This window comes from Amblyomma mixtum, chromosome 5 (genome assembly GCF_055824585.1).
Source record: "Amblyomma mixtum isolate Tamu chromosome 5, ASM5582458v1, whole genome shotgun sequence".
NCBI lineage: Eukaryota > Metazoa > Arthropoda > Arachnida > Ixodida > Ixodidae > Amblyomma > Amblyomma mixtum.
Genome location: NC_143016.1, coordinates 115301648 through 115373736, shown reverse-complemented (window position 1 = coordinate 115373736; position 72089 = coordinate 115301648).

Here is a 72089-nt window from a genome sequence, read left to right as displayed (position 1 = left end):
AGCGGTCCGCCAGGATCTACTTTGTGATGTGAATGACGACCCCAATTTGTTGCCCACAACAAAGCGGCAACGCTGCCTCAGCACCCCCTAAAGCCCTGACTTGGCCCCGCCAGACTTTTTTTATATTCCCGGGAATAAAATCGACGCTCAAGGGGAAACATCACGGATCGGTAGAGGCGGCTAAACAGGCCGTAACGAGGGAGCTGAACAGCATTCCGGTCCAGGCCTTCCTGGAGGCGTACGAAAACTGGAGAACTCATTGGCAGCAGCGTGTAGGAGCGGAAGGGTGCTTCTTTGAAAAATTCTAATCGATTCTACTATACTCATGAAAAAATTTTGTAAAAAAAAAAGAGTCCCACTACTTTCAGAACAGACCCTGTATATTTTGGGAGTGATGTGCACCACTATTGAACACGGGACCAGGTTTTTACATTTCCCAATCCTCATTGTGCTTTCAACTATCGAGCGTCAAAACTGCGTTTTTTTTAAGGCAGGTCAAGAATGCTTTCTCGCCTTGCACATTTATCCGAGACCTTCGCCGCGCGTCGTATTGTTGCCGTATTCATGTAAGCTGCTTCCAAATTTTAGCATACACAACATGCATCGGTGTTCTCTGCTTTTAAAGCGCCAGCGAGGTCTTTTATAATCGTGAGACGCGGAAATGCCAAATATACGAACTGTCGGAAGTGTATTTCTGGCGCTCGACATATAGCGCCTTAATAGTGATTCAGAAAATTAAAAACTGGCCTCCTATTCGAGAGGGAAAGCAATCAATTGCGCAATATGTACCCGCGTTGCAAAACTAAACAAACTAGGCAAATTTATTACTTTCTTTTATTGCTATAAATTTGACCTCGACACTTACATTTCTCCTTGCTGTACAATGCAACAGCACGGACCACACCAACATATCCCGCAGGCTTATGAAATAAAACTCTCTAATGAAAAAATGAGTTACCCGGAATATTGAAGCAAATGACTTTTGTTGGAACAATGCTTGGTGCAAGAACATGCATTCTGTACGGTGCCGCTGCCAAGGTGTCACAATTATCGCCCGTCAACCGGCTGCCTGGTGCGAGCCGCTGAGGAACAGGGGCCGCTTTACGCTTCCCTGTGGCCTAAACGCGAGCGTTGTACAACTTTTATTTGTTGAGGTCGGTCAGCCCGTGCGTGGTGCACGTGTGTCGGTGCGTCAGTCCTCCAAAGGAACTCAAGGGGTTGATGGGTTAAAATAAATATTTACTTACAGACAGGGAAACGCAAAAAAGGTAAAAACGAACAGCAGGAGTAGCAGAAAAAACTATACAAAACACGAAACGCGAGAAGTAGGAGACGGACAATACAAAAACAAACTCATACAACTATAAAGAACAACAATCAGGCATACACTGCATGGAAGGAAGTAATATACAAAAACTAAGAGCTAGAAAAAGAAGAAAGTCCGGCGGACAATTCACATACGGGGCCGAGGTGATGACCCCGGTTCGTGTGGCTGTCGATGCGGCGATGGCTCGAAGGCGGCGGGCCTTGCGCGATGGAACGCGCCTACCTCGGCGCAGTAAATCGGCCCTCCACGCCCGCAGACACACCCCCCAACCTCTTCAGCTGCCTATTTCGTCCCGACTGTCTTCCCTTCAACCCGGACGGGCCGCCAGAGAGCACACTTTTTCCTTTCCCCTCATCATCGGGGCGCTTTTTTTCAACGCGGTGACAACGGGGCAGAGGGGACGCATAAACCCGCGCAGCTCCCCCGGAGAGCCGCGCGGGAGTGCAGGAGGGACGCAAAAGATACCGTGACAGACGTCGCCCAGTCGGCCAGGCCTGCACTCTCCACCTTCAAAAAAACAGCGCACCGGTACCACCGCCCTTGGAACTTTCCACGCCTCCTGGAACATCATTGTCGGCTTAGTTCGCCGATGGCCGAGCCCCGAGAGATACCTTGACAGGCCCCCAGCAACAGCCGTGCTATGTGCCTGTTGCTGCGCTATCCGAACGCCGCCTCTGCTCTCTCCTGATGAGACACATTCCACTGGTGTGTGACACAGCCCCACTGAAGAATATTATACCATAATATTTTGCTAGGCACAGACCGGCCGCAAATCGCAATCAGCAACGATAACATGGAAAAAAGGCTTTAACAGTTTCGTGTCACACACACACACACACACACACACACGCACACGCACACGCACACGCACACGCACACGCACACACGCACACACGCACACACGCACACACGCGCACACGCGCACACGCACACACACACACACACACACACGCACACGCACACACGCACACACGCACACACGCACACGCACACACGCGCACACGCACACACGCACACACATACGCACGCACGCACGCACACAAAACAGCAATGAGCACTCAAAAGTGGCTTGCAAGTTACAACCTACAGCCATACAAGCGGCCATTCAATCACTTGACCTCCGGACAGTCACGCCAGTCACCTCACACAGGTACGAGTATCTGCACTCGATCTCGCGGACGCTTCTCAGTTCACACGCACCGCACTGCACTCACTGTCGACGTCCACATGAAGTCCAATTCGGGCATCACATGACACATGTCAGATCGTACCAGCGTACACCATACATTTATATTACGACACAACGGATCACAGTGGACACAGTCAAGGATATACAAACGATTTGGTTTGGTTTATGGGGTTTAACGTCCCAAAGCGACTAAGGCTATGAGAGACGCCGTAGTGGAGGGCATCGAAAATTTCGACCACCTGGGGTTCTTTAACGTGCACTGACATCGCACAGTACACGGGTCTCTAGAATTTCTCCTCCAAAGAAATTCCAGCCGCCGCGGCCGGGATCGAACCCGCGTCTTTCGGGTCAGCAGCCGAGCACCATAACCGCTGAGCCACCGCGGCGGGGATATACAAAAGATCACTGCATGTAATGAAGATAGCGGACGCACACACACAAACACAAAAAAGAAAAAATGGCGATTGAAAGGTGTGACAGCAATCTAAACAACCCGCCTGGGCCAATTAGTCTACCCGACTCATATAGTCTGCCCCGACGTTGTCACTCTCTGAAAGGGTGTCTCAGTGAATGGAACCTTCGCACGGAGTGCCTTTCGTGTGTGGCCTCTGGGAGTGGTCCGCTGGCAGGAGCCGCAGGACACGACAAAACGTTTCGCGTTGGCCTGCAGTCCCGGCCAGAAAAATTCACTTCAAACTTTGCGCATTGTTTTTCTGGGGCCCTGATGTCCTCCCATTACACCGCCGTGAGCGTATTCGAGCACTGCTGATCGAAATTTCTTGGGAACAACTACTTGAATGTAATCCCCTCCAAATCTAGACGTGAATTTACGTCGGAGAACTCCGCCTTGGAGGAAGAACTGGTGGCTATCTTCCTTTCTGCTGTGTGCCACCCGATCTACTCGGTCAAAGCATGCTCGCAGCGTGGGGTCACGTTTCTGCTCTTGGCATAGGACTTCGCTGCTTACGCTTTCAGAGTTGACCGACACTCTCAGTCCCCTTAGTTTTCCCTTCTCCCGGGCTTGCCCCCTCTTCACCACGGTGTTTGCCTGGTCTCCGGCATATCTGTCGGCGGAAGCTGCTCTCCCATTTTCCCCGGTGACGTCCGCCTCCGCAGCGCTACCACTCCCTGGTGGCTTTAACCCTTTTGAGGACGGCATCTTCGCAGCCATGGCTTCTATTTTCCAACTGGGTTCCGGGTCGGCGGCATGTCTGGCACCATCAACGTTGCCTAATGCGAGGTCGTAAAAGGGATCCTCCATGCACTTCGCCCGGAGCCTTCTCTTGAGGTAGGGGGTGTCAACGTCGACCCAAGCTTCCGGAAGCATGCGAACCGGCCGATCGAGGAGGTAAACGGGAGAACTGAATCCCGTGAGGTCGGCATCTTTGACCAGGCTCCTCCTCACTATAACCGTGCTGCACCCGGTGTCCCTAAGCACTCGAATCCTTTGGTTACCAACCAAACCGGTAACTACAGGAAGCTTCTCACTTATAGTTACAGCCTTATCAGTCAAACCGGCGCCAACAACGGGAACCTTTGTCCCATTTTTTAATTCAATGTATCCATCCTCGATACATAACGCTGCTGATTCTTCAGCGGCGTCTTTTGGCTTTGTCGAACCCTTCTGCCAACAGTTCCAGCTAGTATGGACTGTTCGCCCGCACTTGAAACATTTTGGAGGTTCTCTATTGCCCTGCATTCTGCCAACGCGGCAGTTTTCGGGTCGGTGGCCGAAGCGTGAGCAAATGAAACATTTCTGAATTTTCAGATCATTCGGCTTCGCAGCCGACTTGCTCTCGTCTTTCCTTTCACCTCTTTGTTCACAGCTGGATCTAACGGACGGCTCCCTCTTTGGCGCTTCCCGTTTTGAAAAAATCGCCCATGCGTGAGCGTCCACGTACTGCTCCGCTCTTTCCACCAGTTCCTCGAGGGTAATGTCCTTTTTCTCTTTAAGAAAGAGCTCCAGCGGTGCCGCACAGCTTGAAAGGAACTGGTCCTTCACCATCAGCTCAAACAAAGCATTATACTCCTTCTTGGTGTTGGAAAGCTCTACCCACCGCTCGAGGAAGTTCCTAAGCCGAGTCACAAACTGGGAGCACGTTTCTCCATTCATGGGCGATGCCCCCTTAAAGTTCTCTCGGAATCTTTCCTCCGTCAGCCGAAATCGCAGCATCAGAGCATGCTTCAGCTTATCGTAGCTCGTGCAATCAGGCGCGGACATTCGACTGAAAACGTTTAGAGCCTCGCCGCTCAAACACAGGCTCAAATAAGTGGCCCATTGGTCCCGTGGCCACCCTTGGCTCTGCCACGCGCTCAAAACGCCTCAAATATGCATCGAGGTTATCGCGCTGCTCATCAAAAACAGGCATAACTTTGTGCGGGTTCACTTTGTTCCCTTTAACCGCCCCTCTCTCTTCCGAGCCGGACCTGGAGTCCGTTTAGGAGACACTAGCGGGTTCCCGCCTCAACAACAACACCTCCTTTTCCTTTTCTAGCAACGCCATTCTTATTTTGGATTCTTCTCGTTGCCTCTCCAACTCCTCATCTCTCATACGTGCTTCGCGTTCGGTTTCCTCCTTGCGCCACGTGCGTTCTGCATTTATCTCCTCTCGGCGCCTAGCCCGCTCCTGTTCAATCCAAGAGAACAGTTCTTTACCTTCGAAGCCGAAGCTTCTTCCCTGCTCTACCAGTTTGTCAAACTCTCCCTCTGCCATTGTGCTCAGGAAAGAGTGGATATGTAACCACAAGCCCAACCCGCTCTTGAGTCCCTTCGGAGTCTCAGCCCCGACACGCGGCTGACCGGTCCTGTCGCGCGGACGCCAATTATTATCACAACTATCGCCCGTCAACAGGCTGCCTGCTACGAGCCGCTCAGGCACAGGGGCCTCTTTACGCTTCCCTGTGGCCTAAAAGCGAGCGTTGTACAACATTTATTTGTTGGGGTCGGTCAGCCCGTGCGTGGTGCACGTGTGTCGGTGCGTCAGTCCCCCAAAGGAACTCAAGGGGTTGATGGGTTAAACAAATATTTACTTACAGGCAGGGAAACGCAAAAAAGGTAAAAACGAACAGCAGGAGTAGCAGAAAAAATATACAAAACACGAAACGCGAGAAGTAGGAGACGGACGATACAAAAACAAACTCATACAACTATAAAGAACAACAATAAGGCGTACAGTGCATGAAAGGAAGTAATATACAAAAACTAAGAGCTAGAAAAAGAAGAAAGTCCGGCGGACAATTCACATACGGCGGTCGAGGTGATGATCCCGGTTCGGGTGGCTGTCGATGCGGCGATGGCTCGAAGGCGGCGGGCCTTGCGCGATGGAACGCGCGTACCTCGGCGCAGTAAATCAGCCCTCACGCCCGCAGACACACCACCCAACCTCTTCAGCTGCCTATTTCGTCCCGACTGTCTTCCCTACAACCCGGACGGACCGGTAGAGAGCACTTTTTCTCCTTTCCCCTGATCATCGGGGCGCTTTTTAGAGCACAGCTCTTTGGCGTCCGTTCCTGGGTTTCGCGTCGTCGTCGGCGTTGTCATCGGCCTCGTAACCAGCTCCGCCCCCCTTTCATCCCCCCAGCGCTAGCAGCGACCGACTGATACCGCTGGATGCCGCTGACGCCGCTAGAGAGTCGAGATAACGTGACTGCATAGAACACCGTCGCCGCCATGCAGAAAGAGGAGGAAAGCCCCCCCCCCCTTTTCTTGTGTGGCCGATAGGGTGCTCTTCAGTTGCCGACGCGCCGGTTATTTCACGTAGGCCCCGGCACGTCGACGAATACGTGACCACCTTCCCACGGCTAGACCTGGTTCTTAGCGCTGCGGAAGCGAGGGTATCATATTGTTTGTGTCGGCATCGGCGGCGTTGTCCCTGAAACCAACTCCGCAGCTTGGGTTGACTCACTATCGAAAAGGTGAAACAGCTTATTTGCTGCGCTCAAATTTCGCATTAGGAAGTAACGTAATCGTCGGTAATTTTTTTTCAACGCGGTGACGACGGGGCAGAGGGGACGCATTAACCCCCGCAGCTCCCTCGGAGAGCCGTGCGGGAGAGCAGGAGGGGACGCAAAAGATTCCGTGATAGACGTCGCCGAGTCGGCCAGTCCCACCTTCAAAAAAACAGCGTACCCGTACCACCGCCCTTGGAACTTTCCACGCCTCCTGGAACGCCATTGTCGGCTTCGTTCGCCGATGGCCGAGCCCCGAGAGATACCTTGACGGGCCCCCTGCAACAGCCGTGCTATGTGCCTGCTGCTGCGCTATCCAAACGCCGCCTCTGCTCTCTCCTGATGAGAGACATTCCACTGGTCTGTGACACAAGGACAAGCACAGCAGTACTCCTGCGTTGACTAATGCTCTGTGTTGTCATGAGAGTGAGAAAGCAAACCATTGTTATTGTTATTAAAACTATTTACTGCAATTTTTAGCGCACATTTCATGTAATGCCATGTGTGTACGGGATAGATGGTCCTCGGAATGGGCGCAGGCACTCCGCCGTCATTCTTTAATTCAAATTGGTGTGTTTTTCTTTGCGCCTGCATGTGTGTGATAACCAGGAAAATACGCCACTCGCAACGTAGCTGGTACAGGGCGGTGCTGAATTCTAAACAATGGCCGCTACATGTAAGCGGTTATTCTGGCTAGTTAGGAAGAGTGCAATGTTTGAAGCGAATGCCAGGAAGCAGTGAATTTGGAAAAGTAAAAAATGTCCCAAAGTGATTTCCTTCTTACGGGCTACTAGCTTCTCTTAATCTTTACGTATACGCATTCAGCGATCGCTGTCTCGAACTCGCATGTGCGTTTTAATGCAAGCGAAGCACAAAAGGCGCCCGTGTGCTGTCCGATGTCATCGAAATTTATGATCACCAGGTGGTTGAAATTATTCCGACGCCCTCCTACTACAGTTCACCTATCCTTCTTTCTTTCTTCCTTTCTTTCTTTCTTTCTTTCTTTCTTTCTTTCTTTCTTTCTTTCTTTCTTTCTTTCTTTCTTTCTTTCTTTCTTTCTTTCTTTCTTTCTTTCTTTCTTTCTTTCTTTCTTTCTTTCTTTCTTTCTTTCTTTCTTTCTTTCTTTCTTTCTTTCTTTCTTTCTTTCTTCCTTTCTTTCTTTCTTTCTTTCTTTCTTTCTTTCTTTCTTCCTTTCTTCCTTTCTTTCTTTCTTTCTTTCTTTCTTTCCTTCTTTCTTTCTTTCTTTCTTTGTTTCTTTCCTTCTTTCTTTCTTTCCTTCTTTCTTTCCTTATTTCTTTTCCTTCCTTCTTTCTTTCTTTCTTTCTTTCTTCCTTTCCTTCTTTCCGTCTTCCTTTCTTTCTTTCCTACTTTCTTTCTTTCTTTCTTTCCCGTTTTCTTTCTTTAATTCCTTCTGTCTTCCTTTCCTCCTCTTTTTCTTTTTTCTTCCTTTCTCTTTTTCTTTGTTCTTTTTCTTCTTTCTTTCAGTCCTTCTTTCTTTTCTTTTTTCTTTCTTTCCTTCGTTGCATCTTTCCTTCTTCCGCCCTTTCTTCCTTATGCTGCCACCTTCCTTCCTGCCCTCGCGGAGCGGTTGAGGTGTCAATATAGAAATGAGCCAGTTATCACGACTTGAAAATTGGTTTTTAGATTTTTTTTTTTGAGCGAAGGAAGTGGCGCAGTAAGTGCCTCATATATGGGCGAACACTCGAATCGTGCCATAAGAGAAGGGATTAACGAGAGACTGTATTAATAGAAGAAGAAAGAGGTGTGGTAGTGGAGGACTCCGGAATAATTTCGACGACCTACGGATCTGTAGCGTGAACTGGCATCGCACAGCTCCTGGGCCTTTTCTGCATTTCGCCACCATCGAAACGCGGCCGCCGCGGCAGCTAGTCATAGTCAATTTTAAATTTCTGGAGGCAAAACAAAATGCAGGAGAAAGGAATTAATGCAGTCATGGGGCTCCAACCTAGCCTGCTCAGGTCAGTAGTGCCGAAACACATCATTTCGCATACCGCTCTGGAGGCATGGGCCGCGTAGTTTCGCTGTACCAGCACATGGTCCAACGCTCACAAAACGTCTGATTGGGGCAGATGCCACGAATTAGAGTGGGGTGGGGCGGGTGGAGGTTGGTGTAAGCGGACCGGAATGCTCCTTCGCTTCAGGGAACGCATTCCCTACCGCATCCGGAACGTCTTGACAAAGCCTTGCCCTTCAGCGTCCATCCTGCGCGACTCGTATTCTTCAAAACCTATATTTTGCAAAATAACATCCACTTGAACCTCATTTAAAAGAAGTTAAATGATCCTGTGAATTGTTTCTTACAGCCGTTCCTTTCCTAAAGCGGTACCTTACTATACTTGCAACTGTCGCATGCCAGTGGGCTCACATGCACTTTGTATGATAAGGACAATAAAGCCGATGTTTAGTGTGCCGCCGAAGAGCGTTACCGGAGACATTAACAGGTCCACCAAGCGTCGGCCATGAGCCCGAAATGCTTAAAAATACCGCCCAAATCAGCGTTGCCAACGCATGCCAATATCTTCTGCAGCCCGGAAGGCTTCAGAGCCCATAAACTAAGTATCCCAGGAATAATGCCGTAGATAACTTGAGGAGACTCTTATCGAATATATAGTTTCGTTTTTAAGGTGCGTGAGGCGGCACGCATAGCTGGAAAAGAGGGCGCGCACCGGCGATATAATCGTGAGTACCCGTTTTGGTTGGCTCCGTACAGCGTAAAAGCACAGGGGCCACAGTTCCTCAAATGACATAGCTGACTACTGGTGAATTCGAGGGTGCCTAGTCCGCGGTGTACATATGCCTTCTGGTGGACGCAAGTTACTTGCGTTTACTTTCTCAGCCGCTTCGCCTTGTGAAACGAGTGGGACCCCGATATCGTCACTCATATTATACACACTGCAAAAGAGTTTTAAAAATCCGAGAATGTTGTAAAAACGGAAACTTCACTACAGGTCGAACCTGTTAAACCGAGCGCACTCGCAGTGGGTCCTGTGCAGCAAGAAGATTGGCAAGCAGGAAAACTTTAGTTTCCCGCATCGATACTCTACGGAACTTTTGGGTACGGTTACATATTGACATAATCAGAGCGAAATAACCAATGGTGTTCACTGGAGGTTCGGTATATCCAGCTGGTGTGAACTTTGCGTCCCAAAGACATATACATGGAATTCAAGGACTACAAGGGAGCTTTAGAGGGGGAGCTATTATTCTTTTGTGGCAAACATCATTTTGTTATCAGCAGTTCTTGAATAGAGACGTTCGACCGGTCACGTGTAGCGCTGTTCGACGGAAATTACGAATGACAGATTTTATACTCCACTCGGAAGGACAGCGTATTGCATACATTTTGAAACAAGTACTGTAAGACTGCCTCCAGATGGTCTGTGTGATCGCAACTTGCCTGGAATGTTGCATTCAGAAGATGCAACTTCATAATGGTGAAGCCAGAGCTAAAAATAAAATATATTAAGCATAAGCTCACTTCACATAATTCAATCGAACACATCTGCACATTCCACGCCTAGTTTTCGAGCGGTGCCACGGTGACAATATGATTGACAATAAAACCTCTTCACTGACCTCGACAGTGTTGTCGTCAATAAATTATTTTCCTTTCATCGTCATCAGCTGAAAATTACCATGAGCGTGGGTAATTTTTATATCTTGTCGAACAGCATCTGAGGCCGCCTCAGTAGGTACAGACTGAGACGTGACTGTGTCATGAGCTCGCCAACAAAAGCCGCACAAGATACAGCACAGCCCAGCAGGTACACTGCGATGTACAGGTGCAGTGGTTCTGTTTCTTTCCTGTCCAGGCTGCCTCTTGTTGTTGGCGGCCGTCTCCGGTGGGGTACAGCGAGTCCAGCTTCCATGACGGCCATGACGAGACGACGGTGGTGGTACCTGCAGGCGCATGTGTCCCTTCCTTAATGTTCGTAAAAAAATAACAACAGAACGCAACAATATCAATTACCCCGCGTAACAATCCTGTTTGAATGTACTGTAACTAATTGGCATCTGCAGACCGCGCCAAAGAGATGTGAAATTCTGAGAAATCGAACAACATTTCAGCAACTCTAGTTTTACCTGCTGACTGGAGACTATGGTGCTCCGATGATCGAGAGCCAAGAGAGCATGCGCAGATCAGCAAAAGAATGCTGCCAAGAACGCTAGACTGTACTCGAACAGAGGAGCTGCGAAAGCTGTTCTTTGGAGCCCAACAATAAAGAAGCCTGACCTCGCACCGTTTTCATCACTTGGCATAATTTCGTCACCTAGCATTACAACGCTAGCAGCTTGGTCCGCGTCGGTGCGGTGACCGCTCTCTGAGGATACCATGAGCATGCAACCGTTCTGCAATGCCTCCTTAATGCTTCTTATAGGGAACGATGTCGTGGCATCCGAGGCAGTTCCTGCGCTTGGTCCGCTGATAGCTCACGTGATGTGTGTTGATGCACTGGCTCAAGCACAATCGTGTTGCTTGTAATGTTGGACTAGCGTCTCCTGTAGTCTTTCCGCGTTTGTGTGAACACTCTCATTAGGCTGCCGGGCACTCGCTTCTCAGCTGCTTCAAGCCGCCGCGTGGGGGGCTAAGCAGCCGTACATCCTGGGTGCCTCAATCCAGCTTTCATGAATATATAGTAGAGTCACTAGATAAGTTACGGAAAATCCGGAGACTATAATATATCCAGGACGCTGTAGCGTGACCGAGAGAATTGCCAATACAAAGTTTGCACAGGGCAGATGGTCATATACGTATTTTTAAAGTGGTTTTTTTTTTTCAAGCATGCCTTTCGCTTTTTTAGAAATCTACTGCCCTGTTCTACTACCCAAGTTTGAAAAAAGAAAAAGTAGGTCGGGCTGTCCTACCTAAACTACTTCTCTGCGCATGTACTGGAAAGCTGTTAGTATGTCACTCGTCAACAAATAGAACTTGTTGGTGTGCCTAAGGTGTGCACTGCCACCGGGGTGGCTCAGTGGTTATGGTGCTCGGCTGCTTACCCAAAAGACGCGGGTTCGATACCGGCCGCGACGGTGGAATTTCTTTGGGGGAGAAATTTTAGAGGCCGGTGTACTGTGCGATGTCAGTGCGCGTTAAAGAACCCAAGGTGGTCGATATTTCCGGAGCCCTTCACTACGGCGTCTCTCATAGCCTGAGTGGCTTTGGGACGTTAAATCCCATAAACCAAACCTACGGTGTTCACTAAAGTGTGCCTTTGTTAGTACATAAAGGAAAATGCAATTGCTTTAATTTATGCAGTTTAACACCTGCTAACTGCTATCGACCAACCAGGCGCATTGAACCATTTCGCAGTAAAACAACTTTGGCAAAAGTCGGCAAATACTTTCATTTTATGCTTCTCTGATGCATGTATAAATTTATCTCTATGATAATTGCACATTTTTCGTCGTTATATTTACTCCAGTCAGTCAGCGCTGACCAACAGCACGCCGGGATCCAAAGCATATACCTCTTCATTGCAGGTTAAGTATGCCGGCTGCCACAATGGGTAGTCTACTCACTATCCGATACGCAAGTTTAGATGACCCCGCAAAAACGCCTGTCCGAGGTGATCCGCCTACCTCATACGTTGCTCTCTGGGGATTACCCGCCGGAGCCATCCCAGCGATTTTAAAGCGAAAAGCTCTAATCCTCCCATGCTGAGCCTGAAGACAATCTGGCTCTTAAATTTGACCACTAACGACAGGCACACCACATGTGCAAATTTGCGCATGGCAGGTGCCTCGATCTTCATCTTGGCTACAGGTGTGGCAGTCACGTCGGCCGCTGCGCTCGTTACTTACTCCTCGGCCGCGCTTGCTCCCCACTTGTGGCATGTGATGTGTCACGTGATTCGCTCTTCCGCTTGGCAGTCACGTGCGACGCTGCGCCGACCGCTGTTCAGGACGCTCGCTCTTTCACTTGTCGCACGTGATTCATCACGTGATTTGCTCTCGCTCAAAACGATTGGCTGTCGCTGAAGTCTTGTTACAATGAAGATGAACCAAAGCTAAACCAGGTCTAACAATGCTTAACAGAGCTTTCACTATGTATATCCTGGATCAGCTGAGTTGAGCCACAGCCACTTTTTTCATTCACAATGCCGGAACGCTATTTTTTGGTAAACGGGGCCTTTAACGCTGCCGCGGTAAAACTGATGCGCTGCTTGTTCTTCCGGACCTCAGGCGGCAAAAGCTGCTTTCAGTAGACGCTTAGCTCTAAGTTAGGCACGTACTCTTCCACGGCTAGCACGTCGTTTCAGTTCACGCTTAACGGAATATATTTGGAACTACTCTGTAATGAGTCATTTATGCCGTGTCTAAGTACGCTATGCAAAGGGACCGCTAGAGAGTAATAAATGCGCTTCAGATATTCGCGACAAAGCTACATGTTAAACTACGGATGTATTACAAGTAATGCCCAACTTCTTGTTTCGGTCACAGAATTTTTGCTTTATCGGTAGAATACGTCGTTATGGAGGGGCCATAGCTAATTAACATATACCGGGCGTCCCAGCTAAATGTAACCAACCTTTTAAAAAAGACGAAGTTTCCTAGTCCAGTGAAACCAACTAAAGGTTGTTCAGAGTCGCATGACCTAGTCTCGAGTATTTTTTTCATTCTTCAAAGTTAATTAAATAGTTAAGCTTAATTAGCTAACTTTTAATTATTGACTTCAGGAAAAAAGTGTCAATATCAATGTTTTAGCTCGCCTCGAAAAACTGCTAATAGTGCTGCTTCCATCACGGTACAATTTACGTAGCTTCATTTATCGGCCTTAAGAGAAAGTTATCACGTGACCAGCTGCTCGCTCGCACCTCTGCCCCAATGTGCACTCAAAGTCTCATCGAGGAGAGGACTACGGGAAAACAGGATTTTATTCTCTAAGGTGCATCTTGGGACGTTGAAGTGGGACGGTTGTCACGTGGAAGCTTTTTTTTATTGTCCAAGTTACGGTTAAAGGCCGGTAAAAAAACTACTTTACGTGAATAGTACATTGCTGCAAATGTTTCAGTCAGCTGTTTTTCAAAGCGATCTACAAATTTTGCACTGACACTTTGTTCATCAAGTCAATATTTAAAAAGTTGGCTAATTAAGCTTAACTAATTAGTCAACCTTGAAGAACGAAAAAAAATAGTGCAGACTAGGTCACGCGACTCTAAAGAACCCTCAGTTGGTTTCAGACGGCTAGGGCATCCCGTGTTTTTTAAAAGCTTGGTTACATTTAGCTGGGACACCTGGTATATGTACAGCCTTTGTCAAAAGTAACCAGGCTGCACGTTTTGCTTCTCAGTCGTATATTAAAGCTATTATGACAGCCCTCAAGCTCTAAATCTCTGTATGGTAAGAAGAACCCCTGTTCTGACCTTCAAAGAAGTTTTTGATCTTTAGGGAAGCCGTGATTACTCTACTATAGGAGTGAGAAGCAAACCATGCAGCCTGGTTTCTTTTGACAAAGACTGTACATGTCCAGGCGCCGCACAGCTGGACCGAAGTGGCTGTCAGCATCACGCTTCTCTTCTTGTATCTTGTAAAAGTGGTATCAATTCTAAATAGAGGGTGTTATTATGGACAATCAGCTTACCTGAGCGGGTTGAGAGCGTGCACTGCAGGCACTTGCATCATCGTCATGGAAACCTCACCCGGTACGAGGCCCCACTGCGAAGCGACGGCTACTTCGTCGTCAGGGCAGATTGAGAGGGTCACGTGCGTTCTATCCCTAGTTCGCTGGTAGCACTGGGAGATGTCGGTCTTGAGAAGGTATCTGTTGCCACATAGTTTCTTCCACCTCACAAACATAGCGAGATCTTCTAAATAAAGTGGGCTGTGCCAGTTCACACCGACCAGCTGCCAGTGCTTGCTGAGGCATGGACATACGCGACCACTGTTAATATTCAAGTTCAACTGCGGGAAAGAGTTGATACCTTTCACTGTTGTAGTGCTGCTGCGAATGGCGGTGATAGTGGACTGAACGTAATTTCCTAAGGCCATCATGCCAAGCATCCACGCAGCTATGGCCAAACCACGAAAACTTGGGGCATTTGCCAGTGACGAGGGTAGGCCTTTCGCAAGAAAAGTGGAGACGAAAAAAAGGAAAAGTTGTGAACAGTTTGGGCGCTGCACGTGTCTGAACGAAAAGCGCCAGCGGACGTACAAACATAGCGCAAGCATGAAACCCAAAGCAATTATGGCAACAGTGAACCAAATGAGCGAAGTACGCGAGCCGGCGAAGGTTAAATTTGCTGCACTTAGTAGAAAAGTGAAAAAGCAGAACGGTGCGGGAGAATACTGCGCATGTGGGAAAATGTCTGCCATCAACAGGGCATTGGTCCCAACTGGAACAATCATTAGGTCCACGCGCTTGCTGCCTATGTCGTGCCAGTCACCAACTTCAATCGCATCAATTGTGTTGTTCAGTGCCCTGTAAGAGTCTATCAAGGCCAGAGCTTCAGGCTTTGTCTTATCGACTCTATCTCCACTGGCTGTAGACACAATAGCAGTGTACTTTTGGCCTCTGGGGAATTTTCCTTCTGATTTCTTGCCAAGGAATAGTCATGAGGCTTGAACCCTTCGGCGAATCGCACATTGCCTGAAGCGGTCCTCAGGAGCATTGATGTCATCTCTTGTCACACTGATCACTTGGCAGAGGTGCTTTGGAAACTCAAGCAGGCCGACTTCGTGCGACTCCGCTGAAACGAACAAAAGGTTGCGCGTCTCTCTTGTCATTAAGTTTTGAAACTTAGATCTGGTGTCTTTCGCTACGTGATGCCAGGAGGAGTGTATATACACTGTTCTTGTCTTATGTCTAAATGTCATCTTATTTTCGAATGACACGCCGCATTGCATAGGTTTCCGCGGCAGAAAGCCGTTGAACTCACATTGCATTTGATCATGTGAGACGCTTACAAATTTGAACGCTATCGGGAGCTCTTTGACGCTTTTGTGCAGGAACCCCGCATGAACAGGACTGTACACGAACACTGGTCGATCAATGGATGCTTTAGAGGCCGACATAATGCGCAGCATGGGGCCCTGCGTATCAGCTGCAACTACTATAAGGAAGCAAGAAATAGCATACATTTCAGCCAATATAACAGACAACACGTGTTCATTTTTCGTATACATTCTCCACGCACCTTGTGATGAGCTTAAAACGAGCTTCAGACCTACTCGGCAAACACTTGCACACTGATCACAAGCTTGAGTTTAGACTTTTCGTGTGTTCAACATACCGTCGTTTCCCAATGGGGGCGTTGCATCCAAACGCTCTAGGTTTAATAGCAGATAGGGAACTCATTGCATTACATTTTACTTAGCTGCAACTTCCATAATGCCGTCTGAAGGCATTTCGTTCCAATGATATCTTTCAAGAAAGATTCTGAATGGTGCATCTGAGTTCTAAGCAGGTACTCTCCCATCCTCCTGTAGCGATAGAAACAACTTGATGGTGTAGTACCAAATGCTGCTTCTCCTCGGTAAATCCGGGTGCAATTGGTTTTTGCTCGTTCCTGTTTGCTTCATGAATAGTTTCTCGCTATTGAATCGTCGAGCACTGGCAGCCTCTTTATCGCTAATATGTGGCGTCGATACAGAATACAGGAAACTTCGGGCAGCATAAAAATGAATATCTGTTAATAAGCAATTTACCCCTTTTTAGTTGTACCGTCGCCTTTAATTACTTTTAAAACCTCACTCTTGCGGACCCGTGAGAAAGTTCCGATTTGATGAAAAATTTTTGCTGCCGTAATTTCGCTCCCCATGTCTTGCCTATCGTCTTGCGGAGCAGCCAACTAACGGGCGAGCGTTGAGGAGACTGACGAGAAAAAGGATCAGTGTAGAGCGAGTTGAAAAACAATACTTCACGCCAGACGCCTGTGTCGCAGTCATGCCCCGAGTAGAGCGGTCGAGGAGCGTCCGCTAACACCGACGGGTAACCAATCCTCTGATGATTTCGCTTCGGCGCGCTCGCAGTAGGAGGGCCTCAGCAAAAAGCTGAACATTGGTGTGGCAGCGCCATCTAGAGAGAATCGCGAAAGAGTGCAGCCTGCGCTGCGGGGCAATCTGGCATCTCTCCTTGCAGGCCCAGGAAAAATGATTAGCCGCAGGCTTTCTTGGACAGTACTAAAATTTTATCCCGAGTCACAGTACACACCAAAATTTTCCAATAAAGGGTTGTCTTTAAACGTTCAGGGAGTTGTGTGCGATTTGAGCAAGTGGATGTTCAGCAAGGCGGACATATATGTACCTGTCATCGATGAGTAACTCCAGGAATAATTAATTAAAATCGCCTAATAAAACTTTTTTATTTTTTATGTCACGGAACGAGGTTACGTTACGAAATTGAAGGCCATCAGCAAGGAAACTTAGCCCTGACTAAGTTTTCTCAATCGGCCAATTTAGCTCGATATATCCATCGTCAAAATACGCATTCGAGAGCTCGTTGGATTAGCTCTCTGGCATTGCCTATTCATAACATGGCGTCGCTCGTATTTCATGATCTAGAATAATTTACCTTGATTTTGGCGCAAACACCATGCGCAGTGAGACCACTTTATGAATATGGAATGCAGAAAATCCGATTGAACCAGCTTTGAAATGCGTATCTTTAAGGTTCGAAATTTACGCTACAGCGTTAAGGATACCGCGTTCAGCAGAGAACGCGTCGTAGTTGGTTTCTTCGTTTGAGTGTGCGGAAGAGTGAGAATGGTCGAGAGTGTCGCGGCGTAATAAGCGACGCTCTGGAACGAAAAGTGATTAAAGGCTAGAAAACTGATGAGCAGAAGGTCGCAACATGGCTCGAACATCATCGGACATGTAACTATAAAATAAAAAGGAATTGCGTAAAACGATAGCTGTGGTAGTTAGTCCGGAATCAAACCCTTCAACATCTGAGTTAAATTCCTATGACCACACCCCTATGCAACGCAGGAACGCTCGTACGGCTTGGTTAAAGCGCGGCTTCCTATGTAGGTGGAATGACCTCGCACGCACTATGTAAACAGTGTCCGTGTCTGACAGGGTACTTTTACGCTTTCGCCTCATACCCATAAAAGACAGCTCCTGTGTTCCCCAAATTTTTCTAACCGCTCAGAAGGTTACAAAATAAAAAGAACTGTAACCGCCTACAATGTGGACGGCCATCAGTTTAGCAATATAAGGTTAAGCCTTAATATATAATATAAAAAAGTTGATTAGTAATGCAGTTATATAATCACTGAACTCTCTCATGTGCATAATCTTCCCCTGATGATACAACCTCGTCGCACCCTCAGACCGCACATGCAGGGCTATTAGCCATACCTGTTAGAATGGAGTGATGGTTGGTGAAAACTACAAGCAACAGGCAACGCACCACATTTACTTCAGGTCGTGCTTCCTCCAGGAGTTCTATACTAGAGTTCGAAAACTGGCGCGAATTCCACGAGGCAAGCGTGATCTCCTGCAAAAGTATATCCCGAATTCAAGAGACACAGATTCGCCATCGTGCTTGGCAGTTCGCGCGACCTGGTCCTCGCGATGATTGCCTGCTGCGTCCTGGTAGCCATTAGTAGATAATATAGCGCCCTTCATTAATGGCAAAGAGATGCACCTTTAAGATTTTTACAACCAGTTGGTCATGGTTTCTACGTCGAAAAGCAGCTTGTAAGCCTTGAAGGGCTGTTTTGGAATCAGCAAAAATATACCAATGCTGGGGACTGTGCTGACTGATAGGCTCAACGGCGACATGGAGAGCGGTTGGTTCTGCTCCCGTCCAAGAGATGTGGTCAGATATATTAACCCTGATTGGTGCCCTCATTATTCTACCTGTATAATTTTCAAAGAGACGTAGAATGTGTTTTTCCAGCACGAGCAACCTGCCATAATTTCCTGTCGTGGTAGTGGCCCACACTAATATTGTATAAAGTAGGCATCAGTAAAATAACGTGTAATAAGAGTTTTTTTTTTTTAACCAGGGCGGGATAAGTGGAGCTATACGGCTCATACAGCTCACAGCGCGGAAGAGAACCGTCAGAAGGTGATTAATATGCGGGGTATAATGTAAGTTCTCACTAAACCAGACACCTAAAAATTGCTGTTCTGGTACCCGATCAATACGTTCCATTCAGAAATTAAGTGTAATGCTTTCTTTAGTAGCTTTGTGTACGGGGTTGCATAGTATAAACTTTCTTTTCCGCATATTCAGTTGCAGACTATTGTCCGGCCGTGAAGTAGACACCTGAGAGTGGTGATGATAAGGTGCTTTTTATGTCCTTTGTCGTCAGCAGTGAAAGTTATGTCAGGTGTATACTTAACCACTGTAATATCATTTATATATAAAAAAAGGGTAGGACCTAATATGGAACCTTAATATACACCTAGTTTTATCTCTAGGTTTTCAGAGCGCTTTCCGTTCAGGTTTTTAAACTGCCATCTTAATAATAAATAGCTTTTAATGAGGTCTGAAGCAAAGCCTCTAATGCCACATCTAGGTAGCTTGTAGAACAAAATTTCATGGTTGACAAAATTAAAAGCCTTCCGTAGATCAAGAAAACTTCGAAGCGTACACATTTTTGTTTCAAAATGTTTTTATAAAAAATGTTTTACTTTAAGCAGGGCAACTTCGGGTGTCCTCTTTTTTTGATACCCGATTTGAGATGCTGACATTAAATTGTACTTCAGCAGGAACATGTTCAAGCTATTATTTATAGAGTCTTCATACACCTTCGGAAAAACCGGCAACACTGAAAGCGGTCTATAATTACAGAAATCATTTAGCGTTTCTTCCTTGTCTACACTTACCACTTTAGCTATTGTAAGCTGGTCTGGAAACGTTGCAGTTGACAGAGATATGTTAATGAAATAGAATAATATGGATTTTCCTGAGATCAGACGTATTTAACAGTTGGTGCCTGGATGTCAACATAACCACATGTTGCATTTAGCTTTAATTGCTGTATCAGTTTGTCGATTTCCAACGGGGTAACGGTATGTAGCGCTATATAGTTTGTCTGTGAGCCTACCCGAGTTCTTAATCCGGTTGGGGATTTAAGGCACCATTTTTGCATAAATAAAGCATTTGTTGATTTCATCTTCTAAATTTTCCCGCTGAGAACATGGTTCTTTACTAACATCTCTTCTACTGGAGTGGATTTCAGGCCTTCGCGAGTAAGGGCGTTAACTTGTTTAAATATTTTCGCAGGATTGCTTCTTATTTTTGAAAACATGGTTTCATTATAATTTAACTTGGACTTTTTCATATCCACATTTAATTGGTTTGAAAGTTCATGAACTCGGGAACAATGTTGCCGTCTTCAGCGGCAAGGAACCTGTGAAATATTTTGTTTTAGTTGTTGTACTTTCTTATAGGGCGTGATTAATTCAAGGTTTCCTTATTTTCATATTACGCTTCATTGGTTTCTGAAGGGGAAACAGAGAATTATAGCAATGTTTGAATATTTGTACGAACATTTCATACGCCGTGTTTGCTTCATGCACTCGGTACATAGGAGACAAATTCGTTTGTTGAGCTGAAACAATAAAATTGTTTTTGATACCTCATTTTATTTCTATCCTGGAAACCAAGAATATATACCTTATGCGATAAGCAATGTTTGGCGTATGGACTAAAAATTGATTTTGATAAAGCAAAAATTGGCGTACAATCAGTGAATAAGCGCAATATCATCTTCTGTAGCAACTTGGACAATATCGGATGACTCAAGCTTCCGCGCAAAGGTTTTGCCCCTGCTTGTCCAGACAAATATCCATTTTACTTGTTTTTTTGCAACAGTAGCGGCAAAACGTTTTTCGTTTTACCTCGTCAGACGTTCATTTATGTAAACAGAGACACTTGGATCATTGATATCAAGGTCAGCTGTGGAAATTTCCTTCTTCTTGGTCTTGGCAAGCTGTTTCACATTCACATTCATTTTATTCCACATTTATCCTGGTACAGAAAAAATGTGAGGGTAAGGACTAAAAGCTGCTAGTTAAGCAGCTTGTCTAAGGCCCTTGCCCCCTTTGATGGCAGCGTACAGCGGTTTCAAATCACACAAAAAATTACACACAATGATTAGATTAGTTTCTGCAGAAATTCTTGCACTACAGCACAAAATACGATCAAATAATATTTTACGCGCGTACACCAGAAAGCATTATACCGAGTCAACACACACACACACACACACACACACGCACGCACGCACGCACGCACACACACACACACACACACACACACACACACACACACACACACACACACACACACACACACACACAACACACACACACACACACACACACATATATATATATATAAACTCTATACACAAAAATTTATACAACATGTACACACTTCAAAAAATGAAATCTGAAACACAGACAAATGTATTTATACAGGGATGTTTCTCTAATTACAACATGGAAATGCCAGTCCTTAATCTATTGCTTCATACAGTTAGATTCCTAAAATATTTAACGAGTGCGGGTCTTGACGATGTTCTTATGTCCATGTCTGTGTCTTGAAGTGTGTTTAATAATACTGGCAAGCGATGTTCCAATCTATTAAGACCGTTATTTGTGCGCGAAAAGGGGACTAGCCAAATGTTTCTGTGTCTTATGTTGTAAGGAACATCCAAAGATTGTCTAAGATTGCACAGCGAGAGAAAGCATGTATTGGATTTTGCCAACGAGATTTTATACTTCATACTTAAGTTTAAATTGTACAGATGTACAGCAGGGACTATATTATATGTTGAGAAAAGCTCTGTTGTATGGCCATCATACGGTAAGCCTGCAATGTGACGGATTGCTTTCTTCTGCAATAAAAATAGCCGGTGTATGTTCGCCTTTGATGTCGTTGCCCAAACAAGGCTACAGTAATTGATGTATGGGGTAAATAAGGCATTATATAACATTAGCTTTATCTTAGGTGGGACAATGTAACGAAGTCTGTTCAGAACGCCACAGGCCTTGGCCAAGTTGCGAAGCACATTTGTTACATGTGCATCCCAATTTAAATGTTCATTAAATACTACACCTAAGGTTTTCACCTCATGTACAGTATCTATTTTTTCTTGGCCTATCTTTAAACAAATACTGTAATCAACAATTTTTCGCACAGGTCGAAATAGGACAGCCTTGGGTTTTTTCGTATTTATTTCTAATGAATTTACTTTACCCCATTCTAACAGTTTACTAAATGTAATATTACCGAAAGACGATAATTCACTAACGTCCTCTGACTGAATAACGAAACTTGTGTCATCGGCATAGACTACAAAGAATGCCTGGTTGCTTATTGTTACTATGTCATTTATATAGATAGTAAAAAGAATGGGTCCCAATATACTACCTTGGGGCACTCCACAAGATATATTGCGTAGAGCTGACGACTCCTCTTTTAGTGAAACGCTTTGTTGTCTCGCGGACAGATATGATTGTAAAAGGGCAAGAGGTATTCCACGGAATCCGTAATGTTCAAGCTTAGAATATAGGGTTGGGTGGTTAATTCTGTCGAATGCCTTGGAGAAATCTACAAAGGCGCCTAGTGTTAATTTTCGTTGTTCGAAACCTTTAATAATAAATTCCTTTTGTGTGAGAAGGGCCAGTTCTGTTGACATACCCTGCCGGAAACCAAACTGCTGGATGGATATTATAGAATGCTTATCACAGAACGATACAACACTTTTGCAGATGACTTTTTCCAATCCTTTTGACATGACAGCCAGCACAGAAATAGGCCTATAATTCGAAAACTCATTTTTGTCTCCCAACTTAAACAGAACAGTGACTCTGGCTAGCTGCATTTTTTGTGGGAAAACACCAGTAGTCAAACAGGTATTGAAAATATGTGTGAGAGCAGGTACCAGGAGCTCGAGCACAAACTTTATGGGGCGGATAAGAAGGCCATCAATATCACGCGCTTTGCTATTCTTCAAAGACATAAAAATGGAATACACTTCATCTGGAGTAACTGGATCAAAAAAAGCAGTGTGGGCATTCGGTAGACCCAAGTAGGACGATGCGTTATCATCATGGTTAATGTTCGCTAAAGTCGTAAAGTATTCATTAAACTTATTTGCTAGTTCTCTTCCTTTAAAACTTTGATTATTGACACTAATTTCGAGGTCTCCACTTTCGTGCGTATTGCGATTGAAAAGTTTATGTAATTCACTCCAAAGAGCGTCTCCCCGAGTTGCAACGCGACCAAGAAGATTTTCAAAATAAGCGTGTTTAGAGTTGCGTAACACTTTTGTTACACTGTTTCTGTATTTCTTAAATGATATGAAGTTAATGGGGTCTTATGTTTTCAAGAACTGAAAATACATCGCATTTTTTTCACTAATCATTCTAATACATTCGTCAGTGAGCCATGGTTTCCGACATTTTTTGCGCTTTCTGACAGATTTGTACTTAAAGCAATCTGTGTAAGCACGTTTAAGCAAACCCAAGAAAATGTCGTAGGCATCATCAGCAGTAGTACACTCAAGCGCAAATGTAAAGTCAATTTCCTCAACTGTAGTTCGGAAACGTTCAAGCGTTTTTTCATTAATTTCTTGAACTAAAAATGATTCACAAGGCTTTTCCAAGTTTTTACATAGATCACCGGGCTTACAAAACATAAAAATAGGCAAATGATCACCCAGAGCTGCCGTTATAACGCCGGCTTTGATACAGCCTTCCGGGTTATTTGTGATGAATATGTCAAGAAGACTTTCAGAGTGACAAGTGATAAGTGTAGGCTCTGTTATTACGGTTGAACAATGAATCATTCCTGTTTGCACGACTTACAAACTGGACGACAATATTCTTATCACTTTCATTCATTGTCAGCACTCTGTGGCAGACATCGATATCTGCGCCATGAATGGTTTCGCCCACCACTTCACCAATTTTTTTTACAATGGTAGCCGTGTCGTGTTCTTCGGGAACACCCTTAACTTCCAAGCTATTGCCCCGAGGGAACTGCTCGAGCTCATTAAGGCGTTTTTCAAGCCTTCGGTTTTCGACCTTTAGCTGTTGATTTTGTTTCGTGAGTATTTGTATTTCCTTTCAAACCGGCCTTTACATCGCTCCCTATTTCCTTGACCTCCTCACTAGTGTCGCTACACAAACGAATGCTGTCTTTTAGTTCCCTGATGTCTGCACACATCTCTCTGCGCTTGTCTGCTAGCAATTTATCAATCTCAACTTTCCCTCCCATGACTGACAACCTACACTTACAACCAATTTACAACTGAAGCCTGCAAAAAAAGAAAAAAAATTACAGCCAACAGCTCGCACTAGCAACGACGGCAAGGTGACGAAGCATTTTACCAAAGTAACGCAAAGGAAAAAGCACGAGCCAGCCAAACAGATGTTCACGGTTACTGAGCTTCCTTAGTCCATCACTGCCACTGGCGATGTGATGAGCGTTTCCGAAGGACACCGCACACTGTCCTGAAGAGCCACGGCAATTACTAGAATATTCTGAATCTATCTGGGACCCCTATGAAGAGACACTAATATACCAACTCGAATCTATACAGAACCGCGCGGCCCGTTTCATTCTCTCGGATTATCACCGTAACTCTAGCGTCAGTGCCATGAAATCAAGCTTATCACTCCCACTACTGTCGCAACGTAGAAATATATCCCGCCTTTGTCTATTCCATAAGATTTACTACAATAACCCCATCCTTAAGAGAAAATTTATAACGCCACCTTGCTACGTTTCAGCTCGGATCGATCATCGTTATAAAGTTGGTATTCTTTCATGCCAAACAAACCACTTTTACAACTCATTCATCCCCAGCACATCGGCACAATGGAATCACCTTCCCCGATCGGTAGTCGAAATAAGTGACCATTCTGTGTTTAAATCGACTTTAACTAACATCTTGGTAACATAGTACATGTAATTCTTGCGCCCTGCCGTTTATTATTTTCAGTTTATGTGGTAGTTCAAACAGATCTGGTCTTTTTTTTTCCCCTTCACAAATTCTGCTGTTTAAGGGAATGACAATGTGTGCACCAGTGATTTCCTGCCATTTTCAACAACTTCCTCGTGTTTTTTTTTGTTTGCGTGGTGTGCTTAGTTTTATTCTTTGCTCATAATTCCGTGTTAAATGACTGTTAATTTGTTTGATTGTATTTGCTGTAACCTACTAATTTTCGCGAGCCATATTTTTGTTCACATTTTGTGTTACTTGTGACTGCTGTTCTTTTGTCATTTTGTTTATTGTACCCCACTCCCCTCTGTAATGCCCTCGGGCCCTGAGGGTACTGAAATAAATAAATAAATAAATAAATAAATAAATAAATAAATAAATAAATAAATAATAAGTATCTAGGAGTCACCTTGTCTTGTGATTTAACTTGGCGCACCCATATTGGCGACATCATTTCAGCATCGAATAAAACACTTGGTTTTCTCAAGTGCCATCTCCGCCTTGCCCCTCAACACGTAAAATTACTCGCATATAAATCGCTCATCAGACCAAAATTACAATATGCCTCTGCCATATGGAGCCCACACCAAACTTATTTATTTAATGCATTAGAAGCTGTCCAAAATCGCGCCACTCGATTCATCCACTCTTCATACTTATATGACGTCAGCATTTCTTCATTGAAAGCATTTTCAGGACTACCTCCCCTTTCGTTCCGTCGTCGCATTTCAAGTCTCACCCTTTATCACAAATTATTTCATTCTTCCCTCAATCGGTCACCGTATATCACAGCTGCCGCACGCATATCTCACCGCACCAGTCATACCCTACAAGTTGCCCGGCCGCCATCGCATACTGCCACCTTTTCTGCTTCATTTTTCTTTCGAGCAGCAACAGACTGGAACGGCCTACCCCGTGACATCGTCAACATCGCTTCATCCTCTACTTTTCAAGAACTTGTAACCGACACCTTCAGTGCTAAATAATATTCGCTGTTTTGTTTGCTCATTTCATTAAAATCCCGCCCCTTATGTAATACCCCCGATACAAGGGGGCCTTTAAGGTAAATAAACTGAACTGAACTGAACATCACCCCTGAAGCCACATTAGTGAAGACGTAGTCAATGTACGCTGCCGACCTCATGCTCAGCACCTCAGGATTCTTAACTGCAACGAGACTGGACATCTAGCTGCCTATTCTCTTTTGCACGTCAGTGTTCCTTCTTTTGGTCGCCTCTGATCTTTCTTTTCTTAGCTACTGCAAAGCACAATGTGATGTGCAGTTGTTTGATATTAATCTAGTCGCCGTCAGCAGCTGCACGGTATTTTATGTCCTTAAGCGGTAAATGTTAAAGTTGAGAGGCCAAAAAAGAGACTTTATCAAGTTCACTTGCGACCTTAATGACAAAAAACGACTTTAGGCCCAAGATTGCAAGTAAATTGTGGTATGTATTGGCTGAAATTGATTTTGTGCCATTGCTGCCGTCTATGGAGCAAGTGAAGAACGGAGGATACTTAGTCACGGCAATGTTCGACAGAGGGCAAAGCATTCGTGCATCTTGCGGTCGAACTGCTGGCTACGCGATCGAGCAGAGTCGTCACCTTGCGACACTGCGGGGAACCCTCCTCAGAGTGGACGCGCACTCACGTCGTCTGCTAGCGAGGAGTGTTTATGAGCGCGTGTATGGCACGCATTCCCAATGACTTGTTTGTTTCGCGGCTTCATTGAACTGATTTTGGTCGGCCTTTAAGAGAGAAATCTGAACACGCAATCATCCAGTGCTGCAGTGAAGGCAAACACTGTCTCCATTGAGCGTGTCATGCTGTATTACGACATCCTCTACGAATCTATAACAGTTAATCTTCTTTGCCGCGGTGGCTCTGAAACACAGCGACGATGGTGTTAGGTGCGGTGCCAAAGTAAAACAAACAGGCCGCTGCTATCCACACAAGTGAATGCAGCCTCCCAACGGTTTCTTATTCCCGCAAGCTGCCAAGCAGAATGCGGTTTGAACAAACAATTCGATTCCCTCTACTATACCAAGTTGTTTTCGTGTTTTCTTTACCACCATACCACTAGGCTACAGCGAAGGAATACGCATCGTAAATAGTTAGTAACCGCCGTCCAAGTATGCCTAGATGGCCTGCGCGTTCGCCGGCTTGGCAAAGCATCCGAAGTGGAAGACGGATAGCAGTGGGTGACACAGGGGCATCTTCGAAAACGAAGATACTGGCCATGGTCACGGATGGAATAACAGTACCCTAAAAAATTTCGAGTACCTTGGCGGACTTGCTGGTCACGTGGTATATGCCGCTTGCCCACTCGGTTCCATCTTTTGCGCTGCTATCAAGTACAGGAAGCATCATAGAGAGGACAGTGCCGCTGATACGTTGTGTGCCACGAGCGCTGCGCTACTTTTATTGCTGCATGGGCCTAGGAACGACAGATGAAGCTCCTGAAACCACACGTGATCAGACGCATGTAGATTTCTGGCAACTAATCGTCGATACACAGCTGGCCAGGTGTTCCCTCTGATGACTGCGTTCTTGTGGACAACATGGCTGAGCCATGTGCTGTGACGAAGCCGCTGAAAGCCAAACACGAGCACTCACGTATCTCTAGGAATCTGATTAATGCGACCATAAGCTGCCATGAACACTTTAATTATCATCATCAGGCTGACTACGCCCAGTGCAGGGCAAAGGGCTCTCCCATGTCTCGCCAATTAACTATGTCCAACTGTGGCCACCGCGTCCGCGCAAACTTCTTAATCTCATCCGCCCACCTAACTTTTTGCCGTCCCCTGCTACGCTTTCCTTCTCTTGGAATTCAGTCTGTTACACTTAATGACCATGGGTTATCGTGCCTTCACATTACATACACTGCCCAAGCCAATTTCTGTGGCTTGGTTTCGACTAGGATGTAACTAACTTGCATTTGATCCCTCACCCAATCTGCCCTCTTCTCGTCTCTTTACGTTACACCTCTCATTTTCATTTCCATAGCTCGCTCGTTGCGTTTTGTTGTCCAAGTTGAACCCTTTTTGTTAGCCTCCACGTTTCTGTCCCATGGGTGAGTGAGGTAAGCGGTGGACACTTACAACATGATCATTTACATCCCGTGCTTAAAACTCATTGTCCGCAGCAGGTTTCCCAGCGAGGGAGACATTACCGCCGTGGAGAGCCTGAAAAGAGCCGCGGCATGGGCTGCATTGAACAAGTAGACGCGCATAACGCAACCTTTTCTTCTCAGAAAGACACACCACTATTGGCGCACTTCATATTTTCGGTTATTGTGCGGAACGACCACGTTCTACGATCATGATATACAATTAACGAAACACGCCCGATCGACAGGTTCGATGTAAGTGGACACGACTGTATACATTACTTTTGATGTTAGACTTGAAGCCTACGTCGCATTGGTCACATCGCTACTTGGTCAATATTACTTGGTCAAATTAGACTAGTGTACGTCGTTGTCAGCCTAGTGAGGCTCCTATAAGACTATGTGTGAGTGTTCCTTCCCTTACAAGCACACTCTTTCTATCGAGCGAAAATTAAGAGGAGAATATATGCAACTTATGCGATACGCAAGCCTAAGAAGCCGATTATCATATAACCCTGAAAATCATACGTACTTAGCTATTTCGCTTTCCTAATTGCGGAGCGCTGTGTGCTTAATGAAGAGTTATAGATATTAATAATCCATGAATGGGAAGAAAATTGTTTCTTGCAGAACAGATCAACACCATCGAAAGTTTATTTCTGGTATCTGTCTGGAAAATTTTGACGACTGCTTCTGCGTTCTGAAGACATCGCAGGTCGAAAATTTCCTGGCACACCTCAACTCAGTCGAACCTTCAATTCAGTTTACAATGGAACAAGAAGTAAACAACACATTGCCGTTCCTGGACGTCTTCATAAGAAGAGAAGGGGCAGATCCAATGTGCAGTGTCTATAGGAAGCCAACCCACACCGGCCTCTACCTAAATTTCCATTCCAACCACCCTACAAGCCACTAGGAATCCGTCGTCTCCTCTCTTCTGAGAAGATCAAAGGCAATCTGCTTCTCGGAAGCAGCGAAGAGAGCAGAAGACGCCACCGTCCTCGCCGACCTACAAAAGAATGGCTACACACGTGGCTTCATTCAACGTGTTGGTCGCCGTCAGGCAAAGAGGACAGGGGCCACAACCGCCAACAACGAAACTCGCGCACGTGGTGCTTCCATACGTGAGGGGAACTAGCGAGACACTCGCACGCATTCTAGGAAAATATGGAATCTACGTTGCTCACAAACCTGTTTCGACAATAAGCCGCTTCTTACCACGACCGAAAGACCGCGTCCCCAGAGAAAAATAACCTGGTGTCATTTACAAAATCCCGTGCTCCAAGTGTCCGGCTTCATACGTCGGCGAAACAAAAAACCTCCCCCAAAGAATTAGGCAACAGAAGAATGACGTCCGGCTAATGAATTCCGAAGCGAACCCCCTCGCCGAACACTGCGAGCGCGCCGACCACCCAATAGCCTTCGAGGAAGTGAGCGTCTTGGCTGTGGAGCCAAACCTGTTCAAAAGACGACATGTGGAGTCATGGCACATCCGGCTCACAAAGGCGGCGATGAATAGAACCCCAGAAACGCTCTCCTCTGTGTACGTTAGTGGACTCCGCCACGTGCTAACAAAGGGAGATCGAAGGCAACACCCCGCTGCTGCTGGCACACTTTAGTCACCCCTGAAGAAGGGACCGAGTTGGTCCCGAAACGTTGGCCAAAATTAAAATATTGGTTGGTGTCAGTTTTTTCTCTCAACTATCAAAAAACCCAACCAGGCGGACCTCCGTCGAAGATGTTTTCGTTCATATCGATGATATGGTCGTTAACATTTCGATGAAGGTTACACTTCACGCTTATGACTGTCGTATTTGTACTGAAGTAAGAAACGTGTCAGATGAACTAGTACGTAATGCGTCGCAAAACGTTTTGCATGGTGTGCTGCATGGCAAATGTCAAATAACTCTGAAAAAACCGTAGCAATGAAGATCTCTCACAAAAAATCTTACCTTTTGAATTCTCACTAACGGCTGGCCATTTCAGAAGTAACACAATACAAATATCCGGGGCTCTGGATCACTTAAAATCTCAACTGGAGTAAACATATTGACTTCATAAAGTGTAACGCTTTTCGTAAGTTGTTTTTCTTAAGACGAGCATTGCGATTGTGTACGCCAAATGTATGCCTTCTTGCTTACAAATGTGTTGTCCTACCCACCCTCGATTATGCTGCTATCATCTGAAGCCCGTTGACTCAGACTAATATCAACAAAATATTAAGGCTGCGCTCGGGTAGATGTCAATGAGTAATTACTGCCTTATTACAATACTACTGCACTTTGGGGGTATTCTCCTAAACAATTCACCAACACTGTTCCCACTTCGAATTATTGATCAGTTCGCTCTCGCCCTACCATAAACTTGCCGTCCCGGTTAGCTCAATTGGTAGAACGACTGCTCCGATGAAGCGGTGGTCTCGGGTTAGAACCCCGGACAAGGACGAAATTTTCGTTAACTACGAAGTTTCTGAGAAAGCTGTATAGCTTTCCTTTGTAGCCGTAAGGCTGCGCTCGGGTGGATATCAATGAGTAATTTCTCCCTTATTATACAATAGAGTGGGCTCAAAAGAAGGCTGCTCGATATATATTTAACAACTACCGACGCACATAAGTTAGACATCTTATAATTTAAACCTGGCCTGTTGACAATAGCTGAGCGAAATCGTTCTGAACGACTTAAATTCATGTATCAAATTATCAAAAGACACTACAGAACTGAACTCACCGATTTGCATGTTTGTCATTTGGATATGCAACCCGGAAACGACATGCGCGAAGTTTAACTTCTTTTCGCGTACGTAATACTTCTTTAAATACTCATTACTTGCACGAACTTTTACTGATAACAATAGTCTCACTAACAATGAGGTGTTGCAAATATACATACGTATATATATATATATTGTAACGACGAAGATGTTCCTATTCAGGCGAAGGCGACGATGAACTTTTGACTGTTGTATTGAGCGGCATTGCCATCGCGTTGCGTGTGTGCTCTCGGTGCTCGACCTCAGTGTCTACGGACCGCCGGCGCTCAGTACCTATAACCATTCCAGTAGCCATCTTACATTTGGTAGAGTCGCCGGGGGAAAATATTCATCGTGGAGCTGCGTAGCCCCACTCTTCCCACGCTTGAAATGCCAGAAGACGTCCAACATCAATCTGTGCAAGCGGGGCCAGCTCTCATCTGCGCCAGCTACCTTTGCCAGCGAGATCCGGCTATCTTAAGCGGAGCCGATGACAATGACGTGGAAGACTGGCTGGCGTCATACGAACGGTTGAGCCTGTACAATAGATGGGACGAGGATACGAAGATGAACAACGCAGTTTTTTATCTAACGGGGGTCGCTAACCTCTGGTATCGGAACCATGAGGGAGACGTCAGAACATGGGCAGCCTTCAAAAAGAAGCTCGCCGAAGTCTGTGGTCGCCCCACTGTCCGGAAACTTCGGGCTGAACAACATTTGCGTGAACGCGCGCAGCACGTCGGCGAGAGCTTCACCAGCTTAAGTCATTGACTTATGCAAACGTGTCAATGCCAACAGGTCCGAGGCCGACAAGATAAAACACATCTTGCAAGGTATTGACGATGATGCCTTTCAAATGCTATTAGCCCGCGACTTTCGAACCGTTACGGAGGTGTTCACGCTCTGCCAGAGCTTCGAGTAGCTGCGCAAACAGCGGTTATTGACTCGGCAACACCAAGCCCACGATGAACCGCTCTCTGGTCTGGCGCCTGCAGCTGAAAACACCTCTATGCTGCAGCAAATCAAAGATTTCGTCCGTGAAGAGGTAGCTCGGCAAGTCTCTCTTCTGCCGAGCCCCCAACAGGCGCCGCCTTATTTGGCCCCGGCTCTTGGACAGGATATACAAGAGCAGGTTACTGAGGCGCTTCCATCCGTCCATCCTCCGCCACCTGTCGCCGCACCCTTGATTTACGCCGGTGCTGCTCCAAGGCCTGTCACCAGTCCCGTGCCTTGCGCCGATGTCGCCCCAAGACCTGTCGCCGGTCCCCGGACTTACGCCGACGTTCTAGTACAGCCCCCGCCGTCGTCATATCCTGCAATGCACGTGCCTGTGCAAGCGTCGGCCCCTTCCCTGCGACCAGATAGAAGAGCAAGCAAACCGTGGCGCACGAGTGACAACCGTCCTGTATGCAACATTTCCGGACTGCCTGGCCACGTCGCGTGCTACTGCCGTCGCAATCTCCAAGCGCCAGCATCAAGCGCCTGCGCAATATTCGGGGTACTGGCCACCAACCCGTCAATATTCTGAGCCTGTCGACCTAACGCCAAGTTGTCCTTTCTCCTCTGATCGTTCAGCCCTCTCCAGCCACCGATCCCCTTCGCCACTAGGCTGCTCTATCTCCCCCATGCGACATCGCCATAACTCTCCTCAGCAGGAAAACTAGGCGGCGCAGTACCGGAGGCAAGAACTGCGCCCCCGTCGAAATTTCGAAGACCTCATCGATCACCTGCGAACCTTGTTGATGTTTTTGTTGAGGGCGTGTCTGCGATGGCTCTTATAGACACCGGTGCAGCGATTTCGGTAATGGACGCTAAGTTATGTACTTCTTTAAAGAAAGTTAAGACGCCAGTTTCTGGACTCACGCTGCGCACGGCCAGCGCACAGCCAATTACGCCGTTAGCAGCATGCACCGCTCGAGTTCGAATCCAGGACCCACTATACTCCATCGATTTTGTCGTGCTGTCTTCTTACTCACATTGTTTAATTTTAGGGTGAGATTTCCTGTCGCGTCACGAAGCTGTCATCGACTGCGCTCGCGCAGAAGTTGGGTTCTCCGCTTTGCCCGATGTCTCGCCAGACGCTGCTCCTTCTGTTCCCTGCGCTAAAGCCGTCGTCACTGAAGACATCGTCCTTCCTCCCAGCTCCGCTGCGCTTGTAAGCATCTGTTGTGACTATGTTTCTGATGACGTTGTTCTCTTCACGCCGGCCGGCACTTTCCTGCGCCGCTAGTCTCTCCCGCTGCCCTAAGCTGTGCTCACTATTTCTCCTGGCCTTTCTGTGCTATGGGTCTCTAACCCGTTTTCCTTCTCTACTGCTTTGCGGCATGGCGAATGTCTCGGACATATACAAACTATTGCGTCAATTCTCACCTGTGAAGACCCTGCCTATTCGCCTCATCTAGCCATGACTGCGCTCAGCCCTCCATCTTCTGCGCCTGATACCTTCTCTACAGACCTCTTCCTTCGCTCTATCGACATCAATATTCCTTCCCCGCAGCGGACGCAGGTTCTTAACCTCCTTCTCCAGTTGCTCTCCTCCTTTGACTGTCATCGGAGTTCCTTGGCCCAAACTTCCACGGTCACCCATCGTGTCGACACCGACAACCGCGCACCAGTGCGGCAGCGCCCCTATCGTGTATCTGCCACTGAGCGCCATGCTATCGAAGAGCAAGTTGATAAAATGCTCCAAGACGCCGTGATCCAGCCTTCCAGTAGCCCTTGGGCTTCGCCTGTCGCGCTCGTCAAGAAGAAAGACGGCTCCATCCGATTTTCTGTCGACTACAGCCGCCTTAATAAGAATACACGGAAGGATGTCTCCCTCTTCCTCGCATCGATGACGCTTTAAACTGTTTGCAAGGGGCCGAACGATTTCCTTCCCTCGATCTTCATTTCGGATATTGGCAGATCCCCATGGAAGCGGCCGATCACCCCAAAACCGCTTTTGTAACCCCCGACGGCTTATACGAATTTACAGCCATGCCATTCGGTCTTTCTAATGCGCCGTCAACATTTGAGAGGCTGATGAACACCATTTTGCGGGGATTAAAATGGAAGGTATGCCTCTGCTACCTCGACAACATCGTCGTCTTTTCTGCGGATTTTGACACCCACCTCCACCGACTGCGGCACGTCTTGAACTGCCTTTCTGATGCCGGTTTGCAGCTAAACTTAAAAGAAGTGCCGTTTTGCCACTCGTAAACTCACATTTGTCTCCAAAGAAGGCGCGTCTCCAGAGCCAGCCAAACTTTGCGTCGATTGCTTCCTCTTTAACACAGTCCCTATCCAGCAGCTCGACTTTTCACAGTGGTCACCCGCATGCGACAACGCGTTTTATACCTTACGCCGCATCCTCATCGCACCATCTGTCCTGCGCCATTTCGACCCGACGGCCCCTACCGAGGTCCACACCGACGCCAGTGGTGTTTGTCTCAGAGCTGTACTCGCGCAGCGCAAACCTGGCTGTCCTGAGTGCGTTGTCGCGTATGCAAGCCGCACCCTGACCAAGGCAGAGTCCAATTACTCAGTAACGGAAAAAGAGTGCTTGGCTATTGTTTGGGCTCTTACCGAATTCCGCCCTTATCTCTAAGGTCGTCCCTTTGACGTCGTGACGGACCACCACGGGCTTTGCTGGTTATCCTCCCTGAAAGACCCCTCCGGCCGCCTTGCAAGATGGGCTCTTCGTATGCAGGAATACGACGCCCGCGTAGTTTATCGCACCAGACGCGAGCACCAAGATGCCGACGCCCTTTCTCGCTGCCCCCTTCCGGTTGAGCTCGCCGGCCTCTCAACACTCGAAGACTCCCCTCCGTTGCTTCACATCAACGACATGCCTTTCGCACAGCGCATGGACGCTTGGATTGCGTCTCTGCTTGATTTCCTCTCTAACCCTACGGTGGCTTCTCCATCACGCGCTCTCCGTCGTCAACCTCCTCACTTCGCCATTCGTGACAATATCCTTTATCGCCGCAACTACAGCGCAGAGGATCGCAAGTGGTTATTAGTTGTTCCTCGCCACCTCCGTTCGCAAGTCAGTGATTATTTCCACGCTGACCCACAATGCGGACACGCAGGAGTCTTGAACACATACAATCGGATCCGGCTGCGTTACTACTGGCGCTGCATGTATAACTTTATACTGAAGTACATCCGCTCATGCCTGCCCTGACAACGTCGCTAGCGCCCTGCTCACCGTTCTGCAGGCGAGTTGCAGCCGCTACCTTGCCCACCGCGCCCCTTCGACCGCATACGCATTGACTTATATGGAGCTCTTCCCTACACTGCAGCCGGTAACCGTTGGGCTATGGTCGCAGTTGACCACTTGCAGAGGTATGCAGAAACCGCTGCCCTTCCATCCGCCTCAGCGTCTGACTTAGCCTCCTTCATTTTGTCATGGTTCACTCTTCGCAACGGCGCACCTCGCGGACTGCTGAATGACAGAGAGGACGAGTTTTCTTAACGGAAGTTGTCAAAGCCTTGCTCCGCAAGTGCACCATCATTCACCGACCAAGCTCCGCCTATCATCCGCAAAAACTAACGACCTTACAGAAAGATTTAACCGTACCCTCGGCGACATGCTCTCTATATACGTCACATCAGACCATTCAAATTGGGATCTCGTCCTTCCGTATGTGACGTACGCCTACCACATCGCAACGCAGTCGGCTACTGGCTTCTCCCCGTTATATCTTCTTTACGGCCGTCATCCTTCAACTCCGCTCGATACTATTCTCCCATACCAGCCTGACGCATCTGAGTGTACTCCTATTTCGCAAGCTGCACGACACGCAGAACAGTGTCGCCAAACCGCCCGTTCTCTCACAACTGAGGCCCAATACCGTCGAAAATCCCGCCACGACAGCCGTCACACGTCCCCGAACTTTTCCTCTGGTAGCCTCGTGCGGCTCTATATTCTATCCAGTACTCCGAGCCTCTCCTCGAAACTTGTTGCAAAGTTTCACGGCCCCTACCGAGTTGTGGAACGCACCTCGCGTGTTAATTACGTAGTGGAACCGCTGATGCCGTCTCCTGATCTTCGCCGGCGAGGACGCGAGACTGTTCACGTCCAGCGCCTTAATTATGACCCGGCCATCTCACCTACGCCGTAAGTCGCCAGGATGGCTCCTCTCCTCCCTGGGGAGCCGTTGTAACGACGAAGAAGTTCTTATTCAGGCGAAGACGACGACGAACTTCTGACCGTTGTATTGAGCGGCACTGCCATCGCTCTGAGTGTGTGCTCTCGGTGCTCGACCTCTGTGTCTACGAAACTCCGGCGCTCAGTACCTCTAATCATCCCAGTACCCATCTTACAATATATATATATATATATATATATATATATATATATATATATTGAACTGGCATTGTGTTTCATAGCTGCAACTTGCACTGTTATTGCTCGTTTCCCTGTGCCTGTTTTGTTAAACAGCTTAATATTCTTGCCCACCCCGCAAAGATCCAATAACTGGGATTGCAGTATCAATAAATAAGTAAGTAGATAAATAAATAAATAAATAAATTAATGCGCCGTCGCAGTCGATCCAACTACTTAGCTCGAAAGCTTCCGCCACCGAAATTTGAAACTATGTTACTGAGTGGCTTGAGTACATGGTCGATTAATAAATACATTAATAAATTCATATATTTATTGATATTGATTCTTCTTACTGTCCACCTGACCTTCAAGCAGTAACAATTCTGCATCGGACAGTTTAGAGACCTCTGGTTAAGCAGTTTGCAAATCTACGTTGCCGAAATCGGAAAGCATTTAAACGATCAGGACTTCCAAGTTAACGAAGACTTCTAATCCACATTCTCGTTGCCGGTAAATCAAGAAAAAAAAATTGGCTGAGGCTTAGCTTGGTTAAGCCCGGTAATTGCGAAAGCAATTTTCCCTGGCTGCGCCTAGGTTGGCTGGTGGTGTGTCTTGGTGGTGCTCTTAGTAAGGGTTATGCTATCAGAGTTAGTTAATGACGCTTAAGCTTCGCCTTTAGGAGTGGAACGCGACAGCGTGTTGTAGCGGTGCCAGACAGTCCACGGAACGCCACCACCCGTTCAGCGCGATGCCTTGCCCTTTGAACGCGACGCTTTTTGAGGAAAGGAAATTACGCAGGAATTCTGTGTCATCTCGGTGGACGCCCGAACAGTACCGTACAGGAAGGGAGGAACGCCACCACCCGTTCAGCGCGAGGGTGGTGGTGGTGTAAACTTTATTGGCCATGACAAATTACAGGTGGGGGGCAGAGCCCCCTCATGGCCTGCGGGAGGGGCCCACACAATGGGTTCCTCCCTTACAAATGGTGTGCCAGACCCTGGAGGGCCAGCCTGTTAGAGGCACTGGTGATGGCGAGTCGTTGGTCTTGGAGTGCTGAACTGGACATGAGCTGTTCCCAGTAAGTGAGTGCCACCTCTGGGGGAGGGGGTAAGTGGAACAGGTGAGCAGAACATGTATAAAGTCGCCTGGTTTGCCGCATAGTCGGCAGGAGGAGGAGAATAGGTCAGGGAAGCGTCCGTGCATGACTATCGGGTATGGAAGTGTGCGAGTTTGAAGCCTGCGCCAGAAAGTTGATTGCGTGGTTGATAGCGAAGGGTGAGGAGGTGCGTATATCTGTCTGTTGGAACGATAGTGTTGTAGGATGTCACTGAAATTTAACAGGCACTCCCCTTCGATGGAGGAGGCGGTGTGCTCACCCGCCCGGAGGGTAAGATCTCGGGCGAGGGCGTGCGCCTCCTCGTTTCCGGGTAGTCCGGCATGTGCTGGCGCCCAGATGAGCGTTACGGTTCTGGAGGGATTCCAGCGTCGGAGTATGCCAGTATAGCTGCCTGTGCGCCTGATGCGTAGAGCGAGGCATCAGTATATGCTACATTGGGATCCTCTCCGTAAGCTCTGTGTAGTGCTAAGGCCCGGGCCTCTCTGCGCTTTTGATCGCGTTCCGGGTGCATGTGTTTGGGTAGGGGGGGTATCTGAACTGCAGCTCTTATGGGAGTGGGGATTGTGTCAGTGCCGGGTATAACGCCGACAGGCGATATGCGAAGAGACTGCAGCAGAGCTCGTCCTGCAGGGGTGCGTGTGAGTCTGGCTAGTTGTGCCGTTTTGGTGGCCTCACAGAGTTCCTCGAAAGTGTTATGTATTCCTAGTCGAAGAAGCCGCTCTGTGGAAGTGCATGGGGGAAGGCGTAAAGCTGTGCGCGTACTGCTCCGAATGAGGCCGTCTAGGCTTTCTCTATCTTTCGCTAAGAGGGGCAGATACGGTAGTGCATGTGTTATTCTACTGGTGATGTAAGACTGTGTTAGTCGAAGCGTGTTTGGTTCCCGTAGGCCCGATTTTCTGTGTGCCACACGTTTGTTGAGCCTAGTGGCTTGTTGTGTGTGCGTTTGGAGTGCTTGGATCGTGTCAGTGTGAGAGCCAGAAGTAGAGTGAAACATTCCCAGTATGCGAACCTCTGGCACTGTGGGAATCGGTTCCTTGCCCAAAACGAGCTGAATATTGGGTGGTGTGCCAGACATTCGGTGGGGTTCGTATATGAAAAGTTGCGATTTCGTGGGGGAGCATGAGAGCCCTCTATCATGGACGTACGTGCAAATGATATTTAGTGCTGTTTGTAAGCGGTGTTCTATCTCCGCGTCGCTACATCGGCATGTCCATAGTGTAATGTCATCGGCATAGAAGCTGAAGTGTAGGTTGGGTATCGACTTGAGTAATTTAGGTAATCCCATCATGGCTATGTTAAAGAGAGTCGGGGAGAGGACCGCTCCCTGTGGGGTGCCTCGTGCTCCGATGGTGATGTCGTTTAAGGAATGCGGGCCGAATGAGATATGGGCCGTGCGATTACTGAGGGAATCGCGAATGCAGTTGTACATGCGTTGTCCAACGTCGAGGGATTGCAGGTTCGTTAGGATAGCCGCGTGGGTAACGTGATCAAAGACCTTATTGAGGTCTACTCCTAATATGGCTTTCGTATCCTTTGTTTTGGGTTCCAGTATCTGATGTTGTATTTGGAGGAATACATCCTGCGCTGACAATCCTGGTCTAAAACCATACATGCTGTTAGGGAGGAGCTCATTATCTTCCAAGTAGTTGCTGAGTCGCGTCTGAATGACATGCTCGAAGAGCTTGCCTACACATGAAGTAAGAGAGATGGGTCGGAGATTAGTATGGTGAAGCGGTTTGCCTGGCTTGGGCAGAAATACAACTTTCGCTGTTTTCCACTGAGGAGGTAGGGAACCGTTTTGCCAGCACTCATTGAAATAGGCTGTTAAGACTTCGATAGAGGGGGTGTCCAGATTTCGTAGTGCCCTGTTCGTGATCCCGTCCGGTCCCGGAGCGGAGGATGTATTCAGTTTGTGGAGTTCTGCCCTTACCTCAGCTTCTGTAATGGGCTGGTCTAAGAGTGCGTTTGGGGCGCCTTCGTAGTCGGGGTGAGTTTGGGCAGGGAATGGTGGAAGGTAGAGGTCTTTAAGCTGTTGTAAGAGGTCCTGTGGTTGAACTGTGCTGCCATGAATGAGTTTAGTGAGGTTATGATTTTGGGTCGTTTTGGACTGCGTTGGGTCTCGAAGATGCCTAAAAAGGCGCCATGTCTGAGAGAGACTCATGTTTCCATTGAGACGAGTACATAAGGTCTCCCAATTTTGCCTCATGAGAGTGGTTGCGTGCTTCTCTATTTCTGCATTTAGTCTACAAAGTCTTCTTTTAAGAGTTCGGTTCCACCGTTGTTTATGCCAGCTGCGCTCAAGGCCCGTTTTTGCCTCCCACAAACGCAAGAGGCATGTGTCTACCGCCTCACTGGGGCAATCCGGGGGTGTAATGCGAGTAACTGCTCGTATATCCTGTTGTAGTTTTGTGGTCCACGCCTCTATGTCCGTTATGGACGTGTGCGTTCTATTGCTTCGGCATTTTCTGAGAGATTCCCAGTTGGTGGTAGTTGGGTGTTTAGAGGAGGGTTTGCCAATTTGGCTATGGAGCGTAATCTCTATAATGTAGTGACCGCTGCCTACATTTTCATTAGTGTTGCACCATTTTGCATCAGGAATGGAGTGTGTGAATGTGAGATCTGGTGTAGTGTCCCTGCTCACACTTGTTCCTACACGAGTGGGGTGATCGGAATCAGTAAGAAGTGTGAAGCCTTCCTGCTGTGCGGACAGCCAGACTCGGCGGCCTTTTGGAGTGTCTGTAGGGTACCCCCATGCTGTGTGTGGGGCATTGAAGTCCCCTACAATTAGCAAGGGTCCCTTATGCGCAAGTTGTTTGACAAGTGACAAAAGCCAGTCGAAGTTTGGGAGAGCTCTTTTAGGGGGGCTATAAATGTTGAGAATAAAGAGACTGTGGAATTGTGGGTTATTGGGAACAAGTTCAATGCAGATATGGTCAATGTCACGAACGGGGAGGCTGTGCACCAATACGGGACACGTACGTTCAACAAGAAATGCTACGTTGTGTGGTGCCTCCGATGAGGGTAAATAAGGCGTATATCCCGGCAGGGTAATGCGATTAATCGGTTCCTGTAGCGCCAAGACATACGGGCCTGAAGCACGTTGTAGAAGTTGTTGGAGGATCCCTCTTTTTCTCCCAAAACCCCGGCAGTTCCACTGCCAGACCGTGCATAAAGGTTTAGAGGGCGCCATCATGTGGCAGCGATGGGAGTGCCTGTTGCGTTAAAGTGGGAGGAGTATGACTTATATTCGGGGTTGGGGGTCCTGATGATCTGGTGTCTTTGGTTTGCGCTTACGATAGGGGTGACTGTCAAATCCAGCCAGATGCTCTTCTATTTCCTGAAATCTGCGGGCGTTCAGCGCGATGCCTTGCCCTTTGAACACAAGGCCCCTGGCTGTGCCTGGTTTGGCTGGTCACGTAGAGCGAGCGCCTCCCCCACGGCAGCGGCGCGTGGAAGATTCGCTGGGACGATCGCCACGAGCCGAGTTGGGGCCCCGCTTTACCACAGCTGGTATGACGTCACACATAGGTCACGCTAACGGTGGGCGGCATCGTCGCGAAGCAATGTTAAGCCGCTGGTGGTTGGCACAGCTACTGCTTACTAGCGACGTGAGTTGAGCCTAACCTCTTCGGCGTAACGCCACAATTGCGCTCCTAGCGGAGAGCGCAGGATTTCGGCGGCGGTGAAGGCACCGCCGCTTCCTCCGACGGCGCGAGATGGTCGCCCAGGTCTTCGGCGTGACGTCACAACATCTGTTGCGCTCCTAGCGGAGAGCGCGAGACCCAGGCAGCACAACAACATTGGCCGAAGGTCGGTCAACTGTTGGCAAAAATTGGCACGAACATCGCTCCTACACTGGCATTTGGGCCGAGCGCTACCACTTTACACATTGGACCTACTTTCATGCCAGTTTTGGGCCAATGTTCGGACGATCAAGCGGCCAACGCAGTACCGATGTTCGTTCTGCAGCATGGGCCAGCAAAGGTCTCATACTGGTATCCAACTTTCAAACATTGGTAGCCAGCTTTCAAACATTGGTAGCCAACTTTCAAACATTGGTAGCCAACTTTCAAACATTGGTAGCCAGCTTTCAAACATTGGTTTCCAGTATTCGAATAATGGTTTCCAGCTTTCGAATAATGCCATCCAGCTTTCGAATAATGGTTTCCAGCTTTCGAATAATGGCATCCAGCTTTCGAACGCTGGCACATGCAATTAACCCACTCGCCAATGACCGGCACTGTGGATGGATGTACATACCATTCTACCTAGCAAATATTCATAATAGAGGGTGCGAAATAATTCCAGAAAAAAGACCCGTTTATTGCTTTGAGTTACAAGAATCACGCTTTTAGCCCGCACAGGATGGTTTGCGCTACCACCAGCCACCCTGGAGAGTAAAGAAAGGGGGTCCAAGAGCATGGTGGCAGAGGCTGTGGGAAAACAATTTATTTTCAAGTTTGGTGCGTGCCGACCAGGTTGGGCAAAGCATCTGGGCAAGCTGCTAAGGCACGGCTAAGGCATCCATAAAATGCTCAACGGAGCTGTCCTCCAGTGAACTGATCAGTCATATCCGAAGTAATCGTTGCACTCCACTTGCAAGAGGGCTGCTGGACTGCATTCAAACAAATTCCTCGTCCAGCTCTTGCACGATGGCCTCACGAAGCGCCAAGCCTGCAACGATCGAGATGCATGATGTCATGGTAAGTTGAATTATGGCCATCGCAGAACAAAAACAAAAATGATTAAATAACACCGAATTTTGTGAAACACAGTCATCGTGAAGACACTAGCAACATATTTTACAGGATAATTTTAAATTTATTCTTAAGAACCAGCACCACATTAGTTGCACAAAGTGGAATTTAATTTACTAAAGTTCCCTTATACCAAATGGTTTAATTTAGTCCAATGCGTCATCGCACTCCCAGTAAATATATTCAATGCGAGATAAGCAAATTAATGGGATATTGAAAACAGATTAATGTATTATTTTGTTTTAATATCATAACTCGTATCTCTAAATTGCGAGGTAATTTTTTATTCAAGTAAATATGCACAGGTTGTAGCGTCTCTTCCACATGGACGTCAAAACAACATTTTTGATTAGTTTTTTTTAATGGGGTTAAAAATACGGCTTGCGATTTTTTGCGAAATACGCTGAACGCAAGGAACTCAGGCAACCTTTGTTTTACCTTAGTCGCTTCGCATGCATGCTATAATTGGATTCGAAACTGCGACTTGCAAACCACACAAAAATACTAGTCTGATAGTCCAGAGTAATACCCTTTTTCATTGCGAGAGAACTTGGGCAAAAGCTTTAACCAGAAATTGCGGATTTTCTATTGAGTCTACAAGTGTAGAAGGCAAAAAGAAACAGTACGGAAGTATTACATATATTCTTACCAACTGGTCTGCAGTGGAAAATTAATTAAGCGGTTCTGATTTCCGTCGTGCATAAGCGGTAAAGGACATATTCCCGAATGCATCCCATCTTAGGTCATATGAGTTCAAACCCGCTGTTAGTTCAAACCCGCTGTCAGTGAGTTCATCTCACCAAAGACGAAAAATTAAATTCTCACCATTCGGCCACAATTCCACAGCGCACGACGTCAAGCAAGCCATTTCGCAATGAGAGTGGGTACACAGAAGTCGTCCTCGTTCTTTTTGGCTCGCTCTGTTTTCCTGCCGAAAAAATAAAGGCGCATGTAGTCAAAGCAACGTTTGCTACAAAAACCACTTTAACTTCCAGACGTATATCAAGATGAAAGAGTTTTAGTACTTACAAATAAGATCTTGCAGGCGGTACGAACAGCGTCGGAGCTCTCCTAATATATGAGCGTGGCTTTTCGCGTGCACAGACTATGAACGGTGCTAGCTCGAGTGTGCATGCATTTTCGTCGTGTTGGTTGTGCACGTGGTTGGGCTCCACCGTGGAGTCAAGAATGTCTTATTGTGATGCGTCGCGCGGTTCCAAGACGAGCAGTGGAGATGATGGTGGGGGGGGGGGGGGGGGGGGGGGTTGGCTGGAGGGGATAGAGTCATTTTCCTTTACACAGGTTTTGTGGTTCCGAGAAAAGTCCTCGAGCTGAAAGGTGGAGACAGGGAGATCGTGGAAGGGTGCAAGAACAGCGAAGCGCGTAGCTGCGCGCGAGGGAAAATAGCTTTGAGGAAGTGACAACCAAAAAGAAAAAAAAGCGCTTCGCGGGGTGGGGGGTTAGCCCGCTACCTAAAAAAAGGGTGTGGCCGGGAGAACAGGTGGGGAGATATGGGAAGACTTGAAAGAGAGAGGGAAAGGGGCCAAAACACGTTAAAAGGGTTTGGAATTTTTGGAGAACGAGTCACATGGCCACAGGCAGTACGGAAAGCAATACCTACAAGGAACAAGTGGATGGGAAACACGGAAGCGTCAAAGTATTTTGATTCACCAGGGTGGAAATTTGGGCAAGTCGGTATTGCGCTACTCTTATGTTATCGTCAAAGTATTGCTACAAAGCTGCAGCAAAAGCCCGAAAATTTTTGAAGTGAAAAACTTGGAGCTTCAAGATGAATTTCGCCAAAACGACTTCAGACACTCGCGTATTTTGTGGGGCTGTATGATCTGGCTTCTGTTAGTTCAAGATAGCTTAAAATGTTACCACATAATAACAAAAATATAAAGCAAAAAAATATCCAAGCAGAATGCGCGCTCTTTCATAGTTTCATGTACCGTACATACGCCAAACAAGCTAGGTTAACATGCGTCTAACGCCAGTTGTCAGTCCATTTATTCAGTGGTCGTCGAAGAATCTTCAAATTGTTTGTTGGTGTGGAAGTTTCGCGCAAAAAAAAGCCAAAACAAACAAAGGCATGTTGAATTGTGGTTCGCAACTACTTTCGATGGTTTTCATCAATAAAGGTCATGTTCGAAAGAAAAAAAAACTTGCGAGTAAATATGCAAGGACGTGAGCAAGAGCTATATTGCCCCCAATGCAGATTACGCAACTGAAGAATAAAATGGTCAAAAACAACAATTTCCAACACTACGATTTGCAGAAAAGGAAGGAAATAGCAAACCAGAAAACACGGGAAAGGCGCGATCACAGGGCACGAGGTACGGAAGCGTAGGAATCGCTTAGCACGTGTCCGCGTGCGTTTATGAAGCACCCGCCTAATATTTCACGAGCGCAAAGCATAATTCGAAATAACGAGGCGGCTGCTTCGTTTTTGGACGTTACCAAAACTGAGCACAATTTCGGTTTAGCGAATGCACTTGCGCTAATCTATTACGTTTGTATCGCGATCTCCATGAAGCAGACACCAGCTGCGCACTGCGGCAGTGAATTCCTAGAGCGAATAAAAAAAGTGATTTTTTTTATTGCAAGAATTTAATCAAATCAAACTTATTTGATTTTTGTTGAAGGCGCCTGTTGACAATTTTTGTTGAAGGCATCTCGGGTGTAATCAGAACGTTAATTCTGATCAACAGGACTTCGATCGCAATTCTCCTAAACGTATTATTGCTGCTCACTGCGCAACCAGAGTGCAGCTTTTCCAACGGAATCATGGGTAGCTTTGCTCACAAACTGCAAAAGTGTTCGGTTAAAATATAATAATAAATAAAACCAAATCTTCGAACTCGCATGTTTTAGCGCGTTCGAAAATTATGAAACTGCCGATATGGTACTCGACAATAAAAAATAATTTTGAACCCATTTTAATGGATGACACAATGTTTACCAACGTTTGCCAGTATACTTTGAACACTGGATAAGCGGTGGCAATCCTAGGCCAATATAGCCAGCTCCCGGAAATGGCATAGCCAATTCTGGCAAAGAGTTAAACAACACTGGCTAACATGGCCCATGATAGCCAGGATTCGATGTTGGCACAGCCATCAATGGCAAACAGTGGGGCAATCCTGGCTAACCTGGCCCATGATAGCCAGGATTTAATTACGGCTCAGCCAATACTGGTAAAGCAACGGACAACCAGGGCCATTGTTGGATGTGCTAAGGAGTGGCACAACCAATATCGGATGCTCACTGGCAACTCTGGGCCTAGTTAGGGCCACTCTTTGCCAGTGGATTTCCAATATTGGCCCGCTGCCGTGTGCTACCTGGGGAGATAGGCGCCGGTGAAGACACCGCCGCTTCCTCCGACGGCGCGAGATGGTCGCCCAGCTGTTTGGCGTTACGTCACGCATGACGTCACACGGGGTTCATCTAAAGGCCATTAATGGCACCGCCGCGTCATGGCAAAGGCTTTAAAGTGCAAGCAGTATTGCTTTCGCAATAAAACTCTTGTTGCGAAAGAGCCGACTTGGGAGAGCTCCCAGCAGGTCGAGACTTACGGTTGCTAGTGGGAATATTGCCACTGTCCATGCGCGTCTTGCTTGAAAATGACAGTCGATTGCACGCGACTCCCGTGATTACACTGAACGCTGGCCGCCTCTTCCCTTCTGCTGGAACAACGAGAGGCTTTACGCCATGTTTATTTAATTATTTATTAAAAATACCCCCAAAGGCCATCATTTGAGGGTATTACATGGGAGGGGGGGGGAACTAAGTACAAAGCATTGTTATAAGGTTAAAAATATTGCACTAAAATAAAATAGAAATCACAAAATATTAATCATAAATAGGCATCCACAGAAAGGGTCACAACAATGCACATAGAAGCAAAATTTGAGAATAAATAACAGCACCACTAGAAAAAGAAAAAGACGACACTTGAAAAAGTGCGCTGAAGTACAAAACAGAATATAAAATAAAAAAGAAGACAAGGTGGAATAAATAACGCTGAAAAAAAAAAATACCTTTTTAGTTGTTGAAACATGAGTGAATACAGTGTTTGTTGGAATTTATTTCGATCAGATTCTGTGGCAGTTTCTGATGGCAAAGCGTTCCATTCGGTTATTGTGCGTGGTAAAAAAGAATCCGTGCTAGAACACGATATGGGCTTGGCAGCACCGCAGCTATGTCGACTACAACTCACCTGCGACGTTTGTTCGTCCTGCAGGTATCCGTCTGCCTCCTGCGATGCAGTGACTCTCGCCCGAGCGAACCCTGGAACCCGACTTGGACCACAGTCTGGCTGCCAACGGTAGACCGTCCGACCCCCGTACCGCTGCATCGCTTCCGTCCTCCTGACTACATGCCAGCAGCAAAGCCCCGTCAGTGCCCGGCAACACCCATTCAAGAACAAGCTCCGAGATTATCGCTGCCACTGTCAGCATCAGCGATAACTAACGACCGGAAGTCAACCTCCTCGCCGCATCACCCCTTTATAAGTCCAGCATCACCCCGCGCCGCCTTCAATGGGCTTGGCAGCACCGCAGCTATGTCGACTACAACTCACCTGCGACGTTTGTTCGTCCTGCAGGTATCCGTCTGCCTCCTGCGATGCAGTGACTCTCGCCCGAGCGAACCCTGGAACCCGACTTGGACCACAGTCTGGCTGCCAACGGTAGACCGTCCGACCCCCGTACCGCTGCATCGCTTCCGTCCTCCTGACTACATGCCAGCAGCAAAGCCCCGTCAGTGCCCGGCAACACCCATTCAAGAACAAGCTCCGAGATTATCGCTGCCACTGTCAGCATCAGCGATAACTAACGACCGGAAGTCAACCTCCTCGCCGCATCACCCCTTTATAAGTCCAGCATCACCCCGCGCCGCCTTCAATGGGCTTGGCAGCACCGCAGCTATGTCGACTACAACTCACCTGCGACGTTTGTTCGTCCTGCAGGTAAACACTTCATGTTCCCTATTTGCCCGCCGCACCCGCTATGCGGCTTTAGTGGTGCTGCCAAGCCCAATGTGTTGTATTGGTATTGCCTGTGATTGCTATCATGTTATCATGCGCTTACTAATTTTATCAGGCGACGTAGAACTCAACCCTGGTCCCACCACTCGCCACGGCGATGGTCAGCCACCTAACGATATACTTACGGCCCTGAATGAAATCCAGTCCAGTCAAGCCACGCTCCTAACCGAAATGAAATCCATCCGCCTTAAGCTCTCCGAAAATGACCAAACGTTTGCAGAAATCAAAAATCGACTTACCAAAATTGAAACCGACTGCTCATCACTATTAGCAATAAAGGAACAGGTAGACGACATCCAGGCGCTGTCTGAGCAAAACGCGAATGACATTGCCACTATCACAGCTAGACTTGATATCTCAGAAAATCAGTCCCGAAGGTCAAACCTACTTTTCTTTGGCCACGAAGATAACGAGCAGGAAACATGGGCCCAGTCAGAGGCCACTATTATCGAACACTGCAGCTCAAAATTAAAGACGACTATTCTTCCTGTGGACATTGAAAGAGCCCACAGATTAGGAAAGTTTAGGGCGGACAGGAATAGACCGATCATTGTTAAATTTGCACATTTTAAAGTGAAGGAAAAGGTTCTTTCATGCGCCAAAATGTTGAAAGGTACAGAGTTTAGCATATCTGAGGACTACTGCCCAAACACCGTCAAGGCCAGGAAGCATCTTGTTGAATTCTGCAAAGCACAAGACGAAAAAAAATTCAAACTTCGACAAGACAAGCTAATCATCGGGAAGAAAACATACACGTTCGATCACAGTACTCAGAAGGTAGTGCCGCACGCTTTAAACTCGTAGAAGCCAATCGTCCCCGCTCTAGCCCTTCCAACACTTCCTTTTTATACACTAATATTAGAAGCCTCCTGCCTAAACTTGATGCTCTTCGTAATCTGATTCACACCACAGAGTCTAACCTCATTATTCTCACAGAAACATGGTTAAACTCTTCAATTGCCGACTCGGAGATCCTTTCTCTCTCTTCCGATTTAAATGTTTTTCGCCGTGACAGAACTAACAAAAGGGGAGGTGGCGTTCTAATTGCTGCCAAGAGAAGCCTTCAATGCATCGAAATTAAAACTTCATCCGCACTGGAAATAATATTCGTTCTCAGCAACTCCTGTTATCCCCCCTTAGTAATCGGCGCTTGTTATCGTCCCCCAGACGCTAGTAGTTCTTTTGTCGCTGAATTTCACGAGGTGCTTTTTTCCGTTACCGCAACCTATCATCAATCTCCCATTCTGATTTTCGGTGACTTTAACTTCCCTTCCATTAACTGGTCAAACCCCGCCTCAACCCTATCCAAAAACAATGCTGAAAGCGATTTCGTAAACACATGCCTTAACTTTGGACTAACACAAGTAGTTTCACAGCCGACGCGGTCTGGCATAAATTCATCCAATACGTTAGACCTGATACTTACAACTCAATCTGACAAGCTTTCCCCAATCACATACTTGCCTGGTCTTAGCGATCATTCTGTTGTTCATGGTTCCTTATACTGTAAATTACTGCATCCATCGAAAATAACAAAAACAATAACACTTTATGAGAAAGGCAATTATTCTGCAATTAACACAGCACTCGAAGAATTTTCCATCTGGCTGCTTCGTGACTTTTCGATACGCTCCGTAGAAACTAACTGGTTGCTGTTCAAGACTAAAATACGTGACCTGGTACTAACATACATACCCACTATCACTGTAACAGAAAAACAGTCATCACCATGGTTCAATCATGCGCTCAAACGCCTCAATAATAAAAAGAAAAGACTTTTCCGCTCTGCTAAACGAACTAACACGCAGTGCACCTGGCAAAAGTATTACGCTGCAGAAAAGGAATTCGAATCACAAGCTAACAAAACAAAGCGCCATTTTTATTCTGAAATTCTTCCGAACATGATAAAAACTAATCCTAAAAAATTCTGGAATACGATTAACCCAAAGCGCTCTCAGCCATTAAAACTGTACGACAGCCAGAATTGTCCTATTCCAGACAGTCAAGCAGCCGAAGAACTTAACACCGCATTTTGCTCTGTTTTCACAAAAGAACCTGATCATAATTTACCAGATTTTCCCCAGTGCCACCATTCATTCATGTCCGACATCACTTTTAATGCCTCCGGTATAGCCAAAATAATTGAATCACTAAAGCTAACATCCTCATCCGGAATTGATGGTATCAACACTAAAGTACTAAAGAGCACAAAAACTGTTGTAAGTGTGATCCTATGCAATATTTTTCAGCAGTCATTGTCATCAGGAGTGGTGCCGGAAGACTGGAAAGTGGGCAAAATAGTTCCAGTCCCGAAAAAAGGTCCTTCACATTTATGTTCCAGTTATCGTCCCATTTCACTAACAAGTGTTTGTTCCAAGGTAATGGAACACGTCCTCTACTCTCACATAGTAAAATTTTTAATATCTGTTAATTTTTTCAATCCTAGACAACATGGCTTTCGCAAGGGCCTCTCATGTGATACACAATTAGCTTCATTCATAAATGACATAAGCTCTAACCTAGACCTGAACATACCTGTAGACGCGCTGTTCTTAGATTTCGAAAAGGCCTTCGATAAAGTTCCCCATCAGAGACTACTACTTAAACTCTCAAGATTGTGCATTAACCCCCTTGTATTAGATTGGATTTCTAATTTCCTTACGAACCGAAAGCAATTTGTGTACGCTAACAACTGCTCCTCGTCTTTTTCTCCAGTCCTCTCCGGAGTCCCCCAAGGTACAGTACTCGGACCATTGCTGTTTCTAATTTATATTAATGACCTGCCTAGTAACATATCCTCTAACATCCGCCTTTTCGCAGACGACTGCGTACTTTACCGCCCCATCCACACCACCTCTGACTCTAGAATTTTACAGGATGACCTTAAACGAATTGAAACTTGGTGCGACAAATGGTTAATGTGCCTAAACACTAACAAAACGTCTTTGCTTTCCTTTCACCGTCGGAAAAACTATCAGGCATCAAGTTACACCATTTGTGGCTCGGTAATCTTATCTGTCCACTCTTACAAATACCTTGGCGTCACCCTTTCAGATACACTAACCTGGTCAGAGCATATAATGAAAGTTACTAACGAAGCCAATCGCACTCTTGGTTGCCTCCGTCGAAACTTGCGCCTAGCCTCTGCATCCGTGAAAACACTTACTTATCTTACATTTATCAGACCTAAAATAGAATACGCATGCTCAGTCTGGGATCCCCATCAAGCTAATCTTTCTAACACCCTCGAAGCTCTACAAAATCGCGCTGCAAGGTTTATTTTCTCAGACTACTCCTATCATTCCAGTGTCACTGCACTCAAATCACGGGCTAATCTTACTAATCTTGAAAAGCGACGCTGCATCTTCAGGCTGTGCCTTTTTCACAAATTCTACCATACGCCACTTAATGTTTCAGCAATCTTACCACTTCATCGACAGTCAAGCCGCACCAGCCATCCTAAAGCCGTCTATCCGCCCCCAGCACAGACCACAGCACATCTTCGTTCGTTTTTTGTTCAGACCGCTCGGGACTGGAACAAACTGCCTGTCGACGCTGTGCGCCACTCCGACACACATTCCTTCAAGACTGCCATCGAACCACTCTTCACTTGAACATTATGCCCATCCCTCATGTAATACCCCACACCAAGGGGCATTTGAGGTACTAATAATAAAAAAATAAAAATATAGCTGTCGCCTTCCTGAAGAAATGCATAATTTGAAAACATACATATCTAAGCAGTAAAGTAGAGCATAAACTACCCGACTATTTTGCAGTTGCAGTACACAGCGTTTTTTCTTCATTTTTGAATAATTTGAGATGTGTTCGTGTCTACTCGCGGTTGTAATCTGCGGGCGCTCAATACACCCCACCTTAATATTTACCACGTACTACGGCCTTTGTGCGCAGATGGTAATGAATTTTACTGCTTGTGTTGGTGCCTGTGACGACATCTATAAAATTGTGCTCGCAAGCAGGATGCCTTGGCCACGGAACCATCATGTCCGCTCACCAAAGCGCAGAATAGCACTGCACAAGAGATTTGTTGCTGGGTCAACCATCAAATGGCAATTAAATTTGCCAGAAAACTAAATGAAGGATAAGCATAGTCAGTCACGATGAGTTATGCATCAATTACAAACAAACAGTTCATGTGTTCTTTTATTCAGATTAAGTACAGTAATAAAGATTTCACAAACGCACTCACGTTGATGCAAAGGCGATGTCCAGTCGTGCTCTTGTCGACCCCCAAATTTAACTGCATGTTTCGAACAATAGTGCTATATCAACACACTGTGGCATTTAGTTGAATCTGTCTGCAGAAAAACGATTACTACATCAATAAACATTGTGCACTCAAAAGCAGCCGCAAATGAGGCAACTTCATGGAATCCTAAATGCTGTGAGTGACCCACGGACGCCCGGTTTTCTAGACACCCGGTAGATTTTTCACGAGTCCAGTTTGGTGTGAATTCATACTGTGGGGATTATGCAAGCATAAATGCAAAGTTCGAGGCTGGCTAAAGGTGAGGTAACTCGAATTATTTACTCACGCATGAATCAGTACCTTGTAAAAAATGCAGTCATCATCTTAACAATAGAAAAAATTAGAGATCACTGTGGTGACCCGCACTGGGAGAATGCTAAAGCACTGACGCCTCCTCGGCACTCGATGCCTATCTTTGCCTCTCTTTATTTTCTTTTTGTTGGTTAATTTAACTATTTAAATAGTGTATTTATCTTATGCTTTAACGATTGACTTATTTTCTCTCATTACACCTTCTTTTACCTCAATCAGCCATTTTGGTTTTTCAAACTTGGCCCCGTGGTTGCTTTCCCGTCCACTTACTGCATCCGCGTCCAGCCTATTCAACAGTCCAATGGATTTTGCTGATAATTAATTAACTCATTATTATTTTGCAATGAAACTTTTGTTGGAATAAGTGTAACTCCTCAAATACATTTCAATTCATTTCAAACTTTATTTTCGCTCTTTTGCCTATTTTTGCACTATTTTGCCGTCCACGGCTGTTTTCCTGTCCACTCGCTATATCGATGTGGGCGCTGTTTCGACATTTTTTGACATTTTGGCTCTAATTATATAACTAATCATCCTATCGACGCATTTTTGGTGCGCAGCATGGTCACATTGTCTTCTTTCGATTACATTTACTCGTTTAACAGCTCTTTTGAGAACGTCACATGTGCTGCGGACACGTTTGACGGACAAGTTTGGTGACACGATCCCGCGGACGTAGACTAGAAATGTTTTCGCATTAATAAAATGCATTTTGTGGTGCTTTTCTTTTACTAAATTTATGCACGGCTTTAATTGAAGCAGAAAAACAAGAGCGGGCTATAAAAACTATCCTATTAGTGCAAGTTATAATTTGCCTCGTTAATAAAGTGCACTGTGCAGACGCCCATATAATAGACTGCACTCGCATTTAAATATTGTGATGTGAAAATACAAATCTTGAAAGAAATATGCTGCTACCCTTGCTGTCTTGCACTAAATTTTCAAGTCAGCAGTGCATATGAATGCCTTCCAGAGTTGGCGAAACTGTTTATATAAACGCAGCGAAAAATTAAAAACGGTACGAGGATGCGCTCACTTCACATTACTGAGACAATTTAATGCACCATTGAACGCTTGCAAACTCATGCCAGCTTTAATGATTTTTTATTTCATGTACAGAACCACTCCTACATGCGCAAAGCTGCATTATAATCACCTGTTTACTTTTGATGCAGCGGAGTTTTATTTTTGAACGGAGTTCGAGAACAACAGCACTTTTATTTTTGGATCAAATCATATCATAAATAGCAAAGTAAAAACTATAATGGCGGAGGTGGCAACCATACGGGATAAGAACAAGGAAAATCGTAAAATTAATGCGACTTCTTGGAGAAGCGAAATTATTATTTCGACCTGATTTGCAGCCACCTGAACCCCGTACATGGATTATAAAATGCCGTTTTCCAAGTTATCTGTATTAATAAATGTAGCAGCGTGATCTGAGAACTCAACACGAGCGAAGCAATTTTTAAACTTGCATAAACAGAAGAAAAAGAACACAAGCAAAAATAAAGTAGCGTCCACGCAAAAATACAGATCCAGTCTGCAATGCAGTGCCTCTTAGTGTGCATTCGTGCAGTGTTGCAACGCCATTGACTAAAACTAAGATAAACCACCAGACATTACTGTTATCGAAAGAAAAAGAACGAAGCATTGTACGAGAATGTGGAAACTAGATGAAAATAAAAATTTAGCTAGCTTGGTTATCGAACTGTTTCACGGGAGTGTAACATACCCTACAGAGATAATGTAAAGTCGCTTTCACCCCTTCTATGCAGAAATCTTGGTACTATAATAAAGCCGCAACCAGGAGCACTAATTTCAAGAAGTGTATTATTTATTGTTATATATTTATACATACTACAATCCCATGGAGGGATTTTAGCAGGGTAGGAATACATCGAAAAAGATAAAAATACAAGAACAAGAAGGGGGTACTAGTTGAAAAGAGCGACATGTTTGAACACTGCAATCAGCAACACAGCAACCAGTATGCAGACGCAACAATCACAATAAAACATATTATTACTCATTTGCATACAGATAACGACAAACGGCATTCAAGTAACTTCAAGGATGCCCGAAGGACTTCATCATTTGCTCGTGCGTTCCAGTCACTCACAATTCTCAGGAAAAATGAGCATTTAAAGGTTTTACTGTTTGTGTGGAAAGCGGTATCAGCTTGTCGCTGCACAACTGCACACAACTTATAAGAATTGTCCTATGAGATATGAGCTTTTTTTACTTCAGCGCAGTCGCTTTATGCTGACCAACCTTGCCACATATCAAGTTTGTTGTTTGAAAAGCTCAGTTATGCTTTCAAATTAAACTTTTCAAGACGCACTCCAAAATTGGCACCTATGGTGTCTAATACGAGAAGCACGAATGAAGGGAAACCTGGCTGACAGCGTGGCAGTGTACAGCACGGCACTGAAACAAGTGATGAACATAAAAATTTCGGCACCACAATGCAGGTTTCGTGATTTCATGTCGCTCTTGGTATTACACAGCATTGCACACTTCAATCAATCATTCACTGCGAGAACCATGCACCCACTGCCGGCATTAGAAGGAAATGATGAAATTACTATCTATAAGATGCCTCCATTGTCAGTCATTGGTAACCTTCGATAAAATAACCTAACATCAAAATATGCATGAAAATTAGCCTTCAGTACAGCATACATCTTTTTCCCACGTGTCGGAAACGATAGACAGTCTTGTTAGAAGCCCGTAGTAGCAAGGGATAGTAACATCATTTACCACCAGTTAAGTATATACTTACGTGGCTTGTTATAAGTTTTGAATTTCTGAATTAATAATTCAACTTCTAAAGGTCTATGAGGGGTCTGGTAGTAGAGTAGCCTCCTTCATGCGCACAAATCAATCGTTGAGCTGTATAAAATGTTTTAGTACCTCAGTCTAATGGTAAGAGACCGCTGTTGAGCTGTACCAACACGCGTTCAGACAACGCACTCAAAACACTTGCATGCTGCGGGGCCCCTCAGCGGCCCCCTCAAGCGAGTATGCTTTTGCAGGCTAGTTGGTTCCAAGAATTCTGTTTTTTTTTTGCGCAAAAGACGCGACACAAAAGAAACGAGGTAGACAGGACAAGCACTTGTCCTGTCTACCTCGTTTCTTCTGTGTCGTGTCTTTTGCGCAAAAAAACCCGGAATGCTTAGGCCCCCTGAAGAGCCCACTAGAGAAAAGCGAAAATGTAAAGCTTACAGTTCGATAAAATCTGTGACTGCGGCAAATAAAGGACCCAAACCATCTTTCTCTTCTCGGCGTTCCTACCTTGGCTGCTGTCTTAACAGTAATGTTTGGCTAACAATTACAGCTGAAAAGCAAAATTTCACCATTATGGGAAAGGTAGAGTCGTCTACGTACTTGTATAAAGCGCTCACACTGCGCTCTCTTCTGTGCATTTATGGCAATCGCCGCAGCTTGGGAGGCCTGGCATATGCTTTTTATGTATCAGGTGTTGAGACGCGACCCATGGCAATGTGAATGCACAATACGGTGTAGTTCCGAGCCCTCGGCTGCCCGTAAACGACGCAAGTGTGCTCCCCGGGGCGCCATTCCAGCGCTCTAGAGCAGGTGTGCGGATGGCTGTACGTCGGAATGTTTTACTCGACTACAGAGAAACACTTGATCCATAAATTATGAAAGAACTGCACATCAGCAGCCTTTGAATCCGACGTGGGACGGAACATGCCCTCAGGTGTTCCACTCAGAAGATCCAATGGAGGATTGAAGCCGATACTAAACCGTAAAGAACGTTAATAGGGGATTGAAAACAATACTAATCCGTAAGGAAAGTTTAAGAGTTATCACAGAAGGTGTCGCCGCATAAAGATGTCTCCAAATAGCTGACGGTTTTCTCATGCGCTGTAACCGAGGAGTCAAATGCTGGGCACTTCCCGTCTTCGTCCACTCGTCCGGCGACACGTTGCCGGTTGGGGCAGACACTCCAAGCTTCTTGACAACAAAACTAGTTTATTGAAAACGCGACCAAAAATAAAGGCAACAGGAGAAAAAGGCGCTTTAAAGAAAGGTTGTCTAAAGCGGCCGAGACTGGGTCTCATCGCGCTCCTTCCTCGCTCTTTGTTTGCAGCGCGCTTTTAATCCCTTCGATAATTGGGCGGAGCTCTAGTAAATCTGCTCTCGGCCAGATTCGACCAATTCCGCTGCAGTGGGACTGTGGGCGGAACCCAGTGCTCGCCAGAGACCGACTCTGGCGGACCGCACACTTTTCTTTTATCATGCAACCCATCGAGGCGCCAGTCAAGTCCACCGCTTAGCTAGACAGTCGGGGGTTCCAGAAGTCGCCAACCTTATTGACCCCCACCCACTTGAGAGCTCATCTTTTTTTCAATGGGAAACGGTCGTCGGCCCCTTGTGACCCCGACAAGGCTGTTCGCGGTCTTGCTCCCCTATCCCCGCGGCCTTGGACAGCGTCTGAAGCGCGCGACGCGCTGTCACCATTCCTAACCTCTATAGACTTCCGACGGACACGGTAGTTACCGGCGACAAGGGGAAATGAGCTACTAGCGCCGTCGGTTTCTAGCTTAACACCTCCCCACCAAGAATGTTGGGTGGACGCTCGCAGTACACACAACATACAAAAGTGCGGAAAAGCACAAAAGACCCGGCCGTCAACAGCACAATAAAAACGCAACAGCACAACGGACCCGACCATCAACCGGGAGGTGTATCGACAAAAGAAAATAAAAAGAGCGCTTCTGCGTCCTACTAACAATTGCAAAAAAAATATGCTCAGTGCGCTGTCTCTATGCAGATGCAAACACAATTCTCAGTTAACCTATTTTAACTACACGCAGAGAAGCACAAATAGAATCCTCTTGTAAGATTAAAACTTCATGGGTAGATGCAACAACACTCCAATAAATACAAGAAGAAGGAAATATATCACTGCACATTTTTGATGAAGCTGCATGTACATAGCAACGTGGTCCCGAAGCGGGCAAGATAAATAACACGGCACTCTTCAGTATGGTACATCATCAAAAAGGAAAACAGTCTGCACGACACAAAATCAGCACACCAGCGTGGCTCTGTCCATTCATATTCAGAGTGTTTTAACTGTGAACTATTCTCGTTCCTCCAGTCTCACCCACTGCCTCATTGCGTGCTCAAGCCACTGGGCACTTTACGCTTATTGCCATCTGTCAGTGGCAGAGTGGGCTACGGCTGTGGCCGTTAGGTGTTTGTTCCCTTCCACCAGGATCGAACACGCCGTGTAGTAGCGTAAATTTGAACATTCCGTGTTGCGGCGTGCACAATTCCCACAATCTTCCTGTTTTCTGCGCTCGCTCATCTGCCTCGATGAAGCCGCCGACCGTGTGCGCATATGGGCCGTAAGCCTCCGCGAAAGGTTCTAAGACCACGTTCCTAAAGGGCCCCTTAGTATTCGGCATGTCCAGCTGAACCAATTCCTCATCAGCGACCTCTAGGATTCCGGTACGCCTGTTGGACAGACCAGCAAGGAGATCGCAGCGTGGATCGCGGTCCGCCCCTTTCAGCGGCAGAGTCACATCGTTTCTCTCAGGGCATGGAGTAAATTCGCCGTCGCCGCTACTGAGATTCCTTTCATCTATCGCCAAGCTTATCGCCGCGTTACACGGGTCCGATTTTTCCGGACCAGAACATCCTCGCTTATGCAGCTGTGCTGCAGGCTTCTCCGACACCGCTGTGCGTGCCGCGCATGGTGTTTGAACACACATGCCGCTTTCACCAAACCCTGTCTGGCATACTGTTGCTCGAGTTAGTCACAAAAGGTCGCAGTGGCCAACCCGGCCGGCCGAGCATTTCATGTCGTTCTGATCATCAGCGATATTAGTATCAATAACAGCATGCTCGGCTGCACGGAACACACGGGTCTTTATTCGCCACCTCGATCAGAATTTTATCAGCGTCTTTTCCGCTATTTAAAGCATGGTTTTGTCTGTGCCGGCTCCGGCATTGCACTCGCCACTCTCCTTGAGAGTTGCTCCTCTTCAATTCTCTTTCTCTCCTGACGGAGATTCTCTTAAGCTATCGCTAATTGGCGCTTCAGGTCTGGAATATAAGCGTCGCTTCCCGCCTTTTCTCTCGCTCGCTCGGCCTCTGACATTTGCGCTAGCTCCTGGCCATAACGATACCCACAGCCATAACCACTTCGCCAACCTAAAGCACTCATTGCGCCTTGGTTAATTCTAGCCCTGCGGCTCAAGCACTCCCGAGGCAAGTTAATTGACACTGGGGAAACTCACTCCGTTGTTGGGTTGTCGGTTAGTGCACTCGCTGTGCAGCAGCGGCAGGTTGCGTCCTTAGGCGCAGATGGGTGGCAGGCATCCAGAGCTCGTAGCAGGCACACCATGTCTTCACAGCAGACGAAGATGCCAACCGCAGGTGCCACAGAAGTCGCAGCGCTTCTGTCCATCGCTCTCCCTTCGCTCACTTCGCAGACTTTTAATCCATTCGATAATTGGGCGGAGCTCTACAAATCTGCTGTCGCCCAATTTCGACCAGTTCCGCTGCAGTAGCACTGTAGATACAAGTGGGCAGAACGGAGTGCTCGCCAGAGCCCGACTCTGGCGGACCGCGCACATTTCTTGGAACATGCAACCCATCGAGGCGCCAGGCAAGTCCACCGCTTAGGTAGAAAGTCGAGTGTTCCAGAAGTCGCCAACCTTACTGACCCTCACCCACTTGAGAGCTCATCTCTTTTCAATGGGAAACGGTCGTCGGGCCCTTGCGATCCCGACAAGGCTCTTCGCGGTCTTGCTCCCCAATCCCCGTTGCCTTGGAGAGCGTGCGAAGCGCGCGATGCGTTGTCACCATTCTTAACCCCCCAGACTTCCGACGCACACGGTAGTTACCGGCGAGAAGGAGAAATGAGCTACTGGCACCGTAGAATTCTAGCTTAACTCGAGGAATTTTCAATTTTAGTGTCTTAATATTATTCCCGTTACTAAGCACCCAGTTCGGCGATCCAAGTAGTGGTATTCGAAGGAAATAATTTTCCATTATTATCGGCAACAGATTTAGCAATCGCGTGGATAATTGTTTATGTTTCGTTGAACAGAGCACAAGGCAGCCTGAGCAGGCGTACACTGAGGGATGACTTAATCATAAGCTCGCAAGCGAGAGCCACCCATGCCACCACGCAGCCAAGCAGGTACACCACAATGTACAAGTGATGCGGCTCCGTTCCATCGTCGTGGCCGCTTCCTCCAGTCATCAACCCCCGTCTCCGGTGAGGAACGGCGAGTCCTGCTTCCGCGACGGCCAGAAGGAGACGACGGTGCTGGTACCTGCGGGGATGCGTACTAGCATTCATGTCGGCATTAAAAAGCAAACGAAGACGGTGGTCTGAGAGTGCTGTCAAAGTGATGGAATGTACTAGAAGGAAAGAAAGCGTTCTTGCGGCCACCGCAGTTTGTTAGAGAGTCCCCCCTCCTCCGACTCAGCCCCGCTTCTGTCAGTCCGACGACAGAGGTCCCCCACGCCAGAACCATGGCGCGGAATATCATAAAACTAACGAGTACCATGTAATAAGAGCCAGACATGACGTGACGCCAGAACTATACGCCCTAAGATTACAAAAAGCAAAAGCAGGTGGTGGGAGCCAGACATGGCGCTACGGCCGAACCTTCGCGCTTCCTGAGTTTAAGATCATGTGGTTCTACGACGCGTTGGCGCCAGCTGTAGTTTTGCTTGTAGAACGGCCGACATAAAGGATTCCCTCGCCGCCGTGTTGAACAGAGTAAGGGCCCGTTCACACTTGACCAGAAATCCGGTGCGCGAAGCAGATGCGGCTGCTTTTGACGCCGACCAGGGCGCAAAGCGGCGCGGCGAGGCCGATCGCTCAGGACCGATTTCAGCCACCGGATAAATTCCGCGGCGACAGACAAGGCGGCGCCCTTCGAAGCAGGGCAGGTCACTTTGGATCCACTTCGAATGCGTGCTCTCTTTTGCTGTGCGTTCACTGGCCATAAATGGGGAACCTGTCTTTCGCTTCGTCGTATACCTCACCTAAAGAATGTATAAGTAATAAATTCGCCTAATTTTTTTATTTAGAGTGGCGATTCTGCCGCTACTAGGCTTAAGAGGAACTTCCGTTTTTGACAGTAATGGTTCCGGGCCTTTCAAGCAGATGGCGCCAATCTTTTGGGCTTATCTTGACTTATCTGTTTGCATACGATGAGATAAAGGTGGGAATGTGCCTCCGTGTAACATGCGTAAGCTTGCAAGCGGTTATAGTTCACAGACATCGTCTATTAATGCTCTTTTCTAATCATATCTGTGTATGCCACGAGCGCTGACGTGTTGGCCGGGAAGGGTGTTTTAAATCAAGAAAGAGCAGCGGCGTGGCGATTCCACCTCTCCCGGGCGTCAACAGATCAGAGGAGGTCCTATTTTTCTGGCGATCGAATCCGCTTCGCTCGCGGGATTTTTGACAAGCGTTAACGCGCACTAAGTAGTCGTAAGCCGCAGGTGTGTGCGAAAGCAATGAATATATCAAAAAGTTAAAACATTTTGTATCGTTACGATACTTACTTAGCACTGCATAATGCGCATCTTTTTACGGTAGCTGCTGCATGTTAGGTCATCAAAAGAAGAATGTAGCACAGCTCAGCTCGCACTAATTCAGCACACGGCGGAAATTTAGGCTCTGAGCAATGTTCTCATTACGCAGCCTAAGTGTTAGCCTTAAGCCGAATATTAAAACTTATACCCACTTGCCATTTCGAGTTATTGATCAATTCGCTCTCACCCTACCATAAGTTTGCCGTCCAGGTTAGCTCAATTGTTTGAGTGACTGCTCCGGTGAAGTGGTGGTCCCGGTTTCGAACCCCAATCGAGGACAAAGTTTTCTTTAACGGCGAAATTTCTAGAAAGCTGTATAGCTTTTTTTGTAGCCGTATGGCTGCGCTTGGGTGGATGTCAATCAGTAATTGCTCCCTTATTACAAAACTTATACAGCTGTCAAACGGGCAAGTTATCTGCACATATGGAGTGTGTCACTCGCAGTGAGTGCAATTTGTCAAATCTAAAGATCGCAAGTGGAGCGTTACTCGCAAAAGAGTGCACTCCGGTTAGAAGTGCGTTCAGGGAACGCACGTTGAGGGCCGAGTGCGTAGCCTCGACAGTAACCTCGAGTGCGTAACCTCGACAGCATCTACATTGAAGTTGCAGTATGTATGGTGCATAAAAAGTGCTGGCAATTTTATTTTACTTACTGTAACACTGTTTTTTTTTCAGTATTTCTTTGTTAGAGCTAAAAACAAAGCGACACAACAATGGAACGCGATCAGATGCATTTCCACTTCACGCAGCTATCTTTGTCAATATTCTGGGTAGTCTGCGCTTGTCTTGGCTTTCGTACTATTACTAGTTTTTTTTATTGTTAGAGACTGTTTAAGCTGGTTTTAGTTGCGCTTCAAACGGTGAATTTTTAAGTTGCTTTTTCTTTTTTGTCGACCTCTTTGAAAATTTCGCTTCTTTAGTGTAGCCATTTTTGTTTACTAGGACTGCAGTTTGCCTTCCTGTTTAGCTGCGCGAAGCCTTAAATGTCACTAGGGATACCGAAGCGGACTCCCCGAAAGTGCACTTCACCTGTGCTCTTCAGAAGGGTATTGCTTCCTTTTGGTATGCATGGAAAATATTCTCTGGAGGGGAAAAAAAAACAGCCGACATGCTTAATTTCTGTACCAACCAGAAAACACAGACAGATGTGCAGGTAATTTCTGAAGACCTTATTCGCTCCAAAATGACCTGGTGACATTGCGCATGCTCTCCTAAGCTTGTTACTTTCACTTAATGCGTCGTGTATTCTTTAAAGCGTCAGAGTAGGTATCAGTAAAACTGCGCAGGTTGTCATCACTGCTTATATTAACTGGAGAACATTTACGGAAATTACATCCTCGTCCGAAGAGCGAAGGTCGCAGGGACTTCCTTGCAATTTCGCACGTTTCTACACAAATGGTCATCTAGGAGTGCACAATTATGACAGAGAAGACCAGGCAGTCCCTATAGCTTCGTTGTTAACCGCCGAGATTTCTCTCCCCGGTTAATCTGCGTGCTGTGTTGTGCTGCGTGACGACCCCACATATTGCCCCCACAAGAATGCAGCGGCTGGGGCGCCCAAGCTTACATACCCGTGCGTTGGTGACGCAGTCTTCGTCAGAGGCAGCGGAGGAACTGCGGAGTTGACCTTGTACGCTTGCTGAGGAGCAGCTTCTCCCCGATCGCCTGGGCGCTTGGGGCGCCGGAGGACCGACTGCCAGCGATGTTGTCTCAGGGTTTGCTCGACACCCCACTTATTAGCGTTCCTCGTTTTTTTTTTTTTTTTGTCGTCCATTCGGGCGATCCTTCTTTCCAGGCTGGAGCGTCTTTCTCGCCCATCTTCTCAGGGCCGGAGCACTGCGATATTCCCCGTCTTCCTCGTGCCTCCCGCCGGCTTGGGTGTTTGTCGCTGTGGCAGGCTGTGCTATACCAGTTGAAAGCTTGTCGGCGTGCGAATAAAGATGACGGCCAGGCTGCCAGCATTCGATCCATAATGAGCATTGGACCCCGATATTCGACGATTCCTGGTGCCATACAGCCTCTTGCTTCAAACGCCTCCAGGGTTCCACAAGAGGAAGATGTCGCCGGAGATAACGGGCCTCTAGAGACGCGCAGCACACTGTTGCAGCTTCTCCTTTTTTTTCTTGCGTAGCGTTAAGAGATTGCAGGAAAGAAAAGCGCTCCATGACGTCTTAAGTACGTCAGGTAAAGGAAGGCAATGCTATGCAACATTTTTCTTTTCATTTTGCTTTAGCCCACTCTAGGGGCTTCTTTGTGGGGACGGCTTTTTGCACGCTGTTGGTCGGCGGCGTCAGGCCAGAGCTTCCTCGGCCAAAGCACTAGCAGAACTACAAATGGCGCACACGCGCGGCTGTCCCACCTCCTTTTCTTGGCTCAGTCTTAGCCGGCGCGAAAGAACTGGCGTCGCGTCAGCTGTGGCTACCACCCTCTCTTTCTGATATTACGTCGCGCGATCGCATTCATGTCGCGCCAGCTGTGCCGTCGTATAATACGAAAGAGTGGTCGAATTACAGACACAATTAAAGGCGTGAAATCAGAATGCGATCGCTAGCTTTTTGTTGCGATGATTCCAATAACCTATCAGCATTTGGATACGTTCTTAGAGAAGCGCTTAGCCAGTTTAAGGTATACGCCACACGTAGAGGTACCGCTCAAGAGGATGGACGTCGGAGTCTGCAAAACGGTTAACTTCGTTAAAAAGACTCCCTATTCACATCTGTCGAGTGACTACTTTCAGCTGAAGGCTAAACAGTAAGTGGAACTGTAATGGAAACGTTGCTCACCTGTGCGGGTTGAGAATGTGCACTGCAGACACTTCAGTCATGGTGAAGAGATACTCTCCCGATACCAGGTTCCACTGCGATGCGACGGCTACTTTGTCTTCAGTGCAGACCGACAGAGCCACGTGTGTTCCTTCCCTTGTTCTCTGGTAACACTGGGTGGTGTCAATGCCGAGAAAAGATCTGTTGCCACAGAGTTCATGTGATATCAGCAGCATTATGGCGAGGGCGAGAAAGTCCTGGTTGTGAATATTCGGGCCAGAACTAGGCCACTCAGGGCTGAGGCATGCACATGCGCTGCAACTAAAAATCTGGTGCTGCATTTCCTGGAAAGAATTAATAATCTTGAATGTCTTCGAGGTGGCGCGGATGGAGGTGACACTCGATTGAACGTAATTTCCTAGCACCATCATGCCAAGGACCCAGGCAGTGGTGGCCAGACTGCGAAAACTTGGAATGTTTGCTAATGATGTCGGTAGACTTTTGCCAAGAAATGTGGAGACGAAAAAGAAGAAAAGGCGAGAGCTGTTTGGACGTCTCATGCTGCTCAACAGAAGGCAGCAGTGGACGTGGATATACAACGTGAGGATCAGCACCAAACATATTAAACTAGTTGCGAACAACAGGAGCGACATCCATGAGTCGGCGAAGGTTACCTTAGTTGTGCTTCGTAGAGCAGTGAAAAAGCACAGCGGGGAGGGAGAGTACGGCGCATATTCGAATATCTCTCCCATCAACAGGGCCCCGATTCCAGTTGGAACAAGCATTAGATCGACGCGCTTGCTCGATACGTCCCTCCAGTCAAGAACCTCAGTCGTATGAATTGTGTTGTTTAGTGTCCTGTAAGCATCTAAAAGAGCCAAAGCTTCAGGCTTTGTCTCAACACTCGCTCCACGGGTTGTAGACACTACATAAGTGTACTTGCGCCCTCTAGGGAATGTTCCGTCTGATCTCTCGGGAACGAACAGCTCTGACGGAATGACTGCTTTGCGAGTCGCGCATCTCACGTAACGGTCCTGCGGAGCACTGATGTCGTTGCTGCTCACACTGATCACTTGGCAGAGGGCTCGAGAAAACTCACGCAGTGCGACTTCGAGCGACTCCGCCGAAAGAAACAAAAGGTTGCGCGAATTGTTTGCGACCAAGTTATTAAATTTATTCCTTAGGGGCGTAGGTGCGAAACGCCACAAGGAGGGTAAAAAGACTACTCTTTGACGACGTTGAATTAGCATCAGTTTTTCGGGTGACATGCCGCAGAACCGCAGTAGTTTTCTGTGCACGAAACCGCGGAATTTACACTCTATTTGATCATCTGAGGCAGCTACAAATTTCAATGCGATGGGAAACGCTTCGGTGCTATTGTAGAGAAGTCTCGCCTGAGGCGGGTTGTACATTATGACTGCACGAGCACCAGACGATTGGGACGCGGTCATAACGCTCAGCATGCGGTCCTGCATTTCCACTGCGTACAATAAGTGAATGCAGAACGTCACTAATTTTTCGAAGAATATGAAAAACCGCAAATTTTCGTTCTTCACGTGCATTGTTCAACTATCCTTGTCTTGAGTGTACCGTAAAGATAGCGTATACTGGCCAAACGATTGCTAACTGATTACAAGACACTGCGTTGTGGTTCTGAAAATTGTACTTAATGTGCTGTTTCCATTCCATAGTTTATAGGCGGCAGCGTGCTATGACGGCATATTTTTTTCTTTTGTAGAAGTTTGACAGTTTGTTAGGTTTCTTTGGTTAATTTTTTTCCAGAACCTTGGATGCATGAAAATGGCTGTGCAAATTTGATCTCAAAAACGACTGTCACGTGGGGACAACTTGAAACGAAGTCATATCCAAATCTAAACGCACTAAGTAAAATTCACCCCACACTTTACGCACGCAATTGTCCGTGGTGCCATGAGAAACTTACACTGTATCACATAACATGGGCATGTCAAAAAGTCGACGTCGTCCCAGTTATACGAAACCGAAGTGCGGAGCAATGGGAGGGTCTCCTCTCAACCGACTGCCGCGATGACCAGATCAGTTTGATACGGCAAGCTCAGCTGACGGCAGTATCCAGGGGAGCCCTGGAATAGGGGCAACCGACCGTTGCGGGTGGAGTCATCTGACTGCATAAATGTACTTGCGCTAGAGTTAAATAAAGTTATCCTATCCTATCCTATCTCAACAATTTTTAAGATAGACCCTGAAAGAGCCCCTTCTTAAGATCGAGCCTCGTACTCTTCCAAGGAACGGTTCCTCCCAACAGCTTTTCGCTGGTGCAGTGGAAACTGTTGTTCCACCAAACATCCTTCGGTCGAAAGCTGTTGTTTGTCCTGTCTTTGTCCCCTTAGAAATCGTTTATCATCACTCAAGGCTTTTCACGAGAGTCAATGCAAGTCTCGGGGAATGCAAGTACAGAAGTGCAGCGAAAAAAAAATTTTGTGCAGCTTTAACTTGTCCTATAAAATAATCTATGTTGTAGACTAACAGTGGCAGGGTTATTCCGTTAAAGGATGACAGATGGACGAAACGAGCAGCGCCTCACCGCTGTGAACATTTCTAACTCAGTTGAAATAAGTATCGAAATTTATACAACACTCCAAGTTGTTTTCACTCCTTCGTTGGGTTCTGTTTCAACGCCTACTACCGCGCCGGCTGAGAAAGCTTTAAACTTGAAAGAAAAGGGAGCTAGCCGCCAAAATATATCGGCATAACGTTGCGCCTACCGAACACTCGGAAGAGCCAACTGACGAGTGTGCACGGAAGAAATGAAGCGTTTGCGCTTAGCGCCTTGCATTCACACCTGGCGACAGACACCTGTGTCACGTTCACACCCCGAACGGAACGGGCGCACTGCATCCGTCACCACTGACGACTTATGAGTGCCCTATTTCCAGTTCGCGCATTCAAAGCTGGGGTTCTTGCTGGAAAACCCCAACTTTGGCAGGGTGGCGCCATCTAGAGAATAATACGAGAACCTAATACTTTCGCTCCGGCCAGTAATGAGATCGCTCTCCACGACGCAGTACATCAACTTCCCAAAAGTAACGTTAGACGGCAGGCTTTCAGGAAAAGTATTGACTAATTCACGACTCTGAGGGAGTGGCTCAATCGAAGCTAATTAATGATTTTTAGAAGAGGTAGTGAAATCTTTGCTGTACGTTCCAGGTCCGGCTCACTCTTTCAAGTGGGTGTGTTGCCGTAGTTCACTGCAGTGGGACTCTTATGCAACACGAGTATGTTTTGGGCGATAACGATTCGTAATCGTTTCTTGCGGCGTAGAGAGAGTGGAACGACGCCGTTTCCCTAGGAGTAGGCGTCGCAGGGGTAGTAATTTGCGTAGTAGGCACTGTAGTTAAAAATCTATGCGGGAACCGGACCAACTGAAATACGAAGGCGGGTTCCCAACTTTCTACATTTGAGAGTAGGTTTTGTTGCATGTCACATGACCTTGGAAGTGTTCATCAGCGTCACCTCCGTCTACGTGGGGGCGCGGATGTTGGTTTGATGGTGCTTCAGAGAATGCCGACTTCGAGCCGGCAGTCTCGCTGCCTCGGGATTTTGTGTGTCATCCTACCCACCAGACACATCTACTATGCGTTGGACATACCATGCACATCCACTTTAGATTCGGTGCAGTCAACATGCCACCCACCTGCCTCACATTTTTTATCAAATGAATTATACTTTGTAAAGAATACTATTCACTAATTCGCTCTTCCCGTGAAAATAATTTAATATGGCACTAAGGGCACTAAGGGCAACGTGATGTCCCGTAGTTCTCATCGAAGGGATGGCCTCGTCTGTCGAAAGCGTGATCAGCTTGTATCGCAGCTCGTTGAGCGCCTGAAGGTCGTTAAATAAATACATGACCAAAATCACTTAGCGGGAACATTGCCGCACCATAACGAACATCGCCGAGGAGATATATGCCTTGACAATCACTCGCGTTGTACGTCGTCCTAATGGTGTAATGAGATGGCCCTCTGCGGTGCGAATTTGTGGGCCTTATCAAGCGGTTGTTGCTTTCCTCTGCTTCGCCGCGAATGTTTTATTCACCGAGTAATCGACTTCTGTGTCCACTAGAGCGGTAAATTTCCAGCCGTCGATAACAACTTCTAATTCGAATGTCCTGGCTCTTCCGCTGCACGTCGTCCTCGGCGGCGGGTCACGGCTTTGTCGGGTACGTGGATCGCGGATGGAACGTGTGGTAAAAGCTTTTCTGGTTGGCGGCGTCCTTTTGAAGGGGTTTCGCGTGCGTCGTGGAAGAGGTTATTGTATGCTGGGAAAAAACAGCGCTGAGACAAGGGACAAAGAAAGTAGAAGACAACTGGTCGGGCGCTGATTATCAACTGGAAGTTTATCTGAAACAACACGCAAAATATAGGCCTTCGACAACCAAGAGCGTATGGCAACACCAAAGCAATAGTGATGCATTATTTACCTGAATCTAGATACATTAGTTCACAGTCATGAACTGTTACAGAGGGGGTGCTCACACTCGAGTCAATGTCTTTGTGAATATGAAACGCTTCACTTATTTCCCTTGTTAGTTTATCTTCGTCTTTGAACAGTATCCTAGTTTGATTAAAAATGGGGGTACATGATTTCTCTGAAGATTTTTCAGCCCTTTCTCTCCAAAGTCTGCAATTACGTCGAATCGTATCATGCCTATCCCTCCTTCATTCTCTTTTCTGCCATCCTATTAACAGGCGTCCTGTGCTAGAGCCGCCATCAAAAATATCCCCTCCCCTAGACCATAGTCACCCCATAGATCTCATGAAAGTCCGAACATCGGCGATGAAGGATTCATTCTTTCCATATGCAATAGCCCGATGGAATGCCCTGCCTGATAATATTGGTTCGTGCTCTGATTCGAGCTGTGTTTTACGTGATCTTTTCGACCTTAACAAATTATCTGATCCTGCGCTATTCTCTGATCTCTTGACTTTTTGGTTTTTTCTTTCCTCTGCTCTATTAGTTTGGTTATTGTTAAGGTGGTATAAATATGTTGTTGCACACTGTTCTTGCCCCAGCCTTATGTAATGCCCACGGGCCCTTACGTCTTGAATAAATGTAATGAATAGAAATATTAATCTATGAATTGTCCATCGAGGGTCTACAGACCTATGTCTACTAGACAAGTAGACTTCTTTCTATAGTCTCTCCGCATACAGAAATCAACAAGAAATGTACGGCCATGAATATAGATCATCTATAGATTCTCCACAGAGCTGTGTGTATTTGATTTTTGTAGAAGGTTGTCAAGAGGCTGTCTATAAACAAACCTCTACTAAAAGAGAATGGCCATATATCTGCAGTTGTCTACAGAGTAGTCTACAGGGTTTGTGTATGGAAAGGTTATTCACTTAAAAGACAAAAGTGTATGTCCAGTCTCTGAACTCTATAAAGAAAGTTTTGTAAGGGCGTTAGAAGTAGAGACCAATTTCCATCCCATCTACAAGGTTCCACGGAAAGCCCGCCTCCGTGAGGAAGCGTTTGTGGAGATAAGCGTATGCAGAACATTTCAACAACAACAGTCCCTCATCACAGTGGTGGAGTGAAGCATTACAGGGGGGGGGGGGGGGGGGGCATTTGTCTGCCGTTTATAGCTGGTTTTCACGGCACCTATGGCCAATAGATGTATTGAAAGTGGCTCCTGAACGAATGCAGCGACGTACATTTGTTTCTACTGAGTAACAGCAATTGGGAGATGGCGTGAACAGGCAGGAAATAGTAAGCGGATGTGGGAAATTGGTAAAGATGGTGGGATGTCTGGTGCCTTAAGGTGTGTTACAGAATTCACATGAAAGTTATCGGGCTCATGAGAATGTAATATAATGTACCGTATGCGCTTAGGACATGGATACTGAGTGCTGGACAGAACAATGAATTGCCTTATTTTTAAGCGGGGACGGAGGGCCTCAAGCTGTTTTGGGGCTGAAAGGAAGTCGGCGTAAAGGTGAATTGAATTAAATGTGGGAACCAGCGCAGTAGAATCTATGCAATTGTAAATCGATTGTAGTTCTTCTGTCACAGGGGTGCGCGCGACTTAAGATGAAGCTGAGAGGGTGTGTAGAAAGCGGTTAACTCGCCGCTATGCTGTGTGTGATACAAGGGTGTATTTTATGCTCCTTTCAGATAGAGCCGTGGCTTGTACTGGCGGGTCGACTGTGGGTCTATTGTAAGCAACTGTCAGGGGGGGAAGTGAATTTAAACGATGGTGATATAAACACTGATTACGAGATATTTATGGCCTTCATAAACTAATCTATGATAGATTCGAGGTTGCCTGAAGGGCGGTGGGCGAAGCGCTGAATTTTTCCCAAGTATCCTATCCCCGTCTGTAGGAAAGAACGTACAAGATTACGTGCCGTATGAGAATGTTCTAATAAAAAACGCATAACTATGCAGCGCATAGCATCACGTAACGTGAACTGATTTGCGGAAGGCTGGTAGCCTAGGGTAGTGGTCCTAAATTGTTCAAGAAAATGAATCCGAAATGTTTCTACTCGAGGGTTCGGGCAATTGTCTACGGTAAATTTAAAAGCAGGAGCTTTGGACAAACAGATTTTTTTCCCGCTCAAATTCGAAATAACCTCCTAGGTGATGGCGCCGGAAGAAGAGGAGGAGGGTGATATGTCAAGTGAAGCAGTGCGTGCTGGCTGGCCGCCGGTTGATGGACGCGTCTCTGTGGCGAGACCAAAAAGTAGTGTCACCGGCGAACTCAAGAGCCCGTACAGAGGGGATATTCTCAACGGCGCGTGTAAGTGGAATAAGGACCACTTCGAATATTGCTGGTGCAAGATTTCAGCGCTGGGAAATTCTTTTTTGGCAAGAAAGTAACCAAGGGGCTCCTTGTGAATGCGAACACTTAAGGCTGGCTCGCCTAATAAAGCACGAATGAAGGAAGAAAAGTGGTGCGGGAGGTCTAGAGTTTATAAGGAGTCAACTATGGTAGAATGAGGCCTGTTGTGATGGACTACTCTAATGTAGGCTGGAATCACAGTGTGAGCAAGGTGAATTTTGGGGGAGTAGTGAAGTATGTCAACAGAATATGAGCCATGAACATCCTGCGCTTGAATTTGTGAACGGAAACCGGTTTGGGTCGAGAGCGAAACTGAGGACCATCCCTTCTACGGTATCGGGATACTATTGAGGGCTTCCACTTCCCTTGCGGTTATGGTGATTATCATCGCCGCTCACCCTCCTCGGTGCAAAATCTGCTGTCTAAAGATATTTCTGTGTTCTGATCAACTACATCTGATCTCCATTTAAAATAAATGGCATCTATCGATTATTCGAGATTCGTGCGGTGATTTGAGCACTCAGTGTCACAAGCACGAAGTCGAAGCTGCGCGGACTAGGAACGTTTGCCCATATTCATTGGTTTCTGGCACTGGACAAGTTTCTGAAAGTCACGCCGACTAAACATTCTCCAGGGTGCTGTGAATTCTACCGTGCTGTGAATTCTACCGCCTCATTCTACCGTAGTTGACTCCTTATAAACTCCATGCCTCCCGCACCGCTTTTCTTTCGACGGCACGAATGTCTAAGCACTCTATGCTGTGCCCTTGTGAGACCGCGTCTTGAGTTCGCGTCAGTAGCCTGGATAGCGTATCTGTCACCTATTGCACGAAAATTGGAAATGTCCAGCGTAAGTTCATACGCATCTATTATGATAGATAGATTGGTCGGCGGCGTTTCTACGATTATGATTCTCTCTTGGCGTACCTCAATATGTCTACCCTTGGTGACAGGCGACGCATACGTGACATGCAGTTTCTGCAAAAAGTCGTGCGCGGTTTCATTAACTGTGGGACATTACTGATGTCGCTGAATTTTCGTGTGCCGCATGCAAAAGCTGCAAAATGTTTCGACACATTTTATCCCGATTTGCACGCCATTTGTCCAATGACTCGTTTACAAATCTTATATAACAAAACGTTTATTGACATGGACATATTTGCCTAATTGTTGTTTTCGTGCCTGCTTTTAAATGTTTTGAAGTGGTGATTTTGATGTATCTGACCTAGTGTGCGCTCGTTTAGGCCACTTGGCTGTTGAGGCACACTCAAATAAACATATCTATCTATCTAAAAAAAATATTAGAAGCGTTCCACCGAGTTTTTCGGTGGGTGTAGAGTAGCAACATTGGAATAGACGATAATGTTTCGCATTTCTTCGCCAACTGTTCTTATCATAGGCTTCCTTGCTGCTGTTCCGATGCTAAAATATTTTTTTCTACCTCCGAGCGGTTTCCGCTGCCTATGTTTATTCCCACTGCAAAAATTGCAGGCTGTAAAGAAAATTGTGCGAAGCACGATAACGATGAGCAGTGTGCTACGGAAAATGGGACCATTCTGCATAATGAGTTGTCATCATGACGAGACATGACGATACAAGCAAGGGCTGTATCGGAAGAAAACCTTTGGGGTTATAGGTCGCTAGAAAGTTAATAACTCACGAGAATATTTCTAGCGCACATAAATTGGGAACATTCATTTCGCAAAAACGCACTGGGCTCTGCGTTTTTCCTCCTTTAAAACTAAAGATGCTGTTGTCAAGGAAGAGTTGTACCCTTACATTGCTGTTCCAAAATCCAATAATTTTGTGAATATTGTAGCTCAAAACTGAGTTCAATACTAATAGTGTAGTAAAAGAACCGAAACAACTGAGTCAAAAGCGCACACGTATATTCGATGCTTGTGGCGGGTCACTGAAAACAGCTGGACACTTTCATCGGCGCTGAGGTAGGGCGCTCTAACGTATGAAGTTATATCTAAAGGAAAAGTGAAGACGCCACAGTGACGGCCACCATGTGAACCCTATCGGAGTCAGCATATTAAATGCACGATCGTCATGTTCAAGCAAAAATAACTTTATGAACTGATGATAACAAAAAAGAAATTAGCGCCCCGAAAAATAAGACAATGTCAACCGTTTGAATGAAGTGTGTTTAATTATGTTTTATTTTTTTACTAATAATTCGTGTTACTCAAGCGTCATTCCTGGCTTCACGACGAGGAGCTGAAGCGCGACTAATTTGTGATATGGCTTCTTACAGGCCTCCAGTGAACCTTGATTGCCCACATTATGCTAGTCTGTACACAAAGAAAGCCGTTAATTCAAAATGATAGAAACGAACAGCTTTTAACTAAGTTGTTTCGGAATATGCGGTTCATACTCATCTGCGAGAAGTGAGCGGCGCCGTATTATATGAAATTTTTTGAGGGTAAAACACCTAAGTGCTGGCTGTTTTATTTTTTTGTTCAACGGGCAAAATTGAGAGCAAAGCTTCTTTATTATTCAGTAATACTGAGGGCGACGATGTGGAATTAATTTGTTTGATCCTTCTCTATTCGCACTGTATCACTTTACCAGAGCTCTAAAGCGTATCTATGACTCCGTTCTTATATCACTTTGGTGAGTGCTACATATACCTCGGTCTTGAGATTGTTGCGGGCCTATACAAAAGAGAGCGAGGTTTCCTACAGCCATCACAACAAGGCCCCATGCAGCGGTGACGAGGCAGTGACATCTCCAAAACACGTATAGGCGAGCACCATACGCATGCAAAATGTTTGTGCATCGCATATTGTCCAGCATTCACTCACGGAATGAGCTCTAGGCACATCAGAGCAACTG